This window comes from Quercus suber, unplaced genomic scaffold (genome assembly GCF_002906115.3).
Source record: "Quercus suber isolate HL8 unplaced genomic scaffold, Cork oak 2.0 scaffold_93, whole genome shotgun sequence".
Lineage (NCBI taxonomy): Eukaryota > Viridiplantae > Streptophyta > Magnoliopsida > Fagales > Fagaceae > Quercus > Quercus suber.
The window spans coordinates 1-52,261 of NW_027069558.1; the positions used below are offsets into that span (position 1 = coordinate 1).

Here is a 52,261-nt window from a genome sequence, read left to right on the forward strand (position 1 = left end):
GGTATTTTGATTTTCTAGTTCTCACCATCCATTGGCACAATTTAGAAATATTTTTCAAATTCTTGAACCCTGAATGCTAAACTACATCATACTTATAAAGATCAGGTTCCTTTTTCAAATCATTCTTTTCATCATCTGTGAAGTTTATTGGATAAAAATTATCTACCAATGAACAAATATCACTAACTTGAAAAGATTCATATGCCTCTCGAGGGTCTAGAGCTGAGCTAAGCATAAGTAACTCCATGGCATGCTCATTAAACCGATGATTTAGTTCCTGTAATTGAGAGTCTATTCTTGCATTAAAAATATCTACTTTATAATAATGCTCATTTCTAAAGTCCTCTTGTTGATGACGAGATCGACCAAATCTTGCAACATAACGAGCATTCATATCAGGGACATCTAAACCACGTTCCTTACAAAATGATATCACAGTAGCTAGTAAGTCATCCCATTTCTCATCTCTAAATTGTTGAATAAGCTTTTTAGTGGATGAAACTAAATGTGTAGCATTTGAAATGTCTTGCGATTGGTTTTGCAAAACTTGACAAAGTTTATCCGTGATCCCCATAGTTTCATTAACAAAATGCAAGATGTATACAAATTCAAATGAAATTAATACCTCATAAGTGAACTCTACTTCTACTTTTTGTGAAGAATTTCTTTCATTCATAATTTTCAGTAGAACTTTACATGTTGGACTAAACAACTTTATCAAGTTAGAAACCGATTTATAATGTAAACCCCAACGAGTATCTCCAGGTTGCTGTAAAGTGACCATTTGATTAACTCCTTTCCCAGTCTCAAGCTCTTCAATATCAATCAAATATGCAATGTCAGAAGCTCTAGCAATTTTTAATTGCTTAATACGTTTGCATGAAGCACAAATATTATTGATAACCAAATCAATTTAGTGAAAAATCTATTAAGAGGGACAACTGCTTTTGATGCTCCTACTATTGCCAATTGTAAGCAATGTGCAAAATAATGAATGTGGTAAGCATATGGACAATCATTCAAAATCAAAACTTGTAATCCATTCCACTCACCCCGCATGTTGCTTGCACTATCATATCCTTGCCCCCAAATGTTTTGGCTATCTAAGCAATAATTAGAGAACAAATAATATATCTCTTTTTTAAGGGTTACTGCTGCAGTGCCAATAACATGAACAATCCCATAAAATCATTCTCGTACAAAGCCATTTGTATCAACATATCTTAAAACCACAGCCATTTGATCTTTCATGGACTCATCACAAGCTTCATCAACCAATATGTAAAACTTTGCATCACCAATTTCTTCCCTAATTGCCTTCTTCACTTTGGTTGAAATAACATGTAGAATATCTTTTTGAATCTAAGGTGATGTGTAGGTGGCATTTTTTGGAGCTTTTGCCATTATTTTAACAATATTATTATTATAGCCCACCATCAAATCTAATGTCGTAAGAAAGTTCCCCCGATTGGTTGAAGTAGAACTTTCATCTCAACCTCTAAAAGCAATAGCTTGCAAGGCAAGATGTCGAACGACATCAATTGAAGCCTTCAATCATACTCAATTATTTGCAATTTGTTCTAAAGTGAAATTGCTCACTACCCTGTCTATGTGTTGAGATTGGTTCATCAAATCTAGACACACTTTATGGGCAATTCTATGAGTGGAGTTAAGATCTTTCCCCATATGAAGACTAAAAGAACAACTTTCACCATTTCTAACTTTCTTCCAACTCTTAAATCCGTTAACTGTGAATGCATTTTGTCCGACTTGCCCAGTTGGCTTATGAAAGAGAAAGCATGGTAGACAAAAACGGCATTTTTTTTAGGAGAATATTCAAGCCATGACTTAAAGCAATCATCTTCATACCAAGAACCTTGAAAGCTTCGATCCTTCTCAGATTTTTAAATTTTTTTAAAACGAGGCTGGTATGGACCCAACTTAATGTAACGTCGCCGGATCTCATCTCATTGATCAACATGATAAGTATATATTTGTCTATCCAATCCAGGATCAAGTTCTAATTGCAACGAACTCATATCAACCTTTTGAAATTTTGTTTGAGAATTTTGCTCAATAGGGACATCAAGATTTTCCTCAACAGGTTCATTAGGATTTTTCTCAATTAGGACATCGAGATTTTTCTCAATTGGGACATCAGGATTTTCCTCAACATTAGGGGTTGGCAATGTTGCACCACTAGTATTAGCTTCTAAATCATTTGAAACTTTTTTTTTTTTTGAAAAAATCAAATATGGTAGTTGACTTTTTCATAATCTACAAATAAAATATAATTTGCAATTATTATGTTATTATATAGTCAATAATCTACAATCATTACACACAATAGACAAATACTATGCACACAAACATTCAACAACTAACCAATAAATTTTAAAGTTACAAATAATCTCTTTAATTATTTATCCAACTTTAATGTTTTAAAAGACACTAACTAATAGACAAAAACACTAAAGACAAAACTACAATATATATATATATATATCACAAAAAATCACAAGCTATTCACTATTGCTAAAGACAAAACTACCAATATATATATATATATAATTACAAAACATCAATGGCAATAAGTGTTGGCTGTTGCGTGTGGTGTTGTGTTTGTTAGATCAAATGCATCTTTTTCTCTTCGATAAGATCATAAGACTTTTTACCTCTCTTTTAATTCTTTCTCTCTAGTATATTTTTTCTTTGAGTCTCAGCCTCTCAGGTCTCTCCGTCCCAGCCCCAGGCCCCAGTGTCCTTGACTAGCTGACTCCCTGCGCTAGTTGCTTAGTTGCTTTGTGCTCTCTTTTAAGTTTTCTTTACAAGTTATAGTGTCAAGTGTTAACACATTATTAAAGTAAGTCATCCCAAACAAGGATTCAATATGAGATGAGACTTGAGAGGAGAGGGATACCTTTGCTTCTGCCGCTGGCTGCCGAATTCCTCTCCTCTGTGTTTAGCCGTAAGTTAGGTTTTCCTTCTTCTTCTTCTTCTTCTTCTTCTTCTTTTTTGAATGACTTAGAAATCCCCTTCTTTTTTCCCTTTTATTATATGTGTGAGGTAAGTTGGGTGTTTCCTACTCCTAGGTTAGGTAGATATCTAATTAGAACTGGCTTTGATTTTTTTTTTTTTTTTTACTTGTGTTTGTTTTGGGGTGTTGTTTGGAATTAATTTTTGTTGTTGGGCTAATTTTTTTTATATATATAGCATTTAAAAATATCAATAATATTGTTAAGGGGGGCAAAGTGCAATTTTATTAAAACAAATTGTTAAAAATAATATATTATATATATACTATTTTTTTTTTTAAATCTGGGGGGGGGGTCCATTGCCCCCCAGGTCCAAGAATAGCTCCGTCTTTGAAAGGAACGAAATCATTTTATAATAATATTACTATTAGACCCCTATTTTAAAATAAAATGTTGAATATATAGGGTATTTTGGGAGTTTTAGTAAAAATTCATTAAATCTAATTTTATTCCCTCCAATTCCTCTCAATTTTAGGGAAATAAAAATTTGAGATTTTAAGGGAATAAAGAGGAATGAGTGTTCCCTCCTACCATTTCATTCCCTCCCACTTAAACTCCAAAACAAAGAAATGTAAGAATATTCGAAAATTATTCTTTTCATTCTTTTCCATTACATTCTATTCTCTCCTTTCAAACGAGAGCTAAAGAAGAGAAGTCACCACATTTATGAGTTTTATTATTGGTAATTCGATAGTTGGAGTGGATAGATTTGAACTTCAGATGTCTTCGTTGAAGAGGAGAGTAGTGATAAACTAGCCTTTAAGCACGCACTCTTCAATTTTATTTATTTATATTTTTTTTTTTATAAAAGGAAACGCATCTCTTTGTAAAGAAAGATGGTGATTAAAAATGGTGGAGATCAAAGGAATTGTAGAAAGAGTCTTGAGAAAGAGATATTTAACTTTAGGGTATAAGGGGTATTTTTGAACTACAAAAAGTTCATCCCAAACGAGAGAATCCCCTTAAATAGTAGTATAGATATATATTACGATTCTCTCAAAAGCATAAACTCCCACTTAAAATGTTAAAATCTCATACAAATTAAAGGGGAGTTTAGGCCCACACGTGAGGGAAATGTTGGAATTATGGTTAAATAATTAAATTCATCATTTCTTAATAACTTAAACTTTTAGGAGAATTAGTAATTTATCATGGTATTAGATTTAGGTGGTTGTGGCAAACACAAAAACAAAAAATTCCGGGGCTACCAACTAAATATTGAAATAAATAAAAAATTTTAATCCAAAGAATAACCCTCATATACTTACACATAAAATATGTTTTTAACATGATTTAAAATATACTATTTTCTTACATAGTATAAAGTATTTGCATCAAGTATATATATATATATATATATATATATATAAAATTAATAAAAATTAAAGGCATGTTTGGTACACTGAAAGAGAATTATGACATGAATTGTAATCTTTATTACTAAAAATAAAATGTGTTGTAATGGAATAACTAAACATATTCATAAATTTGGTTGTGAGTTGTAACATTAGAATAAAATTTAAAATATTGGAGAGAGAGATGGGTTATTTTTTATGATTTTTTATTTTTATAATTGTTATGTGTATATGAAAAGTTTGTTTATTTGAAAATATATTAATTTTAGAAATTATTGCACCTATTAAGGAATAACTATTACAAGCCTTTTAGAAAGTATAAAAATATAACTAAACTGAAATAGCTAAACCATAGAAATAATTTTTATATTACAATGTCTATTACAGTCTACTAAACATACCCTAAAAAAATTTTATCTCCGAACGATGAATCCACATTTATTGTTTCTTTTTAAAAGGAAACAAATAACGTCCATATTTCTAATTTTCTAAATGAAAATTTAAAAGAATTATATATATATATATATATAAAGGTTTTTATTAAAAATATTTACTTATATATTTCTAGGATATCTCCTAATATTCTTTAATTCAATGAACTATTATGGTATAAGAGTAATTAGAGGAAAAAAAATAGTGCATTAATAATTTATAAAATTTTCTATTTTTATGAAATACATTAAAAATACTTTGAATTAATGAGTTATGTATGGTATAAGAGCAATTAGAGGAAATAAAAATGATGCATTAGTTATCTAAACAAATGTGTTACATGTTTTTAGTAAAAATATAAAAAATATAAAAGGGAGGTGGGATTTTTGAAAAGTCAAGGGGGACCAAACCATGGCTCCCCCTCCCTCTAGGAGGTAACAATGTTGAGCTATAAGACTCTTGGCTAAAAGCTAGAGTTACAAATACTCAAATAATGATTGGCCACTAGTTTGTAAAAGTGTATACTTTTCTCATCATTCTAAATTCTAATATATTTTTGTAATTTGTTTTAATTTTTAAGTTTTAAATAGTACTTTTATGAAACTAATCAATTTACAACACTTAGTTCAGGAGATCATAAATTAATGGAATAAAATGTATTAAACATCGCTTTGTTTAGGGCTGCAATTACTAAACACATGCAAATTTTTTGCATTTATATGGGATGATTTGAAACATACTATGCCATATGGCAAAAAATGTTGTACATGTCAATTTATTTTCCATGTATCAATAATAAATGGAGAAACAAATAGATATGTCATTGAAGAGTAATGCTAAAAGCCACAAACTTTTTCAAGTTGATGACATGACATGGTCCACATCAGGCATTAAAATTAAGTAAAACCACATTAGATATTAAAAGCATTAAATATTATTCTTCAAGGAGAATGAACAGGTCCCACAAAATAATAGTTTAAAAAATTGTGTTTAAGTACATGGCACTCAAAGTAGATAGAAAATGTTAAATCTACTAAAAAGTTTACTATAAAATACCTTATAAACTAATGTGGCAAAAATATAATATATGCTACTTAAATGGTATGGTAAATGAAATTTTGAATTACTTATTTGTGATTATTACATATCTACTTGTAAGCTTATGACTTATGTGTAAACATCACATTTTGTACCTCTTACAACTCAGGCCACTGTTCCTCTATAATAGTAGTACTCTAAAGCCTAAGGTTAGTTTAGAACCCAATCAAATGAAAATTAACTTGAGGAAAGTGTTTGTGGAAAATATAACTTATTTTTGGAAGAATAAAACTATTTTTGGAAAAGAAAGACCATTAGAAACCCTAAAGGGTGCGCACACATGCACGCATGTGCATACACACACTCAAGCCATGTGTATGCGGTTAGGATTCCAAAAACTATGTAAGGAAAGCTTTTTGCACTTATTTCTAATTTCGAACGAATCACACATTATCTAGAAGCCACCCCAAATCCCTATTTTTCTACTATGTAATGCCATAAAAGGCATTTTTTCAAGGAGGACAAAAACAGTGGCAAAACACACAAGATTCACTAGAATATAGTGAATCAAAGAAGGAGTTTTTCAAAAAACAACCTCAAGTCAAATTTTACTTGATTGAGACCTTTTTTGATCTTTATCTTCAAGTTCTAAAGTTTGCGAACCCATTTTGATTTGGTTGTGAATAAATTGACTAAGGGAAATGGTCAAAATCAAGCTCTAAAGGATTCTAGTATTGAGGTAAAGGTTCTAATTTTGGCTCTTCACTTTTCCTTATTTCTGTTTTTTTTTTTTTTTTATATGTTTTGATGTTTTAACATGTCTGTTTAAGTTTAGGTTTAGTTTGTGTTATGTTAAGAGTATGCTAGGTTGTTAGTTTCTTTCTTTCATGGGTTAGGGTTTTTGGTGTGTATGCATGCACATACTTCATGCATGCATACGCATACTCATAGTGTGGGTACGCATACCTTATGTATGCATACACACTCATGCCCGTAAACCCTAATTCGTTTCTATTTGTTCTTTCTTTATTTCCTTTACATGTTTAACCTCTATTTAACCTAGTTTTTCATATCTCTAAGTTTTGGTCTATCTGTTTTGTTTCGTTTTGTTTTTGTTTTTATCTCTTTGATGGGTATTAGTTTGTTTGAATACCATGAACATGCATATAAATGTGAATATGCATAGGTGTTGTGATGCAGTGAGGTAAGTGAGGTAAGTCATGCATAATTACACGGATATGCATTTGATTTGGATGATGAACATGATATGGTTGATGAACATGGATATGTTTGGTTGAATACCATGGTTTTGATGTTTAGATGTCTAGACATGTTTGTCCAGATCTATCTTGAGTTGTTTCTGCCCTTGGTAATGGATGTTTAATGCCATGATAGATGAATGCTAGGCATTTATAGAGGAATACAAATCTACTATACTACTTTTGTATTCCACCAACCACAAGGAATACAAATCTATTGTACTACTTTTTGTATTCCACCAATCACAACTTACCATATGTTTAAACTTTAATTATTTTGTAAGGAAAATAATAATATATGGCAAGTTGTGGTTGGCTAAATAAGTTGTAGATTTGTTTGAGGTCAAAATCTAGAAAATTTATTGAAACTTTATCATTCATAAAAATTGGATTAGTCAAGTAATTTATGTTACAAAATAGATTAGGCCAAGTTGTTATTGAGGTACAAATTTTTGGGCCTTAATTTATTTAGCCCACTCACAAAAATCCCTACACAAGCTCATAAATTATTTTGAGTTCACATAAATATTTCCTATATATTACCCAAATATTCTCCATGTTATTAGGCTCCCATAAATATTTCATATATAAGCCCCATAAATTACCTTGGGCCCCCTCATAAATATTACCCATTATGTCCCACATATTATCCAACTTGAGTTTTCACAAAAATACTTACCGTATTGCTAACAAAATTGGGCCACAAAATTATGGTATCTCAACTCTAAAGCCCGTTACGATGCGGCACCTCTAAAGCCCGTTATGATACGGCGCCTCTAAAACCCGTTACGATACGACACTTCTACTAAGTCCGTTGCTACACAGTAATATTTTTACAAAATCCTACAAAGCCCAAATATTGATTTGACACTATTTTACAAAGCCCAAATATTATTTTAACAACTATTTCATAAAACCCAAATGCTATTTTGGCACATATTTACAAAACTCAAATATTATTTTAACACTTGTTTTACATATACTAAATCCCTTATTCATGAGAAATATAAATACTCATCCCTCAAGAAATACCTCTCTTACAAAATTTATAAAAGTCCATATATATCACTAATGGCAAAACTTTTCATTTTATAGGGATAACCAAACCCAAAGAAGCTCAACTACAAAGCCCAGCTGAGCTAGCCCAGCTCATACACAAATCCCAGCAGCTGAAGCTCACATGAGCTGACCAGCCAAGTTTCAACACAACTTAACTGCTAGAGCTCATTGCCATCAAGTTCCAACTTGTCCAGTCAGATCAGAAGAGGACACGTGTCCATTAAGGGTTGAACCCTTCCTTCACAAGCTGAAATTTCATCATTTCTCATGTGACATAAAGCTGAAAGTGACATGATAGAAAGCTGGGAAGTTTCAGCCAGCTATCCCTTCTTTCTTCTCTAGCCCATTCAGTCAAGAATCAAGAGCAGCCATGGCCAGACCATTAAAGTTCCTGAAACAACTTGAAATCAGTTCATTTTCATACTAAAAACATGTATTCTCTGGTTCATGGACCAAGCACATAAACATCAAATGGGGAAACTTAGGAAAATGTGGTTTGGAGCGCACCTAGGGGATCCCAGCAGAGTTCCCAGCAAGGGCACCAAGATTGACACCTGGTTTGGGGTAATACAATCTGCCCTAAGGAGCTCTAATCTTAGCAGCAACATAACCAAGATCATTAGCCTAAAGCATACTTTAATCCCATCAGTCAAGGCCAATCAACATTTAATGCTAAGCTAGAACCCCAGCTGTTATTACCCAAAATAACAAGAACCTTCTAACAATTGAGCTTACCACACTTAGCTAAAATCCTACGAACAATTCTCTAAGGATTTTCTGAAGATTGGGGAAGATTTAGCTGACATTATTTGCTTATTACCCCCTAAAACCCAACTATAAATGGAACTCTCCATTAATGCTTCACCAACACACTAAGAAATACACCCATAGAGAGGAACTCTTTATTAACTTTTCTATTTTAGCCTTCTCCAAGCTCTAGTAAGGTTCTAAGTCACTAAACTTTCAACTTCAAGCATAGAAATTGAGTTCTCCAGCTCTAAGCTCAAAAACACCCCTCATACTTCCATTTAAAGACACTCAGCTACTCACCAGCAGAAAGTCCCAGCAGCCTTACTATACACTCCCACTCATTACTCATACTACTCACAAATGACTCTTTCTACTCACTACATATACTATATCTATAAGCATGCCATGACACCATAATGGTCTTGCTGCACTAGCTGGAATCTCTCTCTCTCCCTTCATCTCACACTAAGTTTTTCTCATTATTTGTTATAATGGAATCTATAATATTTACTTATTCATTTACTATTGAAGGTTATGATGTAACTGTTACTATATAATTTTTTTCTCATGTTATTGTATTAGAAGACTTTTCTCCAAAGTCAACGAATGATGAGTTTGAAAATGTAGATACTTTCCTTAACTTGTGAAATAGCTAACAGCTGGAGGTTTATTCTATTCTATTTTGTTTTACCACTAGGGCATTTTACTGCTAGTATATTTTACTGTAGAAACATTTTACCGCTGGGTTACTTTTCTACAGAAACATTTTACTACTGGGCTATTTCTTGCAATATGCTTTTTAATCATGCTGACGTGTTTGCTATAGGGATTGTTTATGTGTCATTCTTGTTAGTCTCACCTAAGTTCAAGACATAAAATACAGTTGATTCTTTGGATCTTCACCAATAGCCTTTCGGCCATGTATCAAGCTCATCGTTGAGTTTCAGTTTAGGCCTTCAACCCAATATAAATCTCATTTTTTGGAAAGAAAACTTTTTCGCCCCTGACAGTTGTATGCAATGTATCTTGGCACTAGCATCAATTGTGTTATACCAAAGAGAGATTAAATTCTATAAGGATGTGGTAAAAATCAAAGTTTTTCCCCTCCAATCCCAACATGTCACATCATCACATTACATATTATAGAATATGTACAACCACATTCAATCAATTCTAATATCCATTTGAAAATCCAACTTAATTGTGAGTTTATTGAGATGTTATTATGTGTAGTAAGATGTATTAAGTTTTAAGTAAAAAACTAATGTGACAAACTTAGTATCCATGTTTTACACCTTATCCTTACCGAATTTAGACACACACACACACACACACACATATATATATATATATATGAGTTCAAATTTGGTAAGGATGAGATATAATCCCTTTGGTTTACACCCTCCAATACCACCATGTCACATCAAATTTTCACAATGTTTCACAAACTAATGAATAGAGTCTAGCACACAAAATTCTTTCTCAGTATTTTTAATTTTAAGAAAATTAACTCCTATAAAATTAAAACATGCTTGCAAATAGCCAAATATCTTTGCTCCAACTATGCAAAGATGCTGGTGGAGATGATTCTAGAGCCGCCTTCATGTCGTGGTTGCGACCATCAAACCCATCCCTCCTGTTAATACAAACATTAAAAACCTTTTTTCAAACAAACCAAATCTCAACATTTGGCTTCATCCAAGGATGTGCAGATCAATTTCATGACAAGACTTGGTTCTTTGTCTTTTTTGGAAGACTTACTTTCCATCAATGCCTTCGTCAAAGTGATTCTAATGAACATTGTCAAAAGCTTGTGAAAATCATTGGATGGGCCCCTCACCAAACGTCGAAGCAATGACCACCATACAAAGGTAGTTCCAACTACTATATCCAGAGCTCCGACGACATCTTTAAGGGGTTGGAGGTAGTGGTTCTTCAACTGAAGAAACAATAGTTTTTTTATTTGACGAGATTTGATTTTCTGAAAAAAGGTGTTAATGAATACATATTGTGTGTGGTAGGCTTTATTCTTTAACGTGGGAAACACTGACATGGCAAGCTTGTAGGTTTACGCCAGGTCCTTATTGAATTTAAACTCAAAGCAAAACCTACCCTCTAAATTTCTTCAAAATTCATTTATGTGCTCTAACTTTGCTTTCATTCAATTTAGATCTTTAAATTTCAAAAGTGTTCAATTAAAGCTTCCATTAGTCTTCTATTATACTGCCTATTAAATCTTCTTAAAATAAAATTGTTATGGTCCATTCATAATATTTAATTACTATTTTTTTTTTCAAAATTAAATAAACATTAATTTAAAAAAAAAAACCAAGAAAAAATGGAGCAAATAAGACCTACCCTCTAAGTTTCTTCAGAATTCATTTATGCTCTAACTTTGCTTTCATTCAATCTAGTTCTTTAAATTTCAAAAGTGTTCAATTAAGGCTTTCATTAGTCTTCTGTTAAACTACTCATTAAATCTTCTTAAAATGACATTGCGTTGGTCCATTCTTAATATTTAATTATTATTATTATTTTTAAAATAAATAAACATTAAATTTTTTTTAAAACAAGAACAAATGGAGCCAATTTCGTCCCTCCAACCTGTACGATTTTTTTCTCCAAAAAAAAAAAAAAACCTATTCTTTTCCAATTACAAAAAATAATTACAAGTCTCATTTATTATCTTGTTAATTTGTAAGCTTTTTGCAATAAAATTAGCAGCAATTTGAGCATTTCCCAAAAAAAAATTATGGTTAATAGAAATTTAACGAAATCACCACTAAGTGAATGAAAAATGCTAAAATTATTTAAATAATTTTACAAAAAACTTAAAAACTAATGTGGTGAAGGTTATATGGCCCTAAAGCTTGATATAAGTAAAGCATATGATCATGTGGAGTAGAATTTTTTTTGGAGGCTATTATTCGAAAGTTGGGTTTTAACGAAAAATTTAATGCTCTCTTGTTGCTTTGTGTTACATCAATGTCGTACTCTATCTCAGTCAATGTGGAACCAAAAGACCTGATTAAACCTTCAAGAAGTATTCAACAAGGGGATCCCCTTTCCCCTTTGCTCTTCCTTATCTACACTAAGGGTCTCCATGACCTCATCTACCAAGCAGCTAGCCTAGGTGATATTCATGCGTTCGCTTTGAGCAAGAGGAGTCCAAGTTTAACCCACCTACTATTTGCTAATGACAGTCTTTTATTTTACAAGTCGATTGTTGAAGAGGTTCAAAATCTTTTAAAGTTTCTAAAAGTCTACGAGGAGGGCTCGGGGCAACAAATCAATCATACTAAAACTACTATTTTTTTTGTTTTCAGTAAATTAACAACAGAAGAGAGAAGGCAGAATATCAAGAACTTATTGGGGGTGGTTGTTACTCTCTCAAATTAGTAGAGAAGTGTTAATTAAAGCTGTTGTCCAAGCTATTCCCACCTTACTATGAGATGCTTCAAACTTCCCTTGAGTCTGTGTAATGAAACTGAGAGTTTTATAAGAAGATTTTGGTGGGGGCAACATGGTGATCGTAGGAAAGTGCATTGGGTTAGATGAGAAATTTTGTGCAAGCCCAAATTTAAAGGTGGTATGGGTTTCAAAGATTTAGGTTTTTTTAACGACTCCTTATTAGCTAAACAAGCATGGAGACTCCTCCACAACAAAGATTCATTATTTTATCGAGTCTTTAAGTCTAAATTTTTTTCCCAATTGCACAATCATGGAAGCCCCAGCCTTAGCAACTAGTTCATATACTTGGAAGAGTGTTTTAAAGAGGTGGGATGTGTTGCATAAAAGTCTAAGATGGAGGTTGGAAATTGGTGATGCCATAAGCTTATGGTCAAACCTGTGGCTTCCTTCCACTGCTCACCTAAAAAATCTTTATCCCATTGTGCCAGAATTTGCAAAAGCATAAGTTAGTTTTCTCATCAACCTTCCAAATAGTGGGATGTTGTCTTATTGAATCATCTCTTTAGTTCTTATGAAGTTGATCTAATCTAGTCCATTCCACTTTGTCAAAATCCATCCGAAGACATGCTCATCTGGCCCTTAACTTAATCTGGAGTTTTCACAGTGAAATCGGGCTACAAATTTCTATCTCAAGGAATGGAGTCTTTAGGTCCTAGCACAATGCATGAGGGGCAAGCTGTTTGGAAGAAGGTATGGGGTTTAGTGGTTCAGAGCAAGGTAAAAATTTTCATATGGAGGGCAATCCAAAACTCTATTCCAGCAAAAGCTAACTTGGTGCGTTGAACTATTCTTGTGGAAGATACCTATGACCATCATCATTGAGCTCCAAATGATGTTCTTCATGCCCTTTGGCAATGCCTGAGTCTTTCTCCTATTTGGGACTTTGACCAAAGTTGAAACTTTCAGGACAACAGCCATTTCCTCAAGTTTCAAGACTTGGTGCAGTTTCTAATTAAGGAAGGTAAGAACATTGAGCTCTTTGCACAGATTTTTTGGACCATTTGGCATCGCAAGAACTTACTTAGGACTAGCAATAGACAATTCCTAATCAGTTAAGTCCTCCCAGATGCCTTGGCTACCAATGTTGCTTTCCTCAGAGCCATTCCACCTGAACCTCTTGATTTGGCAAACCATAACCCACCAAAGGTCTATTGGAAGCCCCCAACGCAACCTTTCTTTAAGGTGAATTTTGATGGAGTTGTCTTCAATGATGTTAAGAAAGTAGGAACAAGGGTGGTAATTCGAGATGACATGGGACTAGTTCTTGCCTCCATGTCTTACAGTGTTCCACTTGCAAATTCGGTTGCTATGGCAGAAGCTATTGTTGTTGTAAAAGCCCTTAGTTTTGCCAAGGACATAGGTCTTCATTCTATTGTATTAGAGGGAGACTCAGAACTTATTATCAACTCTTTGAAGAGTAAAGATATTTCCCTTGTTGCCTATGGGCATCTAATTGAAGAGGCAAAATACTTTGCTAGCTCTACTGCTGTTTGTAGTTTTTCACACACTAAAAGACTGGGTAATTTTGTCGCTCATCATATGGCTAGACATGTTAGCAATTATTCAGTGTGGATTGAGGATGGTCCTTTGTATCTTAATGCTATATTGGTAGCCGATTACAGCTAATTTACTTAATAAAGATATAGCCTTCTTCTAAAAAAAAAAGTGATAAGAATATGAATGGTGCCACTTAAATAATATAATAAATGAATGATTGAATATTTTTTTATAATAATTTAATTGGTAACACATTAGTTTATAAGGTTGAAATAAAATTTGTGGTATTCATAGAATCATTTAATGGAATTAATCATATTAAAAAATAATAACAATTAATTTTAAATAAAAAATTAATAATATAGAACATTAATTATTATTATTTTATTGATATAAGCCCAGCTCAATAAAATTTGAGACATAAAGCAATTTATTCTTATATTTAAATATTACTTAAATAATATTTTTTTATTAACATTAATTATTATTATTACAAAATAATAATAATTAAAAAAAAAAAAAAAAAAAAAAAAAAAAACATTTGCCATATTTCTTGTGAAGAAAGAAATATCGGTAGACAAAAGGCAAAAGGCCTCTCCTCCCTGGTGTTTTACTTTTAGCACTGTTTTTAAAAACACACACATATAGTACAGAAGAAGAAGAAGAGCAAGAAGGATCGAAAGACAAAGACAAAGAATATGAGCAGCATAGGAACAGGATACGACCTTGCGGTCACCACTTTCTCTCCAGATGGTCGTGTTTTCCAGATCGAGTACGCTGCCAAAGCCGTCGACAACAGCGGGTCACTCGCTCTCTCTCTCTCTCTCTCTCTCTCTCTCTCTCTCTCTCACTCCTAGATCGGTTTCAATTACTCATTTACTTTTCCTCAATAAATTTTGAATTTTTTTTCCAGGACTGTTATTGGAATCAAATGCAAAGATGGGATTGTTATGGTAAATATCATTACCCTCTTGGATTTTTAGCATTAGGGTTATTATTATTATTATTTTGATGATGTTATGTATTTATCATTTTGTGGTGAGGAATTTTTAGGGTGTGGAGAAGCTAATAGCATCGAAGATGATGTTGCCTGGTTCCAATAGAAGAATTCATGCTGTTCATCGCCACTCCGGAATGGTACAATCCCTTTTTTTTCTTTTTGCTCTTTTTTTGGTGTGGTGGTGATTTTTCGTTTGGATCTAATTTCTGCATTGTAATTTGTTGCTTTAACTTGGTGTTAGGTTTTGGTATGTGATTTTTGCGTGACATGTTTTATTGTTGTAATGTCAATGTGTTTTAGGTCAAAAGGGTACTTTCTTCTTCTGGTAGATAGTTGAGGTTTTGGGTTCTAAACTCACTGGGTGCTTGTGTTGTGTAACTTAAAGGGCTTGGTGCTTGTTTGGATAAGTTTGAAGCCTCAATGTATTGCATAAGCTTTTAAGAATAAGGGGGAGTGGTTTTTCGTTTTTGGGTCTTTGACGATTAGCTGGATTGTTAGAGTACCAATGAGCATTAGCTCAAATAGCTACTCCTCTACTTATAAGATTGAGGTAGAGGAGGGCAGCTTTCTGGGTTCAACAAGCACCGGGTTTGTGTGTAATTAGAAATAACAAAGAGAAGGATTAGCAGGATTTCATTAAGTTATTTAAACCCTTCTTTTGGTAGGTTTCTTTAGAATGGGTCCTTAATAAGCAAACAATGTATGCTAAAATAAGGAGGAACCTATATCATAATTGTCTTCATGTGAATATATGATTTTAAAAGCACTTGCTAAATACTGGCAATACTTTATGATGATTAGATTAAAATGTAGGACCATTCATTGAGTCTGATATTTGTCTTTGTTAAGTATGTTGCCACCTACCTTATGTTTGTTATTTCCTTCTTCGTTTGCTAATATAATTAAAATAACACCAACCTTGATCTAGTGAATGTTTTGGAAGCTGAAAGCAGAAAGTCGAAAGGATGGTCTTGTTATGTGTTCTGTAATTTATGAGAGCTCTCAATCCTTAAGACCACCTGTGGTTGCTTAATCAAAGACATTATTTGAACTGGAAATCTTTGTGATATAATCAGTTTCCAAGATGGGAATTGAAATAGTTTTTATCTTAATTGATGGAACAACTACTTCTAATTTTAGATAATTTTGTGGTGGTTAAATGGTTTAATGTATCGGAAAATTTACCCTTGTCCAGCATCTTGCGGTTGGTTATTGTTTTGATGATTTGCTGATGTTTTTCAATTACAGGCTGTGGCAGGACTAGCAGCAGATGGAAGGCAAATTGTTGCCCGAGCCAAGTCTGAAGCTAGTAATTATGAAAGGTTTGCTTTGTGCTCTAGAATGTTTAAATATGGTCACATTTCTCTTTCCATCATATTTTTCATTTCATTATTTTCTTACTAATCATTCTTTATTGGTTTGCCAAATGGATACAATGTAAATGTGTGAAATAATTAGGCTGGATCTTTGGATATTGTAAATATGATTTTTTTTTTCACCATTACTAGAAGAAAACATCACAGCCCCCACCCCTTTTCACTCTCTGTTCCTACACATGCACAGTTTTCCAAACGTTTGGAAATTATGAAACACTGGAGATTATATGTTATCTAACACTGGCAATCATGGTCATGTCAAAGTAAAATGGCCCATATGGAGCATCTGTTTGACCCGGTTATTGTATTAGGTTTAATGAAATTACCATTAAACAGTATCTATCAAATTAGTGTGTGATTGTGTGTGCATCCTAGAACCATGCATGCATCTGTGTGCTTTTACATAGTCAAATAATTATTTTTATGATGGAAAGAATGGAGTACAACTAATGTTGAAGAGAAAGGGATGGATGTGTTATTTGAGAAACAGGGAAATATAATTTATTCATGCTTTAATATGCAGAGTTTCTTTGAATGGTCAGAAACTGGTCTGTTCTTTTGAGGTTCTAACAAATGCAAATTCTTATGTCATTTGTTAACATGGTTACAAATTGCAATTCGGTGATTAAAAGCACACAAATTTATTATGATCTTGGTCCCTACAATTTGGCCTAATGCAGTTTCACCTAAATCCAAAATTCCCTTTGCTGATAATCTGCCTTTTACATTGTTACATGTTTATGAGTCTTATCTCATTTTCTTATGACTATTTTGTGCAGTACATATGGCGAACCAATTCCTATCAAGGAACTTGCTGACCGTGTTGCTAGTTACGTGCATCTGTGTACGCTTTATTGGTGGCTGAGGTTTGATGAGAAAATACCAATTCTTGTTATTCATTACTTCGTCTGCCCCATATTTTGTTGGTCCTTTGTTCCACTTTAGGATGTTCTAAAATATGGCCCTCTTTAAAAAGTCAATGAGCAAAATATTGATAACTTTCCTAACTCACCCTTTGCTTTATTCGAAAAGTCAATACCCTTTGTTTAATTGTCTTTTTTGAATTTAAATTAAGGATGGTAGTTTTGGAAACTTATTGCCTTTTTTTTTTTTTGGAAAGACAAATGATGTTTCCTTACAAAGTAAGATTTTCTAAACAGGACCAAATGGGACTGAGGGAGCATTTTTTCTCTCCTTGCTTTGTTCCTAATGGGAATATCTAATTATGTTGCAGACCTTTTGGATGTGGAGTTATTCTTGGAGGCTATGACAGAGATGGACCACAACTGTACATGGTTGAACCATCTGGTGTCTCATATGTGAGTTAATTTTTTTCACATATTACAATAAGTGTAGCAGCATTCCATCCTCTTGCTTTTGCATCATCATTATTGGTTACAGTTGGTTTATATTAGTGTTACATGGCAGTTCTTTGAATCATGTGTGTTTTGGCATTTGTTCTAGAGGTACTTTGGTGCTGCAATTGGCAAGGGCAGACAGGCAGCTAAAACGTAAGTTGATTTATATCTTCATCAAATTCTAAACACAACTAATTGATGTCATTATAATAGGAGAATTTCTTTGATAAAATATTATCTAAATGTCATTAACATGCACACTCCTAAATTTACAAATTTACCTCTCTGAGTCCTCCCTCCCCAAAACCCCATTTCTTCTCTCTGTTGCTCAATTAATGATTTGTCATACCTTGAGCTTGCCCATTGGGGACTGCACTCCAACTGAAAGATACAGCTTTAGTGGCTTATTTTATTTAAAGAAAAAGGGAAAGGAAAACATAAATAACACACCAATGGGAACCCTTCTCTCTGGGAGGTGGTTGTGCTGGCCAGGCATGAGCTGAAAAGGGTGCTTGGCCTTAACGGGTGAAGTGGGTCTTGAGGTGGCTTAATAGTAGAGGAAGAAGAAGTTGAAGGGGTGATTATAGAGATTGTTCATTTACTACTTTTCCCTGACAAACTCTCCAAATTCTTACTGCCCATATGGTGGGTCTAGCATAGGGCCATGTTTGCTGGTGGTTGAGATTCAGTTAATATTAATGTGACCTCATATGGTTCTTCGGGAGATGTGTGGCACTGTGGCTTTCAATATTTTATTACCTGCTTTGGTGGTGGTCTTTGTTGCTTTCATTTCATTAAGACTTAGATGTGGGCATGTTATTCTTTGGCCTGTGAGGCTGAAATGTTTTTATTTTTTTATTTTTTTATATTTTAAACCTGAAATTAACTTCAACTGTAACTAAAAAGATCCATTAATTAATTATTTAATGTGTCCATGCCATATTGTATCCCAGTTTTTCAAGAATTACGATGTTTGTGTTATTGTATCATATCTTGTGTTCAATATCAGTATTGGTCCTTCATGGCGAACATCTAATTTTACTAAAATTTTATATATGTGGATGCTGGCATGGGTATTATATCTTTTTTAGAAATCTAGACGAGGGCATCTGTTGTGTTATTTTGCATTGTTTAAATTTCATCTCTTATGCATAATATTTTGATGATATTTTGCAATCAAGTTGACATATTCAAGTGTTGCTGCTGTATGATGTTTCTACAGAGAGATCGAAAAGTTGAAGCTTTCAGAATTGACTTGCCGCCAAGGGGTTATTGAAGTAGCCAAAATGTGAGTGTTGTTATAAATTATTATGTGAATTGTGTTCTGCAACTTTTTAATGTCAATATGTAGCAGTAATATTTGCCAATCAATATTAGGGCTGGTTAAAGGAGGAATTTGTGGTTCTGGGATTTTTGTTTTTTGTTGAATTTGAATCCATTGCATCTCTATATTATGTTTCTAAGATCTGATTATATACTAGTGAGGGAGAGGGTCAAAATATTAGTTTTGATAAGTAATAAACTCTTTTGATAGAAAAACAAGTACAGGAAAAACCAAAGCACACAGTATGTGTACTAAGGGAAAGAAGGGACAAACAAAGCTAAGAATTTAAGAAGAATAAAAACTAAATCTATTGATCAAATTAGACAAAGAAGTGAAAGAGAGAACACCTGATGCATTTGTCCATCCAAACAAAGTCTGGAAGAAAGAAGTCTTCAAGTCTTGAATCGATCTTTTGGTTTCTTCAAGATCTGAAAATTCCTCTCCCTCCAAAACACCACATAAAACTGTGGGGGACCATGTTCCAAATCAACCCATTTCTACGTTTACTAAACTTGCCCTTCCAGCTAGCTAGAAGCTTCACTACATCCTTGGGCATAACCCAAAAAACCCTGAGAAGTGAAAATACCATATTTCACAGTTCTTTGGCTCAAAATATTAGAGCATGAAAGTAGGGTGCTAGTATTAAATCTAGAAAATCAAAGCCTTTATTGTAAATAACCATTGTTACTAGAATTATTTTCCATGGAAATATCAAAAGAGCTATAAGGTTCTTACCGTTCTAAATTCAAGTGGACATAATGAATTAAGTAAGTTTACATTTAAAAACATATTCACATATGTAATATGTGTGAGTGGAACCTACATTTGGTTCTTAGCCTTCAAATTTTATGTTGCACAATAAGAACCTCCATTCTTGGTTAAGTCATGGCCTTTATAGGTACTTTATTACTTGCATTATTATCCTAAATTCACTTTTTATTTGGGTGTACACTTTATGAGACAGCATATTTTTTTCCTGCTTATGCATTTCATGGGATGCAGAGTTTTTCTGACACTTAATGGAACACCTATATGGCATGTTATTTGAGCTAGTGTTCAAGATGTCGTGTTATGAAATAATAGATATGTTAAAAAATATCTACTTAATGAAATTGTTATTGTTTTTTGCTTTTTTTTCTTTTTTGGGTTGGGGTTGGGGAAGGTTGCTGACCATTTACTAGGAATGTGCTGGTTAAAGCTAATGGTTGCCTTTCATATTTTAATAATATGTAATGTTCAAATGTTATATTGTATGACAATTTCATGTTAATGCTAAGCAGCATTTATGGAGTACATGATGAGGCAAAGGACAAGGACTTCGAATTGGAATTGAGTTGGGTCTGTGACGAGTCAAACCGTCTGCATCAGAAGGTATCTCTAAATTTTAATTGGGCCAAAAAGGGTTACATTTATTTTAAGTAATTTTTTTGATAGAATCTACTCTAACTGTAACAACCTTGCTTGTAGTTCTGCGTGTGTTTGTCTTACTGTCTTCCTTCTTAAACCCATAAAAGACCCAGTTTTCTATTCATTCTTGTGTGTGCCATGCTTCTGCAGTTAATTCTAATAAATCATATGTAGTTAAAAGTTATGAATGTGTAAATTTGCTTTTGAAATCATCTGTTTTTTCATTGTGGTGCCTAGATATCAGTTGACTGATGACACATTTCATCTATGAATTATATAAAAGGAATCACCTTGATGCAGAAGAATTTAAGCCCCAAGGAAAGAAGGCTCATTATATATATATATATATTTTTTTTTTTTTTAATTTATTTTTAATTTAGACCTATAGTCCTCTTCAACACTAAATATTCCCGTCCCACCTTAACAACACCAACACTGTTCTCAACAACCTCTTCACCAACAACTTGGGAATTATCTTCAGAACCTGAGACATCTTGAACGGTATCATAATTCAACAAATGCCAATCATGCAAATTAAAATAACAGCAAATCAGCACAATGCACCCATTAATTTCAACACAATCAACTTCTCACATTCCCAAGCTAATTGCTAATTCCCCGTCACTGCCCTTGATTTCATGTCCTGACCTAATTTGGCAACTGGGCACTTGTTGAATGGATAGATAGTGTGGGTGGCTGCAGCCTGCATGTTTGGTGTTAGGTGTGGCTGGTGAGCAAGACAGAGAACTAGTGTTTTTAAGTAAAAATGAGAATGAAAATCCAGAATGAAACTGAAGGGATTAAAAAATATTCTAATTTAGAATTATTTGTAGAGGTATGGGAGAATACATTTTCAGAATTAGACTTGGTTAATTTGAATTAGACTCTTTTATTTGAACTATTATATTTATAAGAAAAAATTTGAATTAGACACTCTTTTTGTGACTATGGTATTCCTCACAATGCTGTTGCTTTTGGTAAATTGAGTGCAGTACTTGCCAGAAAATAAATAAATAAATTACATGACTGCTATATTTAGATAACGGTGCTGGATGTGCCATATCTTGGAATAATATTTAGGCTGTGTTTGTTTGCCGTAAAATATTTTCCGGAAAATAGATATTTTCCGGAAATGGTATTTTCGGGAAAGGAAAATATTTTCTGAGTGTTTGGCTGCATTATGAAAAATTTTCTAGAAAATATTTTCATGTGTTTGGTTGTATACTGAAAATGCTATTTTCCTACACTTTCTCACATTTTCTTTACTATTTTCTCAGTACCCAAACAAATTTTATAATAGAAATTTCAACGTATAAACTTCAAAAAACAAAAATCACAACAACTCCATTCGATCAAATCCACATTCGGTCAAACTGATGAGAGAGCGAGGACGAGAGAGTGATCAGAAATGGATGGAAAGGGAGAGATCGGTCATGGGCGATGAGATCGGTCATGGGAAATGACAAGATCGAGCGGAGGCGAGATGGAGCGGCCAGATCAAGCGGCGCGGTGTGATCGGCGCGGTGCTGCGATCGACGGACTGGAGCTCGGGGTTCGCAGGCGACGTCGAAGAGCGTGATGCGATCTCGGTGGGGTGCGATCGTGGGTCGTGGGGTGCGATCGTGGGGTGCGATCGACGGTCGAAGGTCTGGGTTTGGGTCGAAGATCGGTGGGTCGTGGGTCGACGTCGAGTGGCNTTAATAATAAGATTGTTCAATTTTATTTGCACAAGTTGGTGTAGGAGAATTTTATGCCGTATGAGAAGTGCTTTTTTCATCAAACAATAAAAACAATAATAATAAATTTTCCATTAACTGTTATTTGAGCAAGTTTTACGTATATCAAACTGCTACACACATAATATCTCTGATATAGTGATATTGTGTTAGCAACCTTTTTTTTTTTTTTTTTTTTTTTTTTTTTTTTTTTTAATTATTAGGGAAGAATATAGATTTTAACTTATTGAGAAATATATATATAAAAAAAAATTGCTACATTAAGTTGGGTTAGGGGATCAAACTTTGACCTTCCCGTTGACATCGTGTTATCAACCTGAGATGGTCTAATTGAGTTAATCACAACATGATCCATAGTCGATAAAAATCTGCACAAGTTTTACATAGAAATGCTTGCCATCAAGTGTACAATGGCAAATCAATTGAGGCCCCATGGATGCGTAAGCTCAAACAACTGGCTCACCATCATCATGTTGCCCATATTCCCTGTAAGCAAATGTGATAGCACAGACCTATAGTCCTCTTCAACACTAAATATTCCCGTCCCACCTTAACAACACCAACACTGTTCTCAACAACCTCTTCACCAACAACTTGGGAATTATCTTCAGAACCTGAGACATCTTGAACGGTATCATAATTCAACAAATGCCAATCATGCAAATTAAAATAACAGCAAATCAGCACAATGCACCCATTAATTTCAACACAATCAACTTCTCACATTCCCAAGCTAATTGCTAATTCCCCGTCACTGCCCTTGATTTCATGTCCTGACCTAATTTGGCAACTGGGCACTTGTTGAATGGATAGATAGTGTGGGTGGCTGCAGCCTGCATGTTTGGTGTTAGGTGTGGCTGGTGAGCAGAGTGGGTCGTGGGTCGACGTCGAGTGGCGGTGGGTCGTGGGTCGACGGCGAGTGGCGGTGGATCGTGGGTCTTCGTGGGTCGCCGGAGTTAGGCTCTGGGTTCGTGGCTCTCTCTGCTTCCTCGCTCTCTCTCTGTCTCTGTCTCTCTCTCTCTCATTTTCCGGAAGTAAATTGAAGGTAAAATGAGAACGGAAAACGTTTTCACCCGTTTTTGGCATTATTTTCGGTCAACCGGAAATTATTTTCAGTTTGACCAAATTTTCAGTGACAACCAAACACACCATTTTCCGTAAAATCATTTCCTGAAAACGTTTTCACCCGAAACAAACGGACCCTTAACGTGTTAAGACTTTCATGTGTAATAAAAAATGTGCTTTTAAAAAAATGTAGGATTTGCTACCTTCCTGTTAGTAAATTAAGGCAGTCCTCCACATACCCTTCCAATGTGGATCACCTTCTAAGTTCTAATTAATTCCTGGCCCTTTCTTGCCCCTTGTCTATTTATGTTATATTGATTTACCTTGGAGCTTTTTACTGGTCTAGCAAATCATTAGTCTCTCTGTTTGGTTTTTGTTGGACTTTACTCCATTACTAATCTCCCCAGTAATCAGGGTCCTCTCTGCCCATTACTAATCTAACCAGTTATCAGAGACCTCTTTTGGTATCAGTTATCCTAGGACATCAATTTGGAGACCAACATTAATTATTTCCTTTTGAAACTGTTTTCAGGTACCAGATGAGCTTCTACAGGAAGCTAAGGCAGCGGCCAAAGCAGCCTTGGAAGAAATGGATGCAGATTAGTAGAGCATTGCCATTGTTAACTTATTTTTAAATGGTTGCATCTGAAATTGTCGTTATATCATTCCAGAACATCCTCAAAATGTGTTATGGTATAGACTGGTGCTTTTTATCTTTTAGACATTGATCTTTATTATGTTACAGTATTTGAGATAAATGTTTATTCCTATCAATTGACAGTAGGAAACCATCTTTTTCTGTTTTTGATAGAACTGTACGTGCTAGTCTAATTTTGTCTCTAATCTTCTTTTGTTCTAATTGTGTCGCTAATCTTCTTTTGTTGCCCTGTTAAGTATCAAATGGTTTTTTTTTTTCCCTCCTCATCCTTTTTATTTATTTATTTTATAGTTTTGAAAGTTTATTTCCAGAACTATAGTTTATTTATTTGAAAGCGATTTGAAAAGAAAATAATAATAATATTTTGGAAATATTATTCTTATGTTATTTTATAATGTCATGCGTTATCCAGATTTAAAATATTCAATTTGCTTCATGAGCACAAACACTTTCCCAAAACTAATTTGTGGTCAGTTTAATTGCCACAATTCAGTTCCATAGTGGCAATAATATATGCACGATTGGTGTCTGGTAGTAAATAGTAGATGGATGATAGCAAGAGATGGAGAAGGAATCAGAAGAAGGCTCAGAAATTCAGGAAAACTTTCAATATTTGGTAGTGTGAATATTGTACTTAGGGGGCCAATTGATTATTTTTGAAAAGTCTAGGTAGTGACTTACATCAGCCCAAAGCTCAGGATTTACCCAATAAGCAACTTGTCCTTTCCATCACTATTTTGTCACTTCAACAATTTTTTTTTTTTAATTATAAATTTTGTATCCAAGCCCTCACTAAATTGATATTAATATCCTTGCCGCAGTGTTATAGTTAAGGGAGATTTCCATTTTGGGAAAAAAATAAGAAAAGAAAAAGGGGTGATATTGCAAAGCTGGCATAAGCCAAAGAGAAACAATAGATAAAAGTTTGAATTTTTATTAATCTGAAAATTGAATTGCTTTGGAGGTTACAATGCATTTAAATAGTAAAAAGAAAATCTAAGGCGGCTTTGAAACTACTATTTCTAATCTAAGAGACGTCTAAAAACAAATGTGATTTTATTTTAACTTTTAAACTTAAAAGTTATAAAGGAAAATATATATATTATTAAAAATGGAAAAATCATTGTTTTTGGGGCCTTAATGAAGGAATCGATAAGATTAGGGTGGACCTCGTGATATAGTCACAAGTCTTGATCAGAAGACTATTTCCCTTCCGTGGTCCAATTTTCATACAATTTTGACATCGTTGCCTTGATGAGTGTTACTAGCACCCCTTAATCTTGTGCCGTGCTTTTCAATACTCTTATTGCTTCCAGAAGGCCTGTACTATCTGTTTTACATTACTTTGCACTATATTTCATCTTCACTTTGTCTAAAATAAAAATACTTATATTACAAGTGATATTTGAAATTATTGGCTAAAACTGAAAATACATTTTTATTGCATTGCTATATATATATATATATATATATTTGCATGTCTTTCTGGAAGTAGATCATCTTTGCTTAGCCAACTGCTTGCCAGAAACAGGAATGCACTTGAAGAGCCAACCAATCGGCCAAGACAAAGCTGCAATTCCAATGCAGGCACACCATTGCCCCCAATCCAACCTCTCAGTACTAGCAAACTTCTTTAGAAACTCCACCATCACTAGTTGAATAACTATGGTACACCCAATGATCATTAAAAACAACTTGTTCTTGAATAGCCCCTTGAATATGTTCTTCTTTTCTAGTTCCCTAGCATTAAATTCATTGAATACTTGACAGAAGACAAAAGTATTGAAAATCAGTGTTTTCTTCACTTTCTCATCCACACCAAAGATGTATCTTCCCTTAAATTGTATAACCAACAAGACTATTACCTGATACAAAGCCTGAGAAAGGAGGTTCCTCCACATGACTCTGGTTATAAATGGATCAGATTGACCCACAGGTGGCTTTGCTATGATGTCATTGGTGGGTTTTTCAGTGGCCAAGGCTAAAGCTCCCATTGTATCCATTATTAGGTTCACCCATAGTAACTGGACTGTAGTTAGTGGGACTTTACCAGAAGAAACAGCTGCAACAAAGTTGATGACAAGGGCAGCAACATTGATAGTGAGCTGAAACTGAATGAACTTTTGAATGTTGTTATATACACACCTTCCCCACCTCAAAACTGTCACCACACTAGTGAAATTATCATCCAAAATGACAATATCTGAGCTCTCCTTTGCCACTTCAGTGCCTTGGATCCCCATGGACAGCCCAATATTTGCTTCTCTCAGAGCAGGTGCATCATTTGTGCCATCACCTGTGACTGCTACAATGTGGCCTTTCTTCTTCAAGGTTTGTACCATCAAAAGCTTGTCAAATGGGGATGATCTTGCCATTACATTGATTTTATCAATCTTTTCAATTCTCTCTTCAAGTGAGTAATTTCTGAAAATTTCCCCTTCTACTACAGCTTCATTGTGCAATTCCTTGTCAGGACTGAGAATCCCACACTCGAAAGCTATAGCTCTTGCTGTGTGCACATTGTCACCTGTGATCATTTTGATGTTTACTCCAGCAGCTTTGCAAGATTCTACAGCTGTTCGAACTCCTGGCCGACATGGGTCTTTCAAACCAACTATGCCTAACAATGTTAATCCAGTTTCTTTGAGCTCCTCAAGAATCTGTCCACTTTCTTCTGTAACTTCTTTGTAGGCAAATGCAATGCATCGCAGGCTTTTTTCAGCCATATTCTTTATAATAGTCCCAAACTGCAGTCTTTCTTCCTCATCCATGGCTTTCAACATCCCTTGCTTGTCATAATAATTTGAACACATGGCGAGTATCATCTCAGCTGCTCCCTTCCAATGGGAGCAAACAACCTTATCTCTCTTCCTCCTCTTCACCAAAACCCCACTTCTCTTTTTCACTGAATTGAAGGCCTCGAAATGAATTATCTCAGAAGTCTGTTTGATTTCATCAATATCCATACCTAAATAAAAGGTAGCCCAAGAAAGTATTGCTTTCTCAGTAGGGCTCCCAGAAATCTCTACAAATGTTGCAGAATCTGATTTGAAAATAGCACCTGTCGTGTTTAAACCGACTGCTTGTTGAAATATATCAAGAACATTTAGTGCTATTTCTGAGGAAGTACCTTCATTCATTGTTTCTTTACCAAGCCAGAATTGTGTTACCTTCATCTCATTTAAAGTAAGGGTACCTGTTTTGTCTGTGCAAATTGTTGTGGCCGAGCCCATTGTCTCACAAGCAGAAAGTTTCCGAACCAAGGCATGGTCTGCCATCATACAACTCATAGAATAAGCCAAAGTCAGAGTAACAGCCAGAGGCAGACCTTCTGGAATTGCCACCACGAAAATTGTGACTGCTGCAGCAACAATACCCACAATTGAATTCATCATGTCACCAAACTTTATCCTGCTTCCCTTAAATTCCTTGTTTCCCAAGTCATCTTTGGTGTTCCCTGTGAAGTAACGAATAAGGAGAACAACAAGAACAACTACAGCCACTGCCAATCCAGCTTTTCCAATAAAGGAAGTCAGCTTGCTGAGCCGTGCTTGCAATGGGGTCTGCTCATCCATGTCACATATAATTAAACTCATCATCTCACCCCACATGGTGTTCATACCTACAGAAGTGACAAGCATGAAACCAAATCCGTCCATCACCTTTGTGCCTGATAACAAAAATGGATTCCTTTCATCAATTTCTACATGGTCACTTTCTCCAGTCATGCTAGATTCATCCACTTTCAAGGAGTGCCCTTCTAAGAACAAACCATCTGCTGGTACTTGATCACCAGTCCTCAAATGTACAATATCACCAACCAAAACTTCAAATATTGATATTAGTTGGCGCCGCCCATCCCTCACCACTTCCACCTTGATGTCGCTACCCTTTGCGGAGAGCTTTTCGAACTGCCTGGATTGCTTGAAGTTGGTAACAGCAGAAACAGCCACAACCAGAATGACAGCAACAAGAATACTTCCACCATCATACCACCCATCTTTGCAACCATGTTGTTTGATACCAAAGGCCAGAGATAGTATAGCACATGCCAAAAGTACAATAATAGTAGTGTCCTTGCTTGCTTCAAAGACATAACTGATAAAGCCTTTAGCAGGTGGCTTTTGGTACTTATTGGTACCAAAAACCTTCTTTCTATGAGTAAGATCAGCCTCACTACCACTTATTCCGTTCTTTATGTCAGTTCCAAGAACCACAGCCAGTGCTTTTACTCCTCCAAACCGAATGAAGGCCTCAAAGTTCCTGTTACTCACCATGTCATTGAGCTTTTTGGTATCAATTTCGTGAAAGCAAACAGATTTGTCATGTGAGGAACCATTATCAACGGGCTGCACGTCAATGGTAATTTGAGAGGGTGTGGGCAAGGGAGGGCCATTCTTCGCAAGAATTTTCTTGGACAAGGAAATTAGAACCCTTGTGAAGTATATGACAGTGAAAGCCATCCGCCACCTCTTTGAGACTGAGAAATCTTCTTTTTTACACATGGCTACTTCTCCAAGATTTCAGGACCTTAGGGGAATGACAATGATGGTAAACAAGTAGGGAAAGAGGAGTGGGTTAAGCTGAAGGTGTTTGTTTCAGGAGAATTTCTGTGAGGGGGTGTATCAAAATCAAATTTGGTTGTAGCATTACCTAGGAATGCATGAGCTGTTCTGCATTTCTCTATGCTACATTTACCTTGTTAGTATAGTAACAAAATTGCAAAAGAATCCAAACATATCCCTCTGGCCCAAGTATGATTTCTCAGAAGGTTCCTGACTCAACATTTTGGAAAGGACGTGATTTGGTCATTTTGATTTCCCATTTTGTATTATTTGGCATTATCAGGAAAATACTAGGAATGAGATAATTCTCACGACAGTTTTAACATGTATGTAAAGTTGACGAGACACGCACACATAAAAATATATACACAAACATCCAATATACTTATGGAAAATGCTTAGTTTACATTGCATTAGCACTGTAAATCTTAAATTGCTAGTACTGTGTAACAACCACTATTATATATAGAAACTGAAGTGTCTGTTTCCGGAGAACTTCTGTGAAGGGGTGTATCAAAATCAAATTTGGTTGTAGCATTACCTAGGAATGCATTAGCTGTTCTGCATTTCTCTATGCTGCATTTACCTTGTTAGTATAGTAACAAAATTGCAAAAGAATCCAAACATATCCCTCTGGCCCAAGTATGATTTCTCAGAAGGTTCCTGACTCAACATTTTGGAAAGGACGTGATTTTGTCATTTTGATTTCTCATTTTATATAATTTGGCTTTATCAGGAAAACACTAGGAATGAGACAATTCTCACAACAGTTTAACATGTATGTAAAGTTGACAAGACACGCACGCAGACAAATATATACACAAACACCCAATATAGTTATGGAAAATTCTTAGTTTTACAATATTTTCATAATAAATTTTAAGTAACAGATTGTTATTAGTTAATATTAGTTAACAAAAAAATAATTTCAGTGGTGGGTTCAAATTAGAGTTAATAACAACTTTCCACATAAATTTTGTTGTGAAAATATTGCAAAAAATGTTGTAAACGTAACACTTCTCATAATAAAGTTTACACTGTAAGTTGTTATTGGTTCTCATTTGGACCTACTAATGACATTATTATTTTTTTATGTACCATTAACAACTTGTCATATAGATTTTATTGTGAAATTTTTGTAAAAATGTTGTGTCCATAACTTGCATTAAGAGAGATAATTAAAACAAAGAATTCTCTTTTATATATTTATATATATATATATATATATCTTGTCTTTTTTGGTAATTTATCCTTCAAACTGCCACTTTTAAGTATTAACCATATGCTCAGCTTTTTTATTATGCACTTTTTAGCAGTTTTTACCAAACACTCAACTTTTTGAAAAAACACTTTTTTATTATGCACTTTTTTAAAACTCCACTTTTTTATTATGCACTTTTTCAAAAAGTTGAACCAAACTCACCCTAAATCTGAAATTGCTAGTACTGTGTAACAACCACTATTACATATAGAAACTGAAGGTGTTTGTTTCAGGAGAACTTCTGTGAAGGGGTGTATCACAATCAAATTTGGTTGTAGCATTACCTAGGAATGCATGAGTTGTTTTGCATTTCTCTACGCTGCATTTACCTTGTGAGCATCTCCGGTAGATTAGCCAAATTTTTGTACTGTTTGGATAATAAAAAGTGATATTTAGTTTTTAACTACCCACTTTTTCAAATACATTTTCCAACAGATTCTCTATCTTATTTAAATATTATTTCTTTATTCATTCTTCATTCATTATTTTTTTTTTAACAATTACACATCTTTCAACATTTTTTTATTCAATACCTGCTTATTATAATAAAAAAAAACATTTGAAGGATGTACAGTAGCCCATCAGATTTGATGATCTACTGTTCATGAGCCAAAAAAAATTCAGGGTTTAAAGAATTTATTGGAGACCATTTTTTGGGTCTTATTCTCTATTATAGAGAATATTTTGCTTTTAGCTACACTATTAGAGATGCTCTTAGTATAGTAACAAAATTGCAGAAGAATCCAAACATATTCCTCTGGCCCAAGTATGATTTCTAGAAGGTTCCTGACTCAACATTTTGTAAAGGACGTGATTTTGTCATTTTGATTTCCCATTTTGTATAATTTGGCATTATCAGGAAAATACTAGGAATGAGATAATTCACACGACAGTTTAACATATATGTAAAGTTGACAAGACACGCACGCAGACAAATATATTCACAGACACCCGATATGCTTATGAAAAATTCTTAGTTTACATTGTATTAGCACTATAAATCTTAGATTGCTAGTACTGCGTAACAACCATTATTATATATAGAAAAATAATTAATGAACACATCCATTAATAATAGACTAAATTTTATGCTAATTGTCAATCTAGTGCAACTCTTTTCTTTTTTTCAGTGGTAATTATTCTCTCACATTTGTTGATGTAATACACTTAACTTCCATATATAATTTCATGAGCAATTTGCACATTTTTTTTTTTATTGATGTTTACATTTAGGATGTGAAATGGGTAATGTATACGGCCAATGTATAATAAAAAGTGGGTGAAAAATACCTTTTATTTTACATATATATATATAACCTATTCCGAGCAAAATATATATACCTTTTTTTTTCGTTGGGCAACAAGCAAAATATATAACATAAGCACTAAACATGCATAGATAAACATATCAACTAGTAAATTAGATTTCATTGTTTATACACAAATTTTGATGAACATTAACAAATTACTGCACAAAAAAAAACAAGATTTGTCATTTTATATCTCATGCACCCAAATATTTTCTCTTGCCTGACTTCGTTGTCATTTTAAACAGCAATGATTATGGTAAAGATACCCAAATCCATCGATTTCATCTAATTTCGATTCAAATATAAGACATGTATTATTTAAAAAAATATATTAAATAATTTTAAAAGACATGTCAATCAAACAGAATTAAAATTAATGTCACTTGTCCCATTATTAATGTGAGTGAGTTTCAAACACTTTGTAAATCCCACATTAGTTAGGAGTGTAATCCTATTTGTGTTTATAAACTAACATGAACTTCCAGTAACATCTTTAGATATGGAACAAGAGCCAAATCTATATCACACACGCACTTCCAATCTCGTGTGTGTGAATTTTGAGCAGTTTTACTTAGCCCATTTACTTTTCTCTCATTTCCAGAATTTTTGGGCTTTTTTTTTTTTTTTGGAATAATAATTGTTTTTTATTGTATAGAATGAAACGGTAAGGGTAAAAATTGTATATTACAGAAAAAAAGAAAAAAAAAAAAGAAGAATAAAATTCTACAATATATCATATTTCTTCCCTATTTCAAACTCAAAGTTTATTGGAATGGTCTACTCTTCCTATAAAAATCAATTTCTTTTACCTCTTTAAAAAATTTAAGTATCTTCCAACAAAATAATCCACTAAGAGAGAAAAGAAATTTGAAGCAATTGTGGATGTCTTGAGAGTGTACTCAGCTGAACGCAATAGAATTTTTATTATGATAAAAGCCTTGTAAGGTGAAAATATGAAAATTTTGAAACTTTTATAGAGGAAACATAAAAAACATAACCGCAAATGATATCAATCTAACAGGACAATCAAAATTTAAAAATCTAAGTGAACCAATTCTACAATTGTGAATTTTATCATTTATAAAACATAGACAACCAGCAAGTTAAAATTTTCAATAACCAATATATATAGAAAGATTTGATAATATTATTAAATCCGCTTCGCACTCACTAACATTGAAATTACTTTACCAATGTCAATTTAAATAAAAATCAAGGCAGATGTAAAGAATTCCGAAATTGTCACCTCCAAATTATTAGATTTATCTACTCAAAAACAAATGAATACAAGTTTTTTTTTGATAAACTCATGAATATAAGTTAGATGAGAATAAGAAATGATAGTTCCTTCTGGATTTAGTACTTCTGCAACACAACCCCACAAACCCCCCCCCCCCCCCCCCCCCCACCAAAAAAAAAAAAAAGGGAAAAAGAAGAGACTAAGGGATTGTAATAATAATTGTTGCAATTAACGCTAGGAAAAAGAATTCCTAAAATGGGAGATGAAGGGTTGAGAAATACATGTGTGAGAGACCGTCTCTCCAAAAAAATTCATGGAATCTTTGACTTATTTTTATTTATACAAAAAAAAAAAGGGGACAAATTAAGCATCTAGATTTCATTGAATATCTTAATAGAAATTACATTTGATGGCAAATACATTGCTTTGGATCCTAGTTACAATCTAAAAAAGTACAAGACAAATTTCTCCTTGTTACAATCTAAATAAAATAAAAGCATTGAATAAAGCACTAGTTAAGAACCCAAGATCTAAGTTCGGGGACTAGGTTACAAAGTGGGAAGGTGCTAGGCACCCACTTTGCTTGACAAAACCAGTCTTCTAAACTTTGGATTACCATTCACATATCCACAAACATGACATGATGAAAAGCATACAACATGTTAATATTGAAATTTAATTGCAAGCATTGATTGTTAGGTTTTTTAGATCTAGGATTAAGCTTTATCTTAGCATTCATAGATCTGTTTTTGTTCATATTAAAGAAATCATTGTTGTTAAGAAAATATTAGATATGTTTTGATATATAAAAAATGATAGGTCAAGAATGTATTAACCTATTTGGTAAATTAATCAATTAATTCGCCAAGTTAATTAATTAGATTCAATTACATGCAATAAGCGTAGTAGCACAAACAAATTACCAAATAAACTAAATGCAGTGGAAATTAAATTTGACATGGGTAATTTGTTTACGAATGGGGAAAACCACCAGGCAAAACTCCACCGGCTGAATTTATGGTCACCATTCCTGATAATCAACTATTATCAAAACAAGCGGTTACAAGTAAAGGAGTTTCAGTACCTTATACCAACCTACAGTTGAACCCTTACCCTAATACACAATAGGACTTGTAATGTAGTGACAATCTCTCGTTTTCAATGCACAGTTCCCAGTACGTGACTAACCAATTAATGCACGGATCCAAGTACGTGACTAACACAGCAACTTGAGAATGATGTTGGCTACGAAGTTCTTTAGTTCATCCACATGATGAAGATTAAGAAGCTCATTGGTTACAAAACTTTACGACGTACAAATGCAGCAACTTCTTTAAAAGAAAGATGAACTAGAGCATGTGTTTTTGGTCATAATATGCTTGCATCAAACCTTTGCATCAAGTTTTATCTAGTTGCGTCCAGTAAGATGGCCCTTAAAATAATTCTTATATATGTCTAGGGTTGTGAGAAAAGATACCCTGTACAAATACACGTGGATATGCATGAAATCAAATTTGAAAAATTGATTTTCGTAATTCTCGATAGATACAACTGTTGAGATTATCTATCAAGCTTCACCTTTTAAATTTGGATAGATACATCTGTTAAGCTATTTGTCGAGCTTTAAAGAACATCACTTCTTCACTTAATTCTTAGACAGATTTGCATGGCTTCAATACTTGAACTTGAATTCTTGTTCTTTGAAGTATTAAACACATCATAGATCTACCAAATTATAAGTAAAGTGTGTTTTGTCAAAGGATTAGCCAATTTTAAATGACATATGTTCTTATCATGATCCACATATGTTCTAACAATCTCCCCTTTTGGCAGTCTGTGACAAAACCAAAACAAACAAATGAACATATGAGAGAAGTTATAAATCACTTAACTCATACTCACTTGTTGAATACAATAAAATTTATCCTAATACAAACACTTGAAAAACTTTGTAAGAAGAGAGTTCATGGTATAGAAGACTTTGACAACCTATATTTCTGAATCACTTTAAACAAAACTCATCACGGCATCTTAGTGTGAAATAGAAATAAAAGATTGCATACAATAAATAAGAAGCATATGCATAAAGAGAAAAAAAAACAACACATGAAGAAATAGGTGAAAGAATGTAATAACAACCTCATCAAATATATGTATCAAATAAATACAAGGTTTGCTATCACTAAGGGGTCACAAGACTGATGTACAAAAACAATGTATCTAAGAAGAATGTAATAACAACCTCATCACATAAATACAAGGTTTGCTATCACTAAGTGGTCACAAGACTGATGTAAAAAAACAATGTATCTAAAAGAGAAAGAAAAGAAAATACAAAAATAAATCCTCATTACATCCCTTATAAACAAAAACATTCCCCCTAACAACAAAATCTCCTATACTAACTCTCTCCCTGAGTACATGACTACTCTCATATCCAAAACTACTGCCCCTTTTTGTCACGAATGACAAAAGACAAGTCACTTAAGCAGCCATCTCCTTGTCACCAGAAGAATTAGCATTCTCATCCTCATCATCACCATCAGAGTCACCATCATCGTCCTTGTCCTCAAATGCCTCGAGAGAAGGAGAATGAGACTTTATGAAGCCACCAAGGCGAGCCTATTGTCGTGTAATACGACCGTCACGGGTGTTCACCTGACACAACTCATCACTGAGAGGGTCAAGGTGAGAATCCATGCGCTGAAATTGCGCCATGATCGCCTCGAGGGTCACACCACTTGCGGAAGAAGAAGGTGCGAAGGTAGAAGGAGTGGAAGAGGCTAGAGGAGTCGCCATCTCGGTCCGTGGCCGCTTCAATTGAAGTTAGGCCTCGCTCCGTCTAACAGACGCATCGCTGATGGCACCCATGATAAAGAAGTAAGCAGACTCGGTATAGGAGACAGACGCATGGCGAATGATCATCGTGATAGCAAAAGGGAAAATAAGTTTATCATGGGTTGCCATATCCTTATAGACATCTATAAGGGAGAGTATGAAATAAGAGGGAAAGTCAATGGTATGCCCTTCAAGGAAGGATAACAAAAATCAAGCATAAGACTCAGTAATCAAATTATAGTGAGATAAGGGATGTAAAAAAAAAAAACTCATCATCATATTCAAGAACCTCGAACCTTTTGCAAAGCCCGAGCAAGGGGTGTTTTGACAGTCACCCCAAGATGAAAGTGTCTCATAGAAGAGAGATATGAGTTTGTCTTTGGACATAGTTCGCAGACGAGGACAACCGGGGTTAGAATGTGATACCCTCAGGACATGTAGCACATCAGAGATAAGCTCTGGAGTGACTACTATACGTATACCTCGAACAGAAGTGAGAAGGCGAGGTATGGAAGAATCAAATTAGTGCATATTGGAGTAAAACTCCTATATGACCACGGAGGGACAATTGACCGGGATATCAAAAAGGGACTTCCAACCCCTACTGTGAATGATAGTGGGAAGATCAGTATTGGAGAAGTCAGAAAGAATGGCCTGGCATTCCAAATGAATGCCACGCCTAGAAAAGTTCTCTGAAAAGTCCTGATGGGCTTTATCATCACAGAACCTAACATGAAGAGGGGTAGAATAAGAAGAAAAAGATGCCCTGGAATGAAGAGGGTTCCAGGACGGAGTAGTTTTGCACATGGGTGTCATGCGCAGACTATTCGAAAGAAAGAATGAAAGAGAGAGAGAGAGATGCAAAAGAGTACTAAACAACATCAATATCAAAATAAGAGAAGAATGGTACGTATGCATAAAAATGCATGAACATGTGATATGTAACAATATAAGCATCATAGGCTTAGCCCAATCCAAACCTACCAGCACACATGATTTCAACATATAAAACACACATCTAAATACATGAAACATGGTGGAAATGTGATGCAATGAATGTGCATATAGGATCATTTAGACAAAACCCAACCCAAAAATTTTACAAAAACATCAACAATTTTGAAAAACCCCAAAAACTTTCAAAAACCCCAAAAACTTAGGTCAGAAAGAATGAAGAGCATGAAGAATGAGAGAAGGAGGATCATACCAGAGGAAGAAAACAACCTTTGGGCTGAAGATCAAGCAAAGAAGGTGAAAAGGTTGAGTGAGAAGTGTTTGGAAGAGAGAAAAGAGATTTTATATTGAGAGAAATCAGAAAGAAATGAAATGAAATTCACGCTGAATCTATATATAGAAAAACGAAGCTCGATGGATCGAGAGCTATCGAGAATCTGTTGACGGCCAAAGAACCTCGATGGGTCAAACAACTATCGAGTATCTATCGAGCAGACATAAACTATCTCGATGGATTGAAAAGCTATCGAGCCAAATTCAAGAAAGTTTCAATGGATCGAGATTGTGTCAACTTCTGTTGAGAAAGGAAGATCACAGATCTCAATGGATAGCTAGCTATTGAGATGTGCAAAAACAGTTTTTCAAAGAAGAGAAAAACACAAAAATGAATGCAATCAAGCAAACTACATAACCAAAGATCCAAACAATATTTTAAGCTCTCAAAACATCTCTCAACAAAAAAATGTCAAGCATTTAGATCCAAAACACACACACACACACACTCTAAACAAGCCTAACCAATTTTATATTTCAAAAACAAGTTAAGACAGTTTAGTAATCATACATTAATACATGTATTCCTTGTGATGGCTAAATCACATTGTACCTGCACATGTATCAAAAGTAGCAAAGAATTAACAAACATCGCAAGATTACATAAGTGTCTACATGTTATGACGATTTGAAATATGAGAAAATCAATTTAACTCACACACAATCATAACTACTTGATAGGGACTATCACTTTCGAGGTACATCCTATAACTCCTATATCTCCTAGAAGACATGCTTGCAATCATATATAAAACATTTTGATTCTTTTTGCTTTTATTTTTCTTTTAACCATATCATGCACGGGCATATTAGAGAGAGAAGAAAATACCCAATTATGTTAAGCTTTTGATATTGCACTTTTACTATGCCAAAGCATACAAATGTCATTTCATGATTGGCGGACAACAGTGGTGAGATGGTTATTTATGCCTTTCTCTTAGGATTTTCTGGTCATTCCCGTCAAAAAGAGTGATATGAGTGTTAAGTACAAGAGATTACTTAATCTTACTCATCACAAATACGAGCCATAAAACTCACTTACTTAGTTGTGCATAGAGATGCTCATCTAAGTTACAAAAGATACAAAGTTTAGAAAACTTTATTTCAATGACCATCCAAGGTACACAAGTACCAATGTATACAAAACACACACTATTTTTAAATTTTTTTGATTTTTAAAATTTTATTTTATTTTATGAAAAATAAAAATAAAGCCAAACTGAAAACGAACAAAAACATGTTAAACAAAGCAAAAAATAAAAAACTCGATGAAATGCATGAGGAGGGAGGAAGAAAAGAGGAGATCAATCCATGGAGATAACACCAATGTTTTGGCAAATGAATTCAAATTGTTTGCCATCAAGATGTTTGGTGAGCAAATCAGCCTTCTGATTATCAGTGTGAATGAACTCAACAGTGAGAGTACCATCTTCGACAAGCTCCCGAATGAAGTGATGTCGAATCTCTATGTGTTTAGTTCGAGAATGTTGAACAGGATTCTTAAAGATGTTAATGACATTGGTATTATCACAATAGATGGTAAGATATTCTTGACGAATACCATAATCAAGGAGAAGTTTTTGCATCCATAGAAGTTGGGTGCAGTAGCTATCGGCAGCGATGTATTCAGCCTCTGCAGTGAATAAAAAGATGGAATTCTGCTCTTTGCTCATCTAGGAGACAAGATTATCACCCACATAAAAACAACCCTTCGAAGTACTCTTTCTATCATCAACATTCCCAGCCCAGTCTGCGTTAGAATACTCGGCTAAGACATCATTGGTGTCCTTGCTATACCACACATCAAAATCGGCAATGGTTTTGACATACTTTATGATTTTTTCAAAGCAATCATATGAGACTCTTTGGGATTAACTTGATATCTAGCACACACTCCCACACTGCAACTAATATCAAGTCTACTAACAGTAAGGTAAAGAAGATTATCTATCATGCTTCTATATAAGGACGAATCAACACTTTTTCCCAACAAATCAACAGTAAGTTTAACATTTGGGCTTATAGGGGTTCTAATAGAACTAGCAAATTCCAAGCCAAACTTTTTCACAAGATTTTTAGCATATTTAGATTGAGATATGAATATACTTGACTTTTGCTGACGGATCTGCAACCTAAGGAAGTGATTCAACTCTCCAATCATGCTCATCTCGAACTCGGTCTGCATGAGTTTGGAGAAACTATGAGTAAGTTCATCCTTTGTTGATCCAAAGATGATATCATCAACATAGACTTGAGCAACTATCAACTTGCAGTATTCCCTTTTGATGAAGAGAGTTTGATCAATTTTTCCTCTTGTGAGACCATGTGAGACCAAGTATTGTGTGAGCCGATCATACCAAGCTTTAGGGACTTGCTTTAAACCATAGAGTGCCTTCTTGAGGTACAACACATGGTCTGGAAAGTGTGGATCAATGAATCCTTTTGGTTGAGCCACATAGATATCTTCTTTAAGGAACCCATTCAAGAAAGCAGTCTTTACATCCATTTGGTAAAGCCTGAACTTCAAGTGACGTGCTAGGGCTAAGAGAATTCTGATAGACTCCATACAGGCTATAGGAGCAAATGTCTCATCATAGTTTACTTCTTCCATTTGAGAGTATCCTTGAGCCACAAGACCAGCCTTGTTGCAGATCACATTACCCTCCTCATTAGTCTTATTGCAGAATATCCACTTTGTGCCAATGATGTGCTCATCTTTCGATCTAGGTACTAAAGTCCAAACGTCATTCCTTTGAAACTGAAATAGTTCATCATGCATAGTCTCAACCCAGCTTTCATCTTGAAGAGCTTCCTCAACCTTGGTGGGTTCAACCTGCGACAATTAACAAGAATAGGACACAAAGTTAGCAACACATTAATCAACTGTACACTTCCTTAGTGTAAGTTTATTCATGTTTCCCACAATAACTTCAGGGGGATGATTCAACTTGATCATTAAGGAAAGTCATTTCTCTTCATGAGATTTTGAATTAGGTGAGGTAGGTATGTCTATTGAACCTTCTACAACACTTAGAGTACCAGGAGTACTTGGAGATGCAGGCTTTTGATTAACAATTTCTTGAACATCCTTAGGCTCAGGAGGAAGAATTTCTTTGGGGATTTCCTCATTAATTTTCTCAAAATCAGACTCTAAAACTTCATCGATAACAACATTGATAGTTTCCATTACCTTCTTGATTCTCTTATTATATACCCGATAAGCCTTGCACGTAGAGGAGTATCCCAAAAATATTCCTTCATTGCTTCGGGAGTCAAATTTTCATACATTCTCTCTATCCTTGAGAATAAAACAAGTACTTCCAAAGATTCTAAATATTTCACATTTGGTTTCCTTCCCTTCCATAATTTATAGGGAGTTTTCTTGGTACTGGGTCTGAAATACACCTTGTTAACTGTATGACATGCAATGTTGATGGCTTTTCCCCACAAGTTTCTAGCCACATCCTTTTTATGTAACATGGCTCTAGCCATCTCTTGAATAACCTTGTTCTTTCTTTCTACTACACTATTTTGCTAAGGAGTAATAGAAGCAGAGAACTCTTGAGATATACTTGATCTAGTGCAAAATGACTCCATGTATAAGTTCTCAAATTCTTTACCATGATCACTTCGAATTCAATCAATCTTTAAGCTTTTCTCATTTTGCAATCTTATGCACAAAGTTTCAATGTGCTCAGGAGCATCTGACTTGGATCTTAGAAGAATGACCTAAGTGTATCTAGTGAAGTCATCTACCACAACCATGATGTATCTCTTTCCATCAAGAGACTCAGTTCTAGTTGGACCCATGAAATCCAGATGTAGTAGCTTCAATGGTCTAGAAGTAGCGAATGTTTGAATGCCCAGATATTTAGCTTTTGTCTGTTTCCCAAGTTGACATGGTCCACACACAACATTGTTCACTCTATTGAGCTTTGGTATCTCCAAAACTGATTCATACTTAGATATAATTGAAAGATGTTTGTAACTAGCATGTCCCATCTTTTGGTGCCATAGATCTTCATTTGGCAAACGAATGCTATTGCACACAATGTCAACATCAGGAACCAATCCATAACAATTGTCTAGAGTGCGTACCCCACTTATGAGTTTCTTTCCAGACTCATTCAACACAAGGCATTTCCCTTTTGAGAATAGTACCATAAAGTTTTGATCACATATCTGACTTATGCTCAACAGGTTCACTCTCAGACCTTCTACATATAGCACATTTGCAATGTTTGGCAGTCCAGGTAGAGAGATGGTTCCCTTTCCTTTAATCTATAATTTTCTCCCAGCACCGAAAGTGACATTACCATCTTTCTTAGACTCGAAAACCTTAAAGAGAGATCGGTCTCCAGTTATGTGTCTTGAGCAGCTTCTATTAAGATACCACAAACACGTGTCCATAACCTTACATGTGGACTTCATCATAAAGCACACCTCAAGCTTATATGAAAAATCAGTAGGAATGGTGTTTTCTCTCATCTGCCATTTACGAATAAAGCTTTTAACTTTCACTCTTCTCAGACGAACTCCTTTACACATTTTCATTCTGAGACAATCTAGTTTCTTCTTTGTCATGCTAAGATCTCTTCCAATAATCATCATGATAGATTTCAAATAGCTTTTAGACTAGCAATTTCTAATACACTCAATCAAGTAGAGATTAGAAAAATAAGATGTATTGGAAACCAAAGATCTTTTCATGCCGATTGCAGCCATGACAACAAGGGTCAATGGATCACATAGCAAAGATTAAAACCTGATCAGAGTATGCCTGCTCTGATACCACTTAATGGGCCAAGAATGTATTGACCCTTTTGATAAATTAATCAATTAATTAGCCAAGTTAATTAATTAGATTCAATCACATGCAATAAGCGTGGTAGCACAAACAAATCACCACATAAACTAAATGCAGCGGAAATTAAATTTGACACGGGTGATTTGTTTACGAATTGGAAAAACCACCAAGGTAAAACACCACCGGGTGAATTTAAGGTCACCACTTCCAAGAATCCACTATTATCAAAACAAGCGATTACAAATAAAGGAATTCGAGTACCTTATATCAAACTACAGTTATACCTTTACCCCAACATACAATTAGACTTGTAATGTAGTGATAATCTCTTCTTTTCAATGCATAGCTCTCAGTACTTGACTAACTAATCGATACATGGATCCAAGTTCGTGACTAACACACCAACTTGAGAAGGATGTTGGCTGCAAAGTTCTTCAGTTCATCCACATGATGAAGATTAAGAAGCTCATTGGTTACAAAATCCTACAGTGTACAAACACAACAGCTTCTTCAAAAGAAAGATGAACTACGGCATATGTCTTCGATTATAATATGCTTGCATAAAACCTTTGCATTAAGTTTCATCCAGTTGCGTCTAGTAAGACGGCCCTTAAAATAATCCTTATATATGTCTAGGGTTGTGAGAAAAGAAACTCTATACAAATACACATGGATATGCGTAAAGTCAGATATGAAAAACTGATTTTCATAACTCTTGATAGATAAAGCTGTTGAGATAATCTGTCGAGCTTCACTTTTTAAATCTTGATAGATACATTTGTCGAGCTATTTGTTCAGCTTTAAAGAACAATGCTTCTTCACTTGATTCTTGAACAGATTTACATGACTTCAATACTTGGACTTGAACTATTGTTCTTTGAAGTATTAAACACATCCTAGATCTACCTAATTACAAGTAAAGTGCGTTTTGTCAAAAGATTAGCCAATTCTAAATGACATGTTCTTAACATGATCCACATATGTCCTAACACAAAAGAAAGCATTTTTTATGAGAAATTTTAGATCTATTTTGATATATACAAATGTAAGCATTTTTAAGAAGAAAATATCAAATATTTTTTCTACATACAAAGGAAAGCATTTTTTATGAGAAAATATAAGATCTATTTTGATACATACAAAGATATCATTTATATATATATAAAATATATATATTAGATCTGTTGTGATATTTACAAAGGAAAGCAGTTATCATGAGAAAATATTAGATTTGTTCTGATACATACCAAGAAAAGCATTTTCAATTATAGACCTATGAATTTGAACTAAAAAGAAAAACCCTAGATATAAGATTACATCATGCAAATTTGGAATTTAAAACATGTGACTAAACTAGATCTAACAATGAATATACTAAGCAACCAATATATACATAAACAATTTAAAAGAGAAAATTATATTTGCATGTAAGATCAAAACAAGGGAAGTCAGTACTGAAATTATAATTTCTTAAATATCTAAGAGAGTTTCGCTAACTAAATCTGCTAGAACCTGAACTAATGATGATCAGAATTTCTGCAAGGCTTTTAGAGTTTCTCAAAAACTTAGGGAAAAGAAGAGTCTTTTAATTATTGGGTGAACCCTTCTATTTATAGAGAAGTAGCTTAAAATTTAAGCATGGATTGCTTAGAAAGTCAGCCAAGAAAAAGTAATGGCAGAGTCCTATCTCAAAAATTTTGAGATTTGGATATAAAAATTTAGCTAAAATTTCAGATCGTTTTAGTGTTTTGAACAATAGAGCTGAAATTTTGACAGCTAAAAGAAAATTCAATTCTTGTTCCAGAAATAGCCTAGTCCAAATTATGACTTTTACTATTCCACAATCGTTCCACAATGTGAGTCTAAAAACTGTTACTTGATTAGAAGTGTTCTCTAAACTCAAAACTATACATATTCAAACAAAATTTTATTATATATTTTCATGATATAGAGAACATTACAAAATGATAATTATGATTTTTAAAATAATTTTCTTTGAGATAATTACTTAAAAATCTTATTATCTGACAATCTTTTAATTTTATTAGCTTTCTCATTTTAATCTAATGCAACAAGCTACATTTTAAAACATAGACTCAGCCAATCACAAAAATTCATTTAGGATTGGATGAAAGAGAAAATAACAAATTTTTATGTCGAAATCTACAATCCTAAATGAGAGAGTATTCACCTTTTTGTGTGGGCAACATATGGATTTGATGAAAGAGAAAATAACCAATTTTTATTGTAAATAAAATAGGGAGAAGAAAAGTCAAAATAAAAGATAAATGAAGGGATGAGAGAATTGTAATGTTAAGGTATAGAGTAGTAGGGATATAAAAATGTAAAAGTGAGGGGGAAATGTAGAAGGAAGTGTAATTGTGTAAGGTGAGAAATTAGTTAGGAGAATATTAATTAAAAAGGTGAAAAAAATGTTAAAAATAAGTGGATGATGTAGCTTCTAATATAGTTCAACAAAAGCGTAGTAATAAAATTGATGGTTGGCAAGCTAAATATTTATCCATGGCGGGTAGAGCCACCCTCATAAAATCAGCGATGTCCTCCATTCCCATCTATGCCATGCAAACCATGCTCCTCCCACAAAAGATTAGTTACCAGTTGGATAAAATGAGTTGTCGATTCCTTTGGGGGGACATTACTCAGCGTAAGGGCTGTCATACGGTTAATTGGGAGATAGTAACTCTGCCCAAAGAGGCTGAAGGCCTAGGATTGACATCCATCCGTCACAAAAATCATGTGATTCTCATGCACCAAGCCTGGCGCCTTTATACTAACCCTAGCACGCTCTAGGCCCGAGTTTTGAAGGCCGAGTACTTCCCGCACTCCACGATGTTTAACGGTACCAGGAGTATGCGAGGCTCTCACATTTGGGTAGCCTTTTTGCACGGGATTAAATTGTTACGTGAGGGAATGAGCTGGATTGTAGAAGATGGCCAAGACATCCATATTTGTTAGGATTCTTGGCTCCCTCATGGCACCCTTCGTAGTTATTTTGAAGGTCTGCTTCCTTTTCCATGCTGAAGATCGCAGGGTTAGCTCGTTGTGAGCTAATCACTCTTGGACTTTTGAATCTCTCACCTTTCCTCTCCCACCCCAGCTTGAGCAGGTTATTCAGGGTATTCCCATGGCTCAATTTACTAGCATCTTAGATACTTTTCTCTGGCCCCACAACAATGGGATTTGTTCAGTTAAATCTGCTTCTAAATTCCTTTATCATAGACAACAAGTGCCTTGGGATAAACCGAGTTGGAACTAGATTTGGGCGGTTCCCTACCCAAAAAAGATTCAATTTTTTCTCTGGAGAGCTATGAGAAACCGATTACCCACTAATCATTTCTTAATGGTTACTTGTCGTCACACGGATGGACAGTGTCCTTGATGTCATTCCCTGGAAACGACCATTCACATATTATGGGACTATCCCTGGGCAAAGGAGGCCTGGGCACAAGCCCCAGGCCTCTTACCCTTGGCCTTCTTCCACATGCCTTTACAAGAGTGGCTCCAATGTAATGCTACTGGGGTTGCAGTTATTCTACCCCATCAACTTCCATGGTGAATTTATTTCCCTTTCCTTTGCTGGAATTTATGGTTAGCAAGGAATGATCGAATCTTCAACGCTCAATCTTTGTCCCAGCATGGCATTGTCCATTCCTCTGTGCATGCAACTACATAATTTTATTTCCTGGCAGGCCCTATGTGCCAAAGCCAAGCCAAAATCCCGCACATTGTCTGGTGGTAGGTGCCCCTAGACCCCTATATTAAACTCAACACTGACGGTAGTGCGATAGATAATCCAAGATTGGCAAGGGCCGGGGGCCTATTAAGGGATGGCTCAGGTAAGTGGCTATTTGGTTTCTCCCTTCATTTGGGACTCGCATCAAATAACATGGTAGAGTTGGCCGCTGTTCAGTAGGGTCTGGCAATAGCTTGGGATATGGGATTTAAATTCATATAACTTGAGCTTGACTCTATGATCGTATTAACTTGGTTAGTTGAAAAAAAAAATTCTATTTATCCTACTAATATGATGCCTTTAATTTGTGATTGCAGGAACCTCTTGACCTGGGAATGGGAGGTGCAAGTGCTTCACATGTACCGCGAAGCAAATGCATGCACGGATGCTTTGGTGAAGCGGGGAACACACCAACATCATGTTTTGTCTGTTTATAGCTCCTGTCCCAGTTTTGTATATGTATGTTATGTAAGGGATATGGCAAGCCTCGGTACTAATAGACTATGTGCCCAACGGCCAACTGATGGTGATGTATGAACTAGTTTTTTAATCAATAAGACCTCCATTTCCATAAATAATAATAATAATAAAAACGTAGTAATAAATATATATATATATATATATAATTTCTCTCTCTCTCTTAAAGGCATAACCTCCCCCATGATTACTACAGTTTATAACTGTTAAAAATACAACTCATCAGACAAATACAAATTTCAAGACACATATAACAGGACTAAATAAATAAGAAAACTTATCTTTAAAACAAAGATCCAAGAAAAAACACAACTCACAAGGAAAATTCAAATTACAAGGCACACATAATTAATGACTTGATAAATGTAGAGATAAATTAACTAAGATCACTTTTTCAAGTAACTTTTACTCTTCTGATGTTTGCCTCTTTAAAGGTTACTTGGATACACAAATATTTTGCACCACATAGGATATTAACTTATCATATGATACCTTGTCAAATTATACATATATTTGAGCATGAAAGCGTGGAGTGAGATGGACTTCAAGTGGTGTGGCTTTCTTGTTTGTAAGGCCTCCTTTCCCTGTCATGTCCACAGGTTCATGTGACGGGGTTGCAATTTCAAAAGCATGCAGGAAGGTAGCAAGTGTGAGCTGTGTAATTTGTAGAGCAAATGAGATCCCAGGGCACATTCTTCTACCGCTACCAAATGGTATCAATTCAAAATTTTGGCCCCTAACGTCAACACCCTTATGGGTTGTAACGAATTTTTCTGGTTTGAATTTGTTAGGATCCTCCCACACGTTTGGGTCTCGTTGGAGATTCGATGCATTAACAAGGGGTGTTGTGCCTGCTGGGATGTGGTAGCCAGCCAAAGTACAATCTTCCATAGACTCGTGCGGCACTAGGAGTGGTGCGGCAGGATATAAGCGCGTTGTTTCTTTGATAATAGCTTGAAGATAGACCAAATTTTTCAGGTCTGATTCCTTCACTTGCCTATCTTTACCAATTTGGATGTCTAATTCTTCTTGGGCTTTTGTTAAGGCTTCACGATTGTTGAGAAGTAAAGAGAGAGCCCATGTCAGTGTTACTGTTGATGTGTCTGAGCCTCTGAGGCCGCTAAGATAAGACTCTGCAAAGGTAACAAAACAAGAAATGGATGATTTGATGGTCGGCTAAGGCTTTAAGCAACATTTAGATTATGTTAAGGATCCCAAAGTTTTATTAGTTATTACTCGGCCCCTTTTACTTATGGTCGGCTAATATTAGTTTATAAGTTATTATTCGACAAACAGACAACAGCCTTTAAGTTTGGGAATTATTTATTTATTTAAATAAACCATTATATACAAGAATTAAATTGTCAAGAAATATTGTTTGAAGCTTTGAATTTGTGAAATGAATTTCAGATCCACATGGAATTTTATATGACATTGATATATATATATCAATCCCATACTTAATTTTACAATATGTTAATGTATGCGATTGTCGAGATTGATCAACACTTTCTGCTCATTCTTATTTACATGAAACACAATTTTTCATCAATCACTTATTACAATTGACAAAGAAGAAAGTTGAAAAATTGGATGTTAAAAAAGGGTGTTTCGTTATTATTGTTAAATACTTGAATAGGTAACGTTTACTTCACTCTCTTGCTTTTAAGTAAGAAATTTAATTGTTAATTTTCAGGACTTCAAATATGCATTTTTCTTTTATGTCATGGAGGCGTGTTCAGAATAGCTACCCAATACAATGCATAATTGATATTTTATATTTAGGTAGACTACTCAATATTCTTCTACTCTGCTGCTTACGATGTATTGTTTTGGATGACAAATGAATTCTGCAAATCTAACAAATAGTATGGCAATATTCAATTTACGTAGCATTGTTTCATATGAGATTTTCGGAGTATATATATGTGAATTTATAGGGTTATCAAGAGCTTACCATGCTTGTTGACAATTGTATCAACATCATAACTAGAAAACTCATCATCATCTTCAGTTACAAACTTACAATGGATAACAGTTCATCCATAAAATCTTGGTGTTCCTTCAACTCACTAGACAATTTCTTTTGCTTATGTTCTTCTAACCATACTCCAACCATATGATCCATTTCTTTTGTGGTTTTTTTCCATGGCTTTCTCATACCCTCCCATGTCTAACCACCTTAGATATGGAAGTGCATCTGCGAACATAAATTCCCCACTCAAATCGGAGAAGACTCTGAACGTCTTTCGGCACCGATCGTTAGCTTCATTATCTTCCTTGCTCGTAGCCCTACCAAATCGTTTCCCTACAACTATCCTACATATTACATTTAGGACTGTGTACCTAAACCATCTCTCCCTTTCCACTAACCCTTTGTTGTTCTCGCCCAAAAGCTTATATCTCTTTTATAGAATCATTCACCTCAGCCTCCCGAATGTGTTTGAATGTCTCAAGGCGGTGGTTTGAGAGGACCTCTAATGTGGCGATTTTTCTCACTTGGCGCGAGAAGGGACCGTAAGGGCTGAACCCAATCATGGCATAGTTGTAACCCAAGACTTCTAGAGCTACACCTTTTGGACGATTGGCAAATGCTTTGTCATTGGTGGTAAAACACTCTTTAGCTATCTCCCAACTGCTTACGACCAGAGTTAGGTGCACACCCAACCAAATAGTGAAGATTGGTCCATACTTGTCAACCATCTTACCCAAAGTTATATAGGGCAGTTTTGACCCTCCTAAAAGGTGGAGGTGGCCAACAAAGGCCGTGCGCCACCAGCTTTAGGTGGAACTCTCTTTTTACTAGCAGCTCTTTGAAATATTCTTGATATCCATAATAGAAAGAATACAAACATGAAAATGATGAATACGCTAGCCATAGAAGTCGTGAAGAATGGGTAAGAGAAGTGCATGGTTTCTATGTTGGGTCAGGTGGATTTGTGGTAAATATATTTATATCCCAAACTAGCTAGTAACTTGAAGGGGATAACAATTAAATGGTTGACAATTAATGAGATCATGTTGTCTAAGGAATTCAAGGGAATTAAATTTGAATTTAAGATTGTCAATTAATGAAGGGGAAAACAATTAATGACTTAAATTAATGTGATGATTCTTCCTAAGAGACTTTAAGATTTGAATTTAAAATAAATTAATATATGAGGTTAAGAGTGTGTTTGGATACCGCTTATTTTGCTGAAAATGAAAAATTATTGCTGAAATACTATAGATAAATGTAAAAATTAGTTGAAATAGTACAGTAGGCCCATGAATAGTGCTAAAAAGTGCAATAAGGCCCATGAAAATGATGAATACACTAGCCATAGAAGTTGTGAAGAATGGGTAAGAGAAGTGCATGGTTTCTATGTTGGGCTAGGTGGATTTGTGGTAAAATATATTTATATCCCAAACTAGCTAGTAACTTGAAGGGGATGACAATTAAACGGTTGACAATTAATGAGATCATTTTGTCTAAGGAATTCAAGGGAATTAAATTTGAATTTAAGATTGTCAATTAATGAAAGGGAAAACAATTAGTGACTTAAATTAATGTGATGGTTCTTCCTAAGAGACTTTAAGATTTGAATTTAAAATAAGGGAAATGCTAACGAGTGCCCTTAGGGCACTTGTTAATAATTCATTTAAAGAAAATTTTTATTGGAAAAAAAAAGTAATTAATATTTTGACAGCTTTTTTCATTTTCCATAAAAGTGGTGTCAAAACTTTCCTAAAATGAATTATTGATGAGTGCCCTAAGGGCACTTGTTAGCATAACCCTTAAAATAAATTGACATCTGAGGTGAAATGTGTGTTTGGATACCGCTTATTTTGTTGAAACTGAAAAATTATTGTTGAAAATAAGGAATTCAAGGGAATTAAATTTGAATTTAAGATTGTCAATTAATGAAAGGGAAAACAATTAATGACTTAAATTAATGTGATGATTCTTCCTAAGAGACTTTAAGATTTGAATTTAAAATAAATTGATATCTGAGGTTAAGAGTGTGTTTGGATACCGCTTATTTTACTGAAAATGAAAAATTATTGCTGAAATACCGTAGATAAAGGTAAAAGTTAGTTGAAATAGTACAGTGGGCCCATGAATAGTGCCAAAAAATGCAATGAGGCCCATGAAAATGATGAATACACTAGCCATAGAAGTTGTGAAGAATGGGTAAGAGAAGTGCATGGTTTCTATGTTGGGCTAGGTGGATTTGTGGTAAAATATATTTATATCCCAAACTAGCTAGTAACTTGAAGGGGATGACAATTAAACGGTTGACAATTAATGAGATCATTTTGTCTAAGGAATTCAAGGGAATTAAATTTGAATTTAAGATTGTCAATTAATGAAAGGGAAAACAATTAGTGACTTAAATTAATGTGATGGTTCTTCCTAAGAGACTTTAAGATTTGAATTTAAAATAAGGGAAATGCTAACGAGTGTCCTTAGGGCACTAGTTAATAATCCATTTAAAGAAAATTTTTATTGGAAAAAAAAGTAATTAATATTTTGACAGCTTTTTTCATTTTCCATAAAAGTTGTGTCAAAACTTTCCTAAAATGAATTATTAATGAGTGCCCTAAGGGCACTCGTTAGCATAACTCTTAAAATAAATTGATATCTGAGGTTAAAGGTGTGTTTGGATACCGCTTATTTTGTTGAAACTGAAAAATTATTGTTGAAAGTAAGGAATTCAAGGGAATTAAATTTGAATTTAAGATTGTCAATTAATGAAAGGGAAAACAATTAATGACTTAAATTAATGTGATGATTCTTCCTAAGAGACTTTAAGATTTGAATTTAAAATAAATTGATATCTGAGGTTAAAGGTGTGTTTGGATATCGCTTATTTTACTGAAACTGAAAAATTATTACTGAAAGTACTATAGATAAAGGTAAAAGATAGTTGAAATAGTACAGTGTGGTCCATGAATAGTACCAAAAAGTACAATGAGCCCCATGAAAATGATGAATACACTAGCCATAGAAGTCGTGAAGAATGGGTAAGAGAAGTGCATGGTTTCTATGTTGGGCTAGGTGGATTTGTGGTAAAATATATTTATATCCCAAACTAGCTAGTAACTTGAAGGGGATGACAATTAAACGTTGACAATTAATGAGATCATTTTGTCTAAGGAATTCATGGGAATTAAATTTGAATTTAAGATTGTCAATTAATGAAAGGGAAAACAATTAATGACTTAAATTAATGTGATGATTCTTCCTAAGAGACTTTAAGATTTGAATTTAAAATAAATTGATATATGAGGTTAAGGGTGCGTTTGGATACCACTTATTTTACTAAAACTAAAAAATTATTGCTGAAATTTCTATAGATAAAAATAAAAGTTAGTTGAAATAGTACAGTGGAGCCTATGAATAGTGCCAAAAAGTGTAATGAGGCTCATGAATAGTAGCAAAAATAAGCTTAATAGTGAATTAATTTTAATTTTTCATTCTCACCTAAACGCACACTAAATGGTTGATAAGATGTTTCTTAAAAGACAAGAGTACATTTAATGATTAATGTTAAGACTACTTGGGAAGACACTTAAGATTTAATAAAGAAATTTATTAATTAATAAGACTTAATCATTAATTCAAGGGATAATTACAAATTACCACCAGTGGTTTAGCCCGAATTTAACCTTCCCACCCGTGGTTTTGTTTTTGACATTTTAACCACCTAAGGTTACTTCCGTTTAGTCTCTGTTACCCACCTTTGTTTAAAAAATAGGGATAAATAAGTTTTTTTACACCCATTTTATGTCTCTCTCCTTCCAAAACAAGAAAAAAAAAAAACAAAAAAACAAAAACAAAAGAAAAACAAGATTAAAATATAGTATTAGTTTCTCACAATTCTCAAACATGAAAAACATACACCCAGAAAACTAATACAAATCAAATCAAGCAATACCATCAAAGTACAATAGACTCAGATCTTTGTACCTATAAAATAAATTTAAAAAAATTTTAGATTTCAATGGTAAATAAAAAAACCCTCTAAAAATCCAAGCACCACGGTGATTCCACCCTTCATTCCAACTTTTGAATTCTCATAACAATAGGCTTGAATCATCCATGACCCAATCCAAGACTTTCACTATCATTGACTGATTGATATTTTAATACATGCAGACAAACCATAAATGATCCGTTGAATGGGTTCATGGGTGTCACTCACTTCATTTCTAAGAAAATGATATGCTTATCATGGATTTGGGTTTGAGCAAAGGAATGGAGCCACCACTAGCAACACCAATGATCCACCACACCCATGATGACACCACAACCAAGCCGTGTCCATCGTAACAACCTAAAATCTCAGATCGACCACCACCAAAACCCAAATCGCAACCTACACATCACGCTCCTCAAAACCTAGACCCAAATTAGTCATGCTCCTCTTCCACAAATCAAAACCTAAACCTATATAGCCACCCTTGGCTCCTCCATTGCTGCAACCGTGAGCCAAAGCTACCACCTATCTAAACCAAAGTGTGGGAGATGAGAGAGAGAGAGAGAGAGAGAGAGAGAGAGAGAGAGAGAGAGAGAGAGAGAGAGAGAGAGAGAGAGAGAGAGAGAGAGAGAGAGAGAGAGAGAGAGAGAGAAATTTCAATTAGTAGCTATTAATTGGAAAACAAAGAGGCTGTAAGGAGAAGTAAAAATAAAAAATAAATATGACCAATATGGAGAGCATTAAAAACTTTACAGTGCAATAAAATTAACTATTACATTCACTTAAAAAATTGAATCAATAATCAATAATTATACACAATCATAGCAATATATTTAAACTTAAAACTAATCAAACTCTAATTCATAACTAAAAAGAGAAGTTCTCACGTAATAATAGAAATTACATAAGAAATAAAGTTAGAAAATTTTAAAATCCCTT

The 52,261-nt window shown here is 34.3% G+C and overlaps 3 protein-coding genes and 1 pseudogene across 3 annotated transcripts; 1 reads left to right on the top strand and 3 right to left on the bottom strand.

The window, feature by feature from the left end:
* Positions 1-76: 76 nt before the first annotated feature.
* LOC112039005 (uncharacterized) lies at positions 77-574 on the bottom strand. The gene has a single exon (XM_024071844.1). The coding sequence runs from the start codon at positions 572-574 to the stop codon at positions 77-79; it is 498 nt and encodes a 165-aa protein (XP_023927612.1).
* Positions 575-14,481: 13,907 nt separating this feature from the next.
* Positions 14,482-23,967, top strand: LOC112039159 (proteasome subunit alpha type-3). The gene is made up of 10 exons (XM_024072007.2): positions 14,482-14,698; positions 14,810-14,849; positions 14,950-15,033; positions 16,145-16,218; positions 17,052-17,138; positions 17,507-17,591; positions 17,737-17,783; positions 18,853-18,918; positions 20,235-20,325; positions 23,695-23,967. Exons 1-10 carry the CDS (start codon positions 14,595-14,597, stop codon positions 23,764-23,766), a joined length of 750 nt encoding a protein of 249 aa, XP_023927775.1. The 5' UTR covers positions 14,482-14,594; the 3' UTR covers positions 23,767-23,967.
* Positions 23,968-25,241: 1,274 nt separating this feature from the next.
* LOC112039149 (putative calcium-transporting ATPase 13, plasma membrane-type) lies at positions 25,242-28,409 on the bottom strand. The gene has a single exon (XM_024071999.2). The coding sequence runs from the start codon at positions 28,323-28,325 to the stop codon at positions 25,317-25,319; it is 3,009 nt and encodes a 1,002-aa protein (XP_023927767.1). The 5' UTR covers positions 28,326-28,409; the 3' UTR covers positions 25,242-25,316.
* A 17,357-nt stretch (positions 28,410-45,766) lies between these two features.
* LOC112039255 (cytochrome P450 CYP82D47-like) lies at positions 45,767-48,271 on the bottom strand (annotated as a pseudogene).
* Between the last annotated feature and the right edge of the window lie 3,990 nt (positions 48,272-52,261).

Bases quoted from the DNA above. Each gene is read 5' to 3' on its own strand.
- LOC112039005 (XM_024071844.1), bottom strand. From the start codon at position 574: ATGGGGATCACGGATAAACTTTGTCAAGTTTTGCAAAACCAATCGCAA.
- LOC112039159 (XM_024072007.2), top strand. From the start codon at position 14,595: ATGAGCAGCATAGGAACAGGATACGACCTTGCGGTCACCACTTTCTCT. The intron at 15,034-16,144 runs GTACAATCCCTT...TTTCAATTACAG, and splicing joins TTCATCGCCACTCCGGAATG to GCTGTGGCAGGACTAGCAGC. The intron at 17,592-17,736 runs GTGAGTTAATTT...CATTTGTTCTAG, and splicing joins AACCATCTGGTGTCTCATAT to AGGTACTTTGGTGCTGCAAT.
- LOC112039149 (XM_024071999.2), bottom strand. From the start codon at position 28,325: ATGTGTAAAAAAGAAGATTTCTCAGTCTCAAAGAGGTGGCGGATGGCT.